Genomic DNA, 70,244 nt, shown 5'->3' with positions numbered 1-70,244 from the left:
AATATGTCCAAATTAGATATTAACGAAAACATGTTTAAAATAGAGTCAAGATCTATTTTATAAATATCATATACACGTAAACATTCGTAACAAAAATTCAAGCAACATTAAATAAGTGTCCGCGCATACGCGCAAGCTATTTTCCTAGTTGGAGTATAATAAGTGTTTCTTTTCACAACCTTTCCTTGTGTATAGCCATATTTGCACATTTATATAGATACCAGATTTTAATTCATTATTATAAAAGAAAAAGATTGATCGATTAATCTGGGTGTACGTGGAGCACACACCTAATTAATACTCTGCACTAATATTTTGAAATGGTCAAACCACTCAAGTCACTTAAGTGCTTACTGCACTTGATAAGAAAGCATTTATACCTAAATTAACAAATCATCAATATACATCATTGTCAAAAAAATTATCATCAAATGTCATGTGAATAAATAAATTACTAAATTAATAAACAAATTTATAGTGCCTTCTACACATATACTAGATTAATAGATATCTCTAACCTTTTTATCGCGTGCTCGCCGCAAGTGGAGACGGAGGCCATCGTGTTCGTCGTGAGCTCTCTCTCCCTCTCCCTCGTTTCGCCTTCCACCTTTTTCTCGCCTCGATCACAAGCTTGCCAAGCCGCGCGGTTCATGTTGCCTCCACCACCCACTTGTAAAGCTCAATTATAAGCTAAGCTCTCTCCTCCTTATCCTCTTTTGGCGGGAAAGAGAGAAAAAGGGAAAGCTATAAAGAGAGATCGATCGGTTCGATGGCGAGAGACGTCGTCGAGGCCGCGGCGGCAGCGGATGGTCGTCATCATCACAAGGCGGTTGTTGCGGCGGACGGCGGCGGCGGCGGCGGCGCGGGGACGGCGGCGCTGGTGTGGGACTGCGGCAGCGCGCTCTACGACTCGTACGAGCTCACCTCCTTCCGCCGCCAGCTCGACGCCGCCGTGCTCTCCTGCGGCGGCAGGTCGCTGTCCATGCCGCACCTGCTGTCGTCGTCGTCGACGCAGCAGCAGCAGATGCCGGCGGGGCGGAGGAGGAGGAGGAGGCGGCGGCTGCCGGCGATGCTCCGGAGGCTGTTCGGGAAGGTGCTGCTCCGGCTGAGGTTCCCCGTGGCGTCGAGGGCGGCGAGGGGTGGCTGGTACGACTACGGCGCCCACGGCGACGGCCGCCCGGGGTCGCCGTGGTCCGGCGCGCTGACGTCGATCCCGGAGGAGAGCGCCAGCCCGGAGAACGGGCCGTCGTCGTCCCCGCTGGTCGACGACGACGGGCCGAGCGCGCTCCGCAAGGCGCAGTCGGAGCGCTTCGTCGGCAGCAAGACGGCATCGTCCATGGTGCAGTTCGATGTCGTCTTGTAGCCGACGCTGCTCTAGCTAGTCTCTGCACGACACACTACTTACGCTGTACTATATAGTACTGTTCATGTCACACCTGTAAATTAAATTAGCACGAAGTAAAAATTAGTATCAAAATCAGTCGCTGATTTAGTTGTTATGGAAAGTAGCTGCAGGCTTGAGGGTCTTCAAGCAGTGCAAACAATGGGGGATTATTGAGACATTGTTTGTTGTGGTTTGAACAATTGGATACAGGAATACAGGTGTGGAATTTTGGGAGAGGTTCAAAATTCTGGGTGGAAAATTTCTGATTTCTTTTATGTCGGTCAAGAAGATTTTCGGGACAACTGTAATTTGCCAAGTTTCCATGCGTGAATGATATATCTGCAAAATATTATTGCCTTCATATATATGAATACTATCCATGACATGTATAAAAACAATAAAATTATAATATATGTAATTAGTACTAGGAGCTTCCCAAGACAAACGAAATTTTGGAATATGTTGTTAGGTTTAAAAATTTGCTTGAAATTTTCATTCAAAAGTTTTGGAATTTGGTTATCCTCTTCTGCACCTACCACCCAGCCCCCCAAAAAATGGTAGTCTAGGGTGCATGATGTGAAAATATGAAGGCGATGGAGATAGAGACGGCACAGGCCAAATGGTTCCACAAAATGTGCGCGCGCCGACGCTCCATGTTGTGGCAGGGTTTTGAAAATAGAAGCAAGTAGCTAAGCTTAGTAGTTGGGGAGGTTGCTTTCTAGTTTGACATCACCAGTGAGGTGTGCATTTGTTTTTGTGATTCCTACGTAATGTGAGATACTACCTCCATCACAAAATGTTTGACGCCGTTGACTTTTTAAAAATGTTTGACCGTTCGTCTTATTAAAAAAATTAAGTAATTGTTAATTCTTTTTCTATTATTTGATTTATTGTTAAATATACTTTTATGTATACATATAGTTTTACACATATCACAAAAATTTTTGAATAAAATGAACGGTCAAATATATTTAAAAAAGTCAATAGTGTCAAACATTTAGAGAAGGAGGGAGTACTATGCAGGCAGTTAGGGGTTGTGGTGTTTGTGCTAATCTTGTTTTATCTGGCGACTCCTCCGGTAATCGTCATCGCCATGTTTGAATTCGGATCACGTAACTAATTAAACATGTGAATGATTTCATGGGAAAATGATCTCATTGAAGGATCGGGATCCAGACCGGCCTTGTGCCGGATTACATTTTTATGAATGGTTCCGCTAAAACTGTCGCCACTTTTCCGGAATATATAAATCTCAGTGATATTTTTTGACCGTACTTGCTTAGTATAGGTAGGAAATGTTGTGCCCATAATCATGTTTTTCATGATGAACTTTAAGCTTCTCTCTCTCTCTCTCTCTCTCTCTTTATCTCTCTTGTTTTTTTTCGTTTCTCTTATGTGCTAATTTGTACCATAATACATTTTGTTCTTAAGTAGGTCATCAATCATTTAGAGTCTTAGTTCTCATACATTGAGTTTTACAACAAAAAATTGCATTGTTAAATTTGAAATTCACAGGGGCGGTGGCCGCAACGTCACCAAGCTCATGGCGGAAGCATTGAGGGCGACAATGGGGAAGGTAGGAGCTAAAGGTGATATATAGGGGTGTGGGGAGGACGGTGGAGGTGGAGGTGGAGGTGGAGACGCATTAGAGGAGGAGGTGGGAGATAGACTGAGGTCATCGGAGTTGGAGTCGGAGGGGGTTAGGAGATGGATGGATGGCCAACGATTGGAGATCTGGAGAACTGGGGCTCAACCGGCAGTGGGTGGAGGAGAGGAGGAGGACCTGCTGTTGCACGGCACCCTTAAGGCCACCATCCTCGGTGGACCACCTCTTCAACCCAACCCGCGCCACTAGTGGTGCCCCCTAGGATCTTCCGCAATGTCAGTTGATTGCATCCATGGGAGATTCCATTTTCTTCAAGCTTAAAATTGAATTAGTTTTCTTAACAGTAGACTTTGACAAGGGGGTGACATGGCTATACTCGATGATCACCCTCGGCCAGGCATGACTGGGGGCAAATGTGGGTCATCAACAACAAGGTGGTGAACCCACGGTGGTACGTACGAGGAGTTCCACATCTACTCAGCCCACTTCGCTACCAACATCGTATTCTCCGTCAATGCTGCACAGCCCATCGGTGCCACGCTCATCGCCTGCACCTACCTCCCCATTGAGCTCCTGTCCAGCCAGGACATTGAGCGCCATCCCGACATCCTCGATGCTAGCAGGAAGAGGATCTCATATGGGTCGACAATACATGTCCAGCTACAGTTCCACGTCTGACCTTCTCCTCATTGACATAGATGCTAGGGCAATGGCTGGACGTCGATCGAAGGGGAGAAGATAGGAGAAAGAGGGGCAGAGGAGGAAGAAGGGAAATTTCAATGACAAGTGAGTCCCATTTTTTTTGTAATTGTAGCATGTAACGTGAGTGTGACGTCAGCCAAAACCGCCATCTATAACCACCGAGAGACTCAATTTGCACTGGTTTTAGAAGATGAGGTTGCGTTATATCTGGTTTGTGTGGTTGAGGGATATAATTGAAACTCGACCCCTATTTGATGGACCTAAAGTGGATTTTTCCATTTTAAAGGAATAAGTTCACTTTAAATCCCTTAATTTATCACCAAGTTTGAAATTCGTCTCTAAACTATAATGCCAGGTATAACACACCCTTAATGTGCGAAACTGGTGTACTCGAGGTCCCATAGTAATATATTGCCCGGGTTGATGTAGCGGCTGAGTTAGTGTGGGACCCACATGCTAGGGCAATTTAGTCTGGATTAAAAAATAAAAATTAGTGGACTCCACATGTCAGTGACACATCCTCTCCTTCTCTCTATTTCTCTCCCTTTTTCTTGGTGGGGTTGGTGGGAACAGGGTGTCGGTGGCGTGGGAGCAGGCACTGTATGTGGCACGCGAGGGCATAGGGAGTGGGCAGCGGCATGGAGGATGAAGTCGGCATCGGTGATGAAGGTCGTCATCACCTAGGGAGCCCTTGGCCATCGTGTGCGCTTGCACCTGCCTCCCCTCCTAGACAGCCCTCCTAGCGACGACGAGGTCGAGAACCCAGCCGTAGTGCTCCATGGGAGGGTCCAACCCCGCTACCAAGCGGGTGGTGAGTAGGTGGAGGACCTCCCGCAGGTCGCCTTCCCTTAAGAATGACAACATCTGCCACTGGAGTGTGTTTGGGGATCGAATCGTCTAAGCAGCTAGAATCCGCCCTCATCACCGAGGAGTTGCGATAGAAGATCAGCAGCAAGGGTGCCGTTGTTCCGAGAAGATGGACATGTCACGAGATAAGGCCATCATGGGGGCCCTCTACGTCGAGATCTCGCCTGCCCCTCCGCACCAGCCCTCGCGACTCATGGATGGTGTAGGCACTAGACAACAGGCATCGACGTCGATGGCCGAGTCCACCGAGGCCATCCCCAACCTCGTATGTGCCACCTGTGGCAAGTCCTGCCGCTCCCAGACCATGAGATCCCCTTGCCCGCCCCCCCCCCATCCATGGTTCCCACCAGTAGCAGCCGCTCAATCCACTGCCACCCCTTTTCCATGACAAGGTGTGCCCGTGCAGGACCAAGCCTCGCTCGCACGGCCTCACCCGACCACCGCCACCGCACAAATCGAAGCTGGACCAACTTCGGTTGCTTTCCACCGACCATGAACACCACCTTCCAGGGAACACCTCCGCCTCATCAGTGCTGCCACCACTACCGCAGTTGCTTGCTGGCTCATCAACACTGCCCTCCATAGTCGCCGCTTACATCACTAGATCGCGATTTCGCTCCTTTCTTCAGGTCCCTCGGGCAGAACAGCGGCGGTGCCTGCGCGGAAAGGGAGAGAGAGGAGGAGGGAGAGAAACAGGGAATGAGAGGGGGGTGATGACGTGGGCCCCACTACAATTTCTTTTAACCGAACACTCACTGACATGTGGGTCCCATGAATTTTTTCTGACTTGAAGTACCAAGTCAACGCCACGTCAGTCAAAAAACAGTCCAAAATACCTTAGGACCTTATTTGCACTGGTTTTGAGAGTTGAGGGACGCGCCATATTTGGTATTACGATTCACTAACGAATTTTAGACTCCACAACAATAAGGGGCCTAATGTGAACTTATTCCTATTTTAAAACTTGCTGCAACTTTCAATCCCGTCGAAAAGAAAAAGCCCACAGAACCACGCGCTCGTTAGCCTCCTCGTTCCGACGGCCCATGTGATGCACATATGGCCCATATTGCCTGGGAAGGTGACACTATCACAGCGGCGAGGCCCACTAAACTCGAGCTCAGCCTCTCTCGCTCGTCACCTCTCTTCTCTCTCCGCATCTCCCGTCTCGCTCACGCCGCCGGTCGCCGCCGGCAGCCTCAATCTCCGCTGGCCCTTCGTCGGCTGAAGGATCAAGGATTCAAGGCCCTGAGGTGGTATGGCGAGCCAGGAGAAGCCCACGCCGCCTCAGCATCCGCCTCCGCCCCCACCGGCGCCGGAGGTCGCGCCTCGTGTGCGCGGGTTCGGACGGGCCCACCGGGCGACGGCGGAGGTGGTTACCCTAACCCGCCGGACGCGGCGATCCCCGACGCCGCGACGCTGCGGGAGCAGTGGCTGTTCGCGGTGCGGCAGTACAGCAGGTGGTACTCCCACGCCTGGGGCACCGCCATCCTCGCCGGCGCCGCCTTCTTCGGACTCGGCTGGCTCGTCAAGGGCTCCAACCCCCTCCCGTCCCGCGCTGAGCCCCACGCCTCCAACGCCAAGGAGGAGGGCTTACCGGTGAGAACCCCCTCTGATTCTTGCCTTTTCAGAGTTATTTATTTCTTTGCTTGAAAATAATGGCGAGTTCGAGTTCTTGATCCGCTGGTTGATATTCCCATATTGGAATGGAATGGGGTGTTGGATAGCAAGACTATATATGATTCTGCTGAGTTAGTTTCGATATGATTGGACTGGTAAAGACAAAAATTGGTGGTTTTTTGTGTTTAAGATGAGTAATGAGTTCTAGGGAAGAGTGGGGTTGCTACTTTCTGCATACTTGCAAATTGACAAAAGGATGCTGTGAAACGCATGGGTGTCGTGAAAAAATATTGGCGACACTAGTACTTTATGCAGCTCATGACCATTTAGGTTTGCAATGTCAACTCCTTAAATCTGGTTGTTAGCTTCCAAAAGTTCCATATTGGAAATGCCAACATTGAATTTGGAGAACTATCTGACAAGAGGGATGAGCTATAGAAACATTGACCTTTTTATATAATGTTGAATAGTAGAACATGAACAAGTCCAGTCCTCTTGTATAAAGTTGCTACCAGTTGCTTCAGATTCCTTTAGTTTATAGTAGAACAAGTTAAGAACTTTGTTCTGTTAAGTTTCGACTTAAATTTATCAGCATTGATTAAATTTTTGCTTACAATGGTAATTGGTCCGTCACACATAACTAGAGAACTGTTTTTTGTAACTTTGGCAATCCATCGCTTCCAAATAGCTTTGTTTAAACATTTTTGGTATTTAGTGAACAAGTGAGCATCTTAATTCTACATAGTTGTTTTAAGCGTTATGGTTTCGTGCAATGTTTTAGAATAAGGTCTACAAGGCCGCATACAAGGAACGGGTGCCCCAACCTTGTACCGCTTAAGCCGCATAAGCGGCTGATTGTACCACATAAGTGTCCAATCATGCCACATAAGCGCTACAAGGTGGGGGTGACCGCATGAAACTGCATACTGCTTTTTAAAATATTGGGTATTGTGTGAAACCCTTTTTTAGATAAGTTTTATAGACAAAATACCACTAAGCTATAAGAAACACTGATTTGATTTGTTTGTACAGTTAGCAAGAGCAAACAATACTTGGAAACATCCTACATGTGCATATAACTAAAGCCGAAAACATCACCAAAATTAGATTTGAATTGTTGATTGCTTTTCATCAAACCAATTGAAAGACTAGCAATTTTGCTATAAAATTTTGAAGATCGATTATCCGATCCATGCATGTTTTATATTTTATAAACTCATTTAATGAACAGTTCTGTATATCAGACATTCATATGGTATAGTTATTGTACTTTCTGTGTCATTGTATTGTTTACCTCAGTCTGCAATAGATATGTATGAATAATGATATGTGTTATTTGTAGGTTGAAATCGTACATGACAAAATATGTACAAATGCCACTACTTTTCATTCAACTTAAAACACAAAGTCATTTTTGGTGTTCTCTTGTTTATGGAAGTTTCTTTTGAGCAGAAAGTCCTTGCAGGCGAGCCCTCCCCGCGTGTGAGCCGCAGCCGCCGAGCTTGTGGAGCTCCATCTCGCTCGCTACTGCCGCCATCCACCTGAGGGTGAGAAAGAGAGGGTAAAGAGGAAGGAGACACGTGGGCCTAAAATTTATTTTTGTTGTTTTACTCCACTGACATGTGGGTCCCATTTAAGGCTTGGTGCCACGTGGATGAAGACCAAGTCAACCTGCCACGTGGGATAAAACCGCTCGAGGAGTCGATTTGCAATGGTTTTGTAAGTTGGGGATGGGTTATACCTGGTTTTGCAATCGAGGGATGTGATTCAACCAGGGACATGAGCTGAGGGAAGCAAAATAGACTTATTCATTGATATTACACAACGAACCAAGAAACTATGCATGCAATACAGGGTACATTATCTTAGTACATCACATGAATGATTTCCAACAGATAGAGTGACTGGGGAGATATGTGATGGCTACGATGTTCACTGATCATCTTTGAGGTGAGAAGGGAGCATTTTATCTTCGGCCAATCTTTCGAGTTGAAGGGCGGGACGGCTGGGATGGATGCTGACGGAGTGCAACAATGCCGCCTCCGCCTCCTTGACGTCTTCTTCTTTGGCTAAGTGGCAGAGCACAAAAACCTTTACTGTGCGAAGAGAACTCGGGAGGTGCTCCAAGCCAATGTCAAAAGCAATTTTCCTGTCCTTGAAGAAGTGCACGTCCAAGCTGAAGTGAAGTAATTCCAGGTATGGCATGACTGAGACAGGTGTTGTGACGGCAGCACTAGCAGCAGGAGGTGGTACAAACCGGATGGAGGTCGTGGCCATCGTGCAGAATCTCAACTTGCGGAACAACAGGGTGTCATGAATCCCAATTCTTATAATTGCATTCCCCATCGCAAATAGATCGAGTCTGCGGAGCATTCGCAGCCTGCCAAGGATTTCCATGTCCGCCTGTCGCAAAACCTGCAACGACAGGGACAGGTTGCTGAGGTTTGGCAGAAGTGACGGATTAATCCACGGCGGCAGGCTGGTGAAGGTCAAACACCTCAGGCACAGGAACTGGAGGCATTGAGGAGTGACGAATCCTTGCTCCCACGGCACACACTGCCCCACCGCTGCCCAACGGTCAAAGGCGTGCATTTTCTGTATCTTGGGCAGACTTCCTAGAGACTCGATAATGTCCGTTGCGGGGGCACCCTCGAACTGAGTACAGAGCACCCTCAGATCCTCGAGCTTGCCCAGCTCCTTCACAAACTGCCCTGCAGCTGCAGCATCAGGCCACATCCACAACTCTTGCAGGGACGTCAGGTTCCCGATCCAATCCGGCACCCTTGTTTTAATATCGGCTTGTAGGCACAGCAACTGTGTCAACTTGCCCACGCTCGACGGCACTTGCTCTATGCCAGTCCCCCACAGATCCAGCGTCTCTAGGAACCTCAGACGTCCCGCTATTCCATTTGGGAGCTCAGAAAGAGGTGTGTACGTCAGTGCAAGGTATCGTAGGTGAAGTAAACTGCCAATATGCTCCAGGCCGTGAAGGTCCTGCAATGATTCACAATTTTGCAGTGCCAGTACACGCACAGCTTCAAATTTCGCCGGTGTTGGCAGAACATCTATGTATGACAAACCATTGGCACTAAATGACCGGATTGTCACTTGTGACTGTGCCGTTCCCAGGTTCACCACTGGGGGTAATCCATTCTTGCTGCTTAGGATGGCTATCCTTCGACCATAGCCCTGGTGAGATGTGTTGTATTGTTCTATACCCAATACGGTGACAAAGTTTTCACTGCTTGACAATGACCGGATCAGACCGAGCACCATGTCATGAACACGACAGCCTAGTATGTAGTCTTCATTCTCTGCCTCTATTGGCATGATCATACGTCGTTTTACAAGCTCGTTGAAGTAACCCTCTCACACCTCATATAAGTCTCTTCCTTCTTCCTTACAGACAAAACCTTCACCTATCCACCTCCATATCAATGTTTGTTTACCAATTAAATAATCCTCTGGAAATGCGCTCAAGTACAATAAGCATGTTCTTAGATGATAAGGCAAATGATAGAAACTAAGAGACAATATCTTCATAGTATTATCCACATGCCGGTTGTCTTTTGCGCCAAGAGCAATTGACCGATACAACTCAGACCAGTCCTCCCTTGGTTTACTCTCCAACAAACTAGACGTTGTAACAATGGCCAATGGTACCCCTTCACATTTCCTCAAAATTTCATCACAAACCTCTTCCAAATCATAATCATCATCGGGGCATTGGTCTTCACCACTTAATATTCTTCTATGCAATAACCTTCTCGAGTCAACATCAGAAAGGTGTTTTATTTCATAAACATGACCGACTTCCTCAGCAATTTCAGAAATACGAGTAGTTATGATCACTCTACTTCCACAACTACTGTCTCCCAGGACTTTTGCAATCATGTCCCAAGCATCGAATTTCCAAATGTCATCAATAACAATGATGTACCTATCAAGAAAACAGTGCAAGAGTTTAGCAATGTATAAATACACGTTTTGCTCCTATAAATACAAGAAACGTGCCAATAACGGGAAAATGGAAACAAACAAACTGGTTTCATCTCTGAACCCTGATCAACAAATGCATCATCATAACGTATACACGAGTGATTTCATGAGCAATACTATAATGTTGTAAATATGTACAATGTTATGATGATGCTTAGTTTTTTTTACTATAGTTAAATTAAGTATCTGTTCTATCAGACCTTAAATACAATTTTGTAGTACATGCTTTTGTCACCACTTATATTAGTTTGAGAGACAAAGTGGAATTTTTTTATGATGATTGTTGAAAGTAGTTTGCCCTTCAGGACAACCCAAAAATCAGATTGCCTATCCATTCATAGATCAACAAGCCAACATTTAAAATATACGGAGTAGTTCAATACCACTCCACCTCAAAATATAAGGTCTACAAGGTTTTTACACAGTCCCTAATGTAAAAGTTTGGGCGTTAATTTCTTACATGATATATTATCAACAACTACCAGATTAACATCATACGAAAGTACTTCAAAGTACAAATCTATTGATGTCAAATATCGTGAAACTAAAGAACATATATATTGAGAGTAATTTTTACTAGTCAAAAGTTGAAAATGCCGACTTCTCTTAAACAATGATTCCTTATAATTTGGCACATACTAGGTCGTACATGCTTTTGTCACCATTTATTAGTTTGAGATATAATTAAAGAGTTATGTTTGTTGATGATCGAATTAGTTTTCCTTCAGTTATTGAGAAACCCCTACCAATAACCTCCAAGCTTGCGAATAGAGTACTTAATTACCAGCTAATAAAAGTTAACGAAATGGAATACAAAAACATTTTGCCGCAATTTCTATAGTAAAAACTAAAGAGAAAAGAAGTTTATACAACAAAAACATTATCTAGAGGTGATGTTTAAATCTCCTTTAAAATCAAGATTTATATACCAAGTAAAACAAAATTCAGGATTTCTACAGAGCAGAGACACTTTTTAGAGGAATTTCAAAAATTTCCTAGAATACATTTACCCAAAGCACATGCTCTTCTATTTATTCCTATAGAGGCATCATTTTGGCACTCTAAAATTTGCTCGTGCTTGATTTATAGTACCATGGTATGAAAGTATAATATGCGAGGGTAATTAGAATAAGAATCATGAGCGCACCTCTTGTTTTCAAGGAAGTCGTAGACCTCGTTCATGAGTAACCTTACATCCTTTTTTGTGCTATGGATATTGTCGAACTTTTCCTTGTCAAGATCATTTAGAACGTCCATGAAGACCCTCTTCAAGTCTTGATTCTGGCCAACTGGCACAAATGCCGAGCATTGGAATTTCCCCTTAACACTGTCGTACACTGCTCTGGAGAGAGTGGTTTTGCCCATTCCCCCGGATCCAACAATGGAAACTTTTATCATCTTCCCCAAGGGCAAGTTGTCACCCTCCAGGGAAAGGATCTTTATGATGTCATTCCTTGTGCCATCAATACCAACAAGCTTTGCCGCATCTGTATTCGATAACAGGATGCGAGGATCATGGGTGGACAATTGTGTGGCAGCTAGGTTAGCCTGAAGATCAGAGGCTATGTATCTTTCACGCGCCTTGGACACCTCCTCTAGTTTGGTGTTGATGTCTTGGACGACGCCAGATATCTGATGGCGAACCTTGATCTTGGTGAACAAGCCGCACATCATGTGCACAAGCCGTTCGAGGCAACCGGGGTTGGCAGGCACACTGCCATCTACACGCACCAGAAAGGCGTCGATGACGTCCTCCATGTCATACGACAGCTCCCGGACTTTGCTTGCCCAAATCCTGACCTGCTCATCAAGCAGGTCGGGATGCATGCTGCCAACCTTGCGAAGGGCAGCATGCATGTCCTCGAGCTCACTCTTGAGAAAATTGATTTTCTCCCTAACGCCCGTTTGCAGCTTGTACTCCTCTTTGAGCAGCTCGGTCAGTTTGGGGACAAGGCTCCCCATCGCCTCAGCCACCAGCGCCATGGCTCGCTCAACTTGCTCTAGGTGTGCGTATCAGTAGTGTATGGTACGCTCGGTGGGATGGCCTGCTGCCTGCAGTGGGGGAGTAGAGGTATATACATTTTTCTTGCATTTAAACCCTAGCTGGCCTGGGAACGAACGCTGCGTGCACCTCGATGAAGGTCGGAAGCTGTGTCATCGATCCGTTACTTGCGGGTGGGGCACGTGCACCAACCGGCCAGCTGCTCTCAGCTCATCACGAATTCATCGATATGCATGTCAGAAAGTCAGATCATCACGATCCAGCTGCTCATCAGCTTCCTTTCTTTTCTTGACGTACTAAAAAAACGAAACCAAGTCTTAAACAAATATCATCGTGATCCAGCTGCTTAGCTTCCTTTCTTTCTTTTCAGAAACCAAGTCTTAACTAAAGGAAGTCAGATCATCACGATCCAAGTGTTCAGATTCCTTATTAATTTTCTTGACTGAAAATCACAAGTTATGTTTTTCCTTTTCTTCTTGACTAAAACTCTGAAGTCTTTTGGTTAATAAATTGTTGCCGTTAATCCTACAATAAATTAGGTTTGGTTACTCGTGTTCGATCCTACACAATATTATTGCAAGTTTTTAGTTTATTAAGCCTTCAGAGTTTGTAGGATCAACGACAATAATTTATTTACACAATATTAACGAACACAAGTAACCAAGCCTACTATACAAGCGTGAATGGTAGATTACGTCCGCGGAAGTCAAATTATCGAACTTTGAGAGATAAAAACATACCATAACCTCAAAAACTAATGGAATAGTATGGTGGTCTATCCAACCTACTAGGGTTAGTTTGACCAAGGCCTGGCCTATCTGACTGCAAGTCCTCTCACGGTCTAGCCATCTGCGTGGAAATAGCAAGACAGTACTTCTATAAAAACATGATTTCTCCAATACCAACCGTTGGATCGTGCTTTAATCTTCATAAAAAAATAGACAAACCAAGGAACAACTCCACCAAACAGATTTTCAAACAAATAAACAGTTTCAGTGTTTCTAATAAACAGTTTAAGAGAAAACACCCTGAAAGTCAGTTGTGTTAGAATTTCAGTAAATCTTAACTAAACCTAAAACTTAAGCAAATTCGAATCTAGCAAGAGCCAATCAATAAAACCTTCTAGGTCTGATCAATGAATTATTAAAATGGTTTTAGATGCGTTAACTTGAACAAAATTGCAGCAAAACAAACAATCACAAGTGAATATCAAAACCGAACAATAACGTGAAACTTACAAAACTGGAAGAGATCGTCAATGCCTTAATGATTGTATATGATCTTTAATGCTTAAGTATTTGTTCACAGGGTGCAGCCACAACACCCTCATAAGTTTCTCACAAAACCGTAATTCAAATGCTCTCGACTCAGTAATCTCTCAAATTTAACTTACCCTCAAGACATAGCCTCCCTATCTATTTATACAAAAACTTCTGACTCAAAGTAAAACTCCTAGTTAGGACTCAAACACTCAATTTCCAAACTTTTTACAGTTTACCAATTGTCACTCTTTATTTCTCTATCAAACACGCAGCCACAGCCAGCAACAGAAATCCCGGCTCTGGATCGGACACCTCTGGACGATCGACACATGTCCCTAGCATCTTGTTTCTATTTCACATGATTAGTTGCTAACGTTTCAAAAGATTTGAAATTTTAGCACCATTGAGAACATGTTGGTTTTCATCATCTCACTAGAATTAGTGGTTCGGATCATGTTCGTGGTTTTCATCACCTCTGAACGATCTTTATTTGGTTTGTTCATCGTGTTGTCATGTTAAAATGTTTGCTTCTTCACATGCTTCTGATACTTCTGTGATGAAGAATACAACAATAGGTTTGTTGACGGAAAACACGGCGGCCTGGGAGATCTGCTTAGCTCCTGTATAGGTCCAAGGCTGTGGGGATCCCTGTTGGTATTTCTTAACGACATTACTAGAAATATAATTTTCAGCAATGGCGCAGAAATACTTCTGGTATATTATGTTTACAGAGTTTATGCGCAAGCGCACGGATATACCATTGTAGCATTTCACCCGAGAGTATTCCAAGGGTATCGTATTTATTTTATCCCGTGGGAAGATCATGTAGAGAGAACTCAACTAATAATTTATATATTACTTGTGATAATCATATTCTAAGCAGGGGTTATGATAATCCAAGGGTAGAATGACACACAAGCATTTCTACTCATCCTCATAATAAATAATCTAAGCTAGGTGGAAAGAAAAGAGAAAGAGAATCTATTCCTATACTTCTAATATACATAGTATACATACATTCTAGTTAACTAACATACTAGCTAATACCCTCTATCCGATTCTCTCCTGGTACTTCGAGAAGCCACCCCTGACTGTCGAGTTCCTTACGGCAGCCCGTCATGACCATCTAACCGGGGCTAAATACGGAGAAATACCCTCCCAGGAAATTAACTTAGGATTATATATAGGCGCAGAGGAATACCCGTACTGAGCTGTCACCATCAGCGGCCCACCTCTTATCCACAATATAATAACCCCAAATAATGATATCCCGTAATCTAGACACCACGCCTAAACTGCCAGATACTACTCTAATATCATCGTCATGACATAGAGTAATTGCATAAGCAAACATTATACCCGCACTAAAGCATCTCCTAGATAAGCTAGCCGTATATTCAGTATAACAAGAACATAATGTAAAGTTGGTACTCATATACTCGGAAAGTATTTCAATACCAGAAATATATTTAGAAGAGTATTCTAATAAAAGTACAAAGCTTACAAAAGAGGAAAGGAAAGCTACTAGAGCCATACACGAACTCTTCTGAAGACTTCCGGACTCCTGATTCCTATTCTAATTCTATTCCACCAGCTAGATACTACTAAACTAAACTTGAGAGGAATGAGAGAGTTCTTGCTTGAGGTGTGTGTTGAAGTGAAGAGAGTGAGCTCCTTATATAGAGGTAGGTATGACGGTTGTAGAAGGGGAATTGTCCGAAGTGCCCTCCAACCGTCATTAGGATGCAATCTTGGACGTCCACGCCAAAACCAGGATCCAACGGCGCCAGGATTGGTTCGGCCGAACCTGGGGCTGGCCCAATCCAACCCAATTTCGGCTAGTGGCCTCCTCTATTGCTCCACTCTGCAGACTTGTGAATTTTGGTCCAATTCATCGTGTCAATTCTGAGTTCTTGGCCCATTCATACATAAGTCTGGTCCTCGACATCGTCTGATTGATTTATCGTTGACAGCTGCCCGGCGTCGTCGCCGGCGGCGGATCCATCTCCCCCACCGCCCGCCGTCGTTGCCCCCACCGGATCCGTCGTCGGCTGCACCGGAAGCGTCGCCCCAACCGCCCGGCGTCGTCGCCTGCGGCGGATCCGTCTCCCCCGCCGCTTGCCGTCGTCGCCCCCGCCAGATCCATCGGCGGCAGCACTGGATCCGTCGCCCCAGCCGCCCGGCGTCGTCGCTGGCGGCGGATCCGTCTCCCCCACCGCCCGCCGTCGTTGCCCCGCCGGATCCGTCGTCGGCTGCACCGGAAGCGTCGCCCCAGCCACCCGGCGTCGTCGCCTGCGGCGGATCCGTCTCCCCCGCCGCTTGCCGTCGTTGCCCCCGCCGGATCCATCGGCGGCGGCACTAGATCCGTCGCCCCAGCCGCCCGGCGTCGTCGGGGGCACCGGATCCGCGCGGTGCGGCAGCGCCACCCGAGGCGGCCAAGCCGCCCCCGCCGCCGCGGCGTTGAGGAGGGGGGAGGGTCGCCTCATCGTCGTCGTTGTCGGTGGCGGTGAGGAGGGGATGGCGGGCCGCCGAGCCAAGGTCGCCGAGCCGCCGCCCGCCGCCGCCGTAGCCGCGCCGCCCGCCGCTCCCTATGGCGGCGGATCCAGCCCTCCCGAGGGTGGCGCCGTCGGATCTGCAACCCGCTGACGCCATCGACGCCATCACCATGAAAAAGTTGCCAAAAACAAAGTTATAGAACTCGTTGAGATCTACCAATTTTTTTTTTGTCATTTCTCCATCCGAGTTTGATTGAACTATATAAAATTTGAACTTTATAATATAAGAAATTCAACTAATTTTTTCACATAGTAAATGATTTCAAATAGAAAAGTTATAAACAACAAAGTTGTATAACTCTTCAAGAGCTACAACTTTTGTATTGGTCTTTTTTCTATATGACTTTGTTTGAACAGTTTGAATTTGAATTTCAAAATATGACAACTTCAAACAACATTTTCAAATACAAAATGATTTCAATTGAAAAATTCATCAATAACAAAGTGATATAACTCATCAAGATCAATAACTTCTATTTTGGTCATTTCTTCATCCGATAAAGTGATTTGTTAGATTGTTCACAATATGTGCATCTCTTATGTATGTACATATTGTGAACAATCTAACAAATCACTTTCTCGGATGAAAAAATAACCAAAATAGAAGTTATAGATTTTGATGAGTTATACAACTTTGTTATTGATGATTTTTTCAGATAAAATCATTTACTACTTCAAAATATTATTTGAACTTTTGAAATTTAAATTTTTAATTGATAAAACAAAGTCACAAGAAAAAATAGCCAAAATAATACCAGTAAGAACACAATAACATGATAGAGCATGATTTTAGAAACATTTAGGAAAAAAACATTCAATTTGGAGTTCATATGAGTGAGATACACTAGTTTTCAAATTTTTCAAATTTTATTTTCGCATATGGCTTCTTAAATGGCCCGTATAGAAAAATCGATTTTTCCATGCGGGCGCTTAAGTGAGCCGTATGAAAAAAATGAGCTCATTTTTGCATGCGGCCCTCTTAAGAGGCCCTACGGGCCACTTAAGCAGTATGGGAAAATGGCCCTCGATTTTTACAGACGCCACTAGTTATGGTCCGCATGGAAAAATGATGAGTCATCGTACAGAAAAATTATTTTTGTAGTAGTGTACTATTAAGTATGTGGTATCCATAACTATGACAGCGTGGGCTAAACAAACTAGAGAGCCTTCAGCTCTCATATCTCATGAATCTATGAAAATAATTTTTAGGTTAAATCCACCACTGCAGACCCTCCTCCTGACCTTCTCAATCCGAACGCCGCCAGAGGCGTCGCGGCTCGTCGGCCTTTTTCCTGCGCTATGGCTGTTCCACATCGGCCTCCATCCTGGCAATCGGCGACGTGCTGAGGAAAGCGACGAGGAATGGCGCGACACGGCGTCGAACGAGAGGAGAGCTGCCAGGACGAGGCACGGCGCGCGTGGCCAGGCAAAGCGAGGTATCAGGTACGGGAGAGATTATTAGTGTGGACGGATTAGCGAGTTGCTCGCCAGTCCGGCAAGGCTGCAACAAACTGAGGACGAAGAGATGAGGGGATTAGAGACCTGACCTGCGCCGAGGATCGATATCGGTGGAAGAATATGCACATCTTTTTTCAGAGGAGGGTACTTTTTTTACCCGGCCTTTATATCCAACCGGATATATACAGCTTTTTTTAAGTAGGAACTTAGTCTATCGAATAGGGAACTTAGCCTTCAAATAACCCAATCTAAATATGCACATATCTAGATACCACTCTCTTAAATTTTCATTTTAATTTATCCGCCTAAATTTTTAATTTATCCGCCGGTTCCACGTATCAGCCTCCTCTCCTCTGTCACCTAGTTGCAGATATCCTGTTGTTGTTTCTTTTTTTTCATCTAAACCATCGTGACACAGTTGGATTCGAACCGATAAATCCTATACTATTATGTTGATTTAATGATAATCTACTTATAAAATAAGCTTTTCTAAAATGGCCAATATGTCAAAAATCCAGGCAGCAATATTGTATCGGAGGGATTCGTGAAGAGTATGGAGCAGGATTTGAAAAGGCTGGTGGTTGAGAAATATGGCGGGCCCAATCAGCCGGAGCAGCGGCTGCCAACCATCTACAGAGTCCCTGGTGAGATGAAAAGGAGGGACGAGGAGGGTAACAGCTATAGCTACCTCCCAGTTGCCGTCCAGATCGGCTTGCTAAGCTATCCAAGGCAGCAGAGCCGCGAGGAGGACTACAGGGTCCTCGAACTGTACAAATGGCGCTGCGTCGGTAGCCTCATCGGGAGGCACCACCTTCTCCAAGAGCCAACCCGGACACCGGAGCTTCTGCGCCGGTGCCTGAGCGCCATCAACGGCTTCCTGCCACGTATCCTGGCGTCCTACAATTTTGACGCGGAGGCGCTCGACGTCGGCCAGAGACATGTAGTCCTGGGCATCATGCTGCTGGACGGGTGCTTCATCCTCCGCCGCCTGCTCAAGTTCGCGCGCATTGCCAGTGAAGAACAATCAGGAGCTAAAGCTTCCTCCTCTAGTTCTCGTTCCGGCACCGGCGGGCAAGATGACGACGAGGACCGGGCCGTGCTGTTTGGGAGGTGCTGGGTGTGGTCGTTCGTCACGTGCGACCTGCTGCTTCTGGAGAACCAGATCCCGTTCTGTGTCGTCCAGAAGCTGTTCCATCAGCTCCGGACGGACGCCGACGACACCAGCGACGTCCTCGTCGCTGGTGCCCTGCGGCTATTCGGCTCCCTCCGACCACGCAAGCTCTACTCCTCGCCCATCTCCTGCCGCGATGTGCATGTGCACCACCTCCTGCACCTCTTCTACCTCTCCGTCGGCTTCCCACCACCACCGGACGCCGCCGCGGCGCCGGACGACGACCCTAGCGAGCACTTGGTGCCGCCGTCTGAGCTCCCGCAGTGGATACCATGCGCCAGGGAGCTGGAGGAGGCCGGCGTCACGTTCCGGCCCAGGAAGGATGCGACGAGCTTCCTCGACGTCAGGTTCGCCGGCCACGGCGGCGTCCTGGAGATCCCGGAGCTGCAGCTGTACGACTACAGCGAGCCGCTCTTCCGCAACCTCATCGCCTTCGAGCAGACCTACCCCTACACGCGCGGCCACGTCACCGCCTACGCCGTCTTCATGGACTGCCTCGTCACCTCGCCGGAGGACATGAGGCTGCTGCACCTCAGCGGCGTGCTGGTGAACCACATGAACCGCGACCGGGACCCCACGGGGTTCTTCAGCCGGCTCTGCAGCGAGGCCCACCTGGCTGCCGACCGTAACTACCTCGCCGGCGTGATCGGTGAGGTGAATCGGTACCGGCGGTCCAGGTGGCCGCGGTGGCGCGCCGCCCTGGTGCGCAACTACTTCAGCAACCCATGGGTGGCCACGTCCCTTGCCGCAGCAGTGATCCTGCTCGCACTCACCATGATGCAGAGCTTCTTTGCGGCTTATGCATACTTCAAGCCACCTAAGCAGTAATAACTGGTACAACACATATATTTTGTGGAAAAACATAAATAAATGAGCTAGTTTCATTCTGTATTGTGTTGTTGACTTGTTGTAACTTGTGATTGTTTTGTGTGGCAGCATATATATACTTCAAAGTGCTTGATGCGTTTGGTGCTAATTTCTGATGCTGACGTAAATTGTAGGGCAGGTTGCACTTGAGTGAGAAAATATGTAATGCAAATCACGTATACGTAGTGCAAACCTAGAAACTGAAAGGACATTCATGTCGCTTAGAGGGGGTAAATAGGCGCTCCTGAAAAACACTTCACAGCGAAATCAAATTTACCAAAGGTTTCGGTCTTAATTAACAGAAGTAGCGGACCAGAAGTTCCAGTCTGAAAAACCTAAACTTCCGGTCTCCTTAGTTTGTTTTGCCATGGGAGCAAACCTAGGCGCAAACCTCACAACACACAGCTGCAATAGATAGAGTAAATAATTATGATCAAGCAGGGAAGCAAATATAACAAGCAAGACAAGGAGGAGACACAGATTTTTCACCGAAATTCGGATCTCAACGATCCTACTTTCTGTTGAGGGACTCCAAGGAGCCGGATCTCGATTGATCCCAAGCCTCATCAAGCAATCAACCACAATAAAGGTTTAGTCTCCAATAAGCAACCACCAAGGTTTAGCAAGTTTTCAAGCGACCACACTGAGGTCCAAGCTTGAACAACGAGCACCCATCTCCGATGAAGCTTGCTCTGCCAAGCAACCTCCTAGAAGATACTCAATTTCCACTCAATATTACCTCTTCCCTTGCGGCGGTGAGGCAAACCTTACCAACTTTTCCGAGCAATCCACGCAGTTGGATCCTCACGGGCGAAGCTTAACCGTCTAGGTGGAGAACCACCAAGAGTAACAAACACAATCGATGACTTGCTTGCTATGAATTCAAGTGCTCAAGGATTGAGTAAAGGTCACATGCTCTCAAATTCTCTTCTCTACCTCTCTCTCTCTTCTCAAACTCTCTTAAGGATAGGGTGGAGTTCACTACCAATCAATCCCTCTTCTCAAACCTCTTTCAAAAATGGGGTGGAGTTCACTAGCACTCAATCTCTCTTCTCAAACCTTCTCTCAAACCCAAATCCCTTCTCTCTCCAAATCTCTTCCAAAATCTCACTCACAAAGATATACCACAGGGTAGGGGATTAGGGAAGTGAATCTTTGGTTTTGGATGAACCTAATCTTGCCTAAAGTCAACAGCCACAGATAGTGGGGGTGGAGAGGTTTAAATACCCGAATTCCTAAAAACTAGCCATTACTCACAGATTCGAATACTCGGTACTTCCGGTCGAAAAGATCTGAACTTCATGTACGAAGTAACTGCTCAGTCTAGAAGAAGGATCGGAACTTCAAGTCAGCCTTCCAATGTCGAATAGAGTACTTGGACCGGAACTTCCGCTCCCCACTAACAGACTGACAACACTTCATAAAAGGGTCATAACTCCTTGCTTTTGAATCCGTTTTTATGAACTTGGGCTCTATGGAAAGCTTATTGAAAGATCTACCCAACCCAACTAGAAACAAGCTCTAAAACCAGTCATAAGTTAGGTTAAGGCTTAGGTTTCCCTCAAGATAGCACTTGCATAGGTTACTTTGAGCACTGAGACAAAAACAAACACATCAACGTTGCATCTATCTTAATAGTACGGCATTCATATACTCAAATGCAAATAGAAAAGCTATACCACTAGGGATGCCATCACGTCATCATCTTGCTTCACCTTGCGGGTTGCCAACGTCAATGGCATTTTACCACCGGGACTATTCACCTACAATTCTAAGCACATTAGTTCCAAATCAACTATACCTTAGCCTTGATCAATGCCACTATGACTTTTGGCTTGATATTCATCAACGGATCACATCCTCTTAATCCTCGGCATTCCATCTTGATCTTGATCTTCGTCAACAGAGATTGACCCTCGACAGCTTGTGACTTCCTATGGCCTCGATCAGTCCGTCGGTGTTTGGCCTAGCTGTTGATGCGAAAACACGAGGCCTGGAAGATCTGCTTAACTTCAGTGCAGGTCCAAAAAATCTTGCCTTTAGGTTCGTGAGCGTGCCAGTTGATTTGATCCTGCAACCAACAAAAATAAAGAAAAAGAAACCATCGTTAAATCCATAAATGATAGCCGATCGGCTAATTGCCGATGACATATCATTTATCTCTAAGCCGATGTCATATTTGAATCGATCGACAAGTATAAATAAGTAAGAAAGGACTAAATCTACTCGATCGACTGTAGATATTAACAATATATAATCCTTATAATCACTAGGAGAAGGCCCAACGGGCCATCGTGCCTTCCAGGGGTTTCGCCAACAATTGGGCCAAGCTACTCAACCCATTAAGGGCCCATACATGCAAAAGACATCATATTCCCATAATAATGTCCCTATTATAAGGGTAACCATGTAAATTCCCCTGTAAATCCTAAATCCTAAGGGAGGAGTCTGTAATAGGGCTATAAATAACCCCCTAGGGCCATGTAACAGGGGGATCTGAAAAAATTTTACTAAGCAATACAATTGTCTTTTTTTCCAACCACTGTTGAGAGAACCACGTCTTTCGACGTGACACAGTTGTCGTTTCGACAACAATAATAAAACCTCATTGTATTCCATTTCTTCACATCATCTTTATCATCTCTTCATCGAACTAATACCCTACTTATACACTCAATAAGTGTATTAATCCATTAATCATTTGTCATCAATTAGCCAAAACCCAGTAGAGCTAGATGCTTTTTCAATCTACAGCAAGTCCTTTATTGAGGCCTTTCGAGGCTAGAAGTGTATCTTTGTTGGTATTTATTACAACCATGGAATAATCTGCAAGTGCACAGATAACGTTGTAGCCTTCACTCAAGAGTATTTCAGGGTATCGTATCCACAAGGAACGTATGTGTATAATCTAAGAACATGATTCTTCCAAGGACAATAACTAAATGGTAGGCTTGGGATGGAGAGAATTCCTATGGGTTAATTAACTTAATTAAGTTAAGGTAAAACTCTATTGATTGCTTCGGGCACCGGTTTACCCCTAGTCTGCCAAGGAGACTCCGGCCTATAGCTCTAAAATGTATCCGAGCATGGAGGATTACAAAGGACAGACAGGGATGTCACCACCTGTCGCCTATCTCTATAATCCATGGAGCACACAACAAACAAAGATAACCTCTAGCCTAGACATTGCGTCTATGCTATTGATTACTACCCTAATCCCCACATGACAAAGAAGATTAGGATACTCTACTTGTCGTTGGCAAAACCACCCTTTAAGCCACCGAGGAAGTCAAATTGCACAGGTTTTAGTACTTGGGGGTCGAGATACCCGATATTACGGATACGAATCAGATTCGGTCCCTGGTTAAGGAGAAAATTGGGATTATACCATCGCAAAAGAGTGGTTCCGCTGGAATGCCATCACTTCAAACTGATTCACTATAATGTCATCCTAAACTAAGAGAGGTTCACCAAAATGCCATTTTCGTTCTTTTTGTGAATAGAAATGTTTTGCTCAATTTTGTTTTTTTTCCAGACCAAAATACCCCTGACGCAGGCCCTACCTGTCATACTCTCTTACCCTTCTCTTTCCTCTCTTCCTCTCTCTTTCGACGACGCCGTCGGGAGCGGCAGTAGCCGGGAGGCGGGCTGTGGCCGGCGGCCGGCGGCGGGCGTAGCGGAGCAAGGCTTGCAGAGGAGCGACAGCCGCCGCCACTGTTGACGGCTGCTAAGTACAAAATTAACGCCATCAATACCTGCATAAGACCATAAATATAAAACATCCAACATAGTGATAGGGTTTATTTCTAACAATTTCCACGAGTGTTGGTGTATATTCGTATGCAGGTGACAAGCTACCAAAATTGAGATGAAATGTACATGAAGGATGAGAATATAACTTCCATATCCAAACCTATGGAGTTTTGAGCCCACAAACCCAATAAGATACATTTATCTTGGCCAATCTTCAGTGGAACATATAGTGGGGCCCACATGTCAGAACACCAGAGAGAGGGCTGGGCTGGATGGGCTAGCCAGGGTTCGACCGAACCAAAGGGTTCGGCTGAACCAGTAGCTGGCCCAGTCTAGCCCAACTTCGGCGTGGCAGTTGTACTCCTCATCCTATGACGGTTGTGGCTGTTAATACCGGTGAAAACCGTCATCCGAAGGGACACTTGTCAAGAGAGAGTGAAGATTCCATTTAGAATATTCCTTAGCATCTCCACTCTCTCAAGTCACCTCCACACTATAAATACCCCTCTCCTCTCCCTCATTCACACACACTCCAAGCTTGAGCTGAATTATAAGAGGCTCTATACTAGATTAGGGAGAGAGTAGCGTAGAAGAATTCGGAGGAGTTTCGGAGTTGTCAACAATCCTCTTCTTATTTCTTTTGCTCTGTTAATTAGTCTGATTATAATAGAAATATATTTTAAGTAATTTAGTTTGCTTGGTAAGAATTATTTCTTAGTTAGTGCGTAATCAGCATACGGGATTATCGTTCACTATAATCAACTAAAAATATAGTGATTTACTTTAGTGTGTAGCTAGTATTAAAGTAAGTAATTAATCTGCTTAGACGCGGTATCTAGGTAGTTAATTTTCGGTGTTTGCTCCGCATCCCATAGTAGGTGTGAGGCGGGTGTAGAGGTGGTGACAACCCTCAATATCACTGAAGTCCTCCCTGTCCGGGTGCGCAGTAGAGCGATATTTGGCAGCAACGAGCTGGCCAGTGCCCGAAGTATCGCGTTAGGATTAAAGTTAAGCTTTATGTAGACACTGTTTCTCACCGGTGAAACCTCTCTATCCTTTTGCCTACTCGTAGCTTCGTGTACTTGGATGAACCTGATTTAGAGTCCTATGGAAATCGATACCTAAGAATACTCCCGGTGAAGTGCTACATCGGTATATTCCGTGCGCTTGCGGATTTTATCTATGAGGTTAAGAAATACCAAAAGCCACCGCAAGCCACCACGGAGGAGCAGGAGACAGAAATGGATCCAGATGCGACGGAGGTTGCAAAGCCACTAGTCGACGGGCTCCCCGACGAGGCTGGGCATTGAGCCATTGCATGACCTCGGAGCGGTCGGCAGTGGCTCGTCGTCGTCGGTGACGAGGTTGGTCGGCGGCAAGATCCCCATGGGGATGGTGGGTTTCCGGAAGAGGCCGGTGAGGAAGTCGAACAGCTGGGGCTCGAGCTCGTAGCAACTGCGGTTGATGATGAGCTCGTACGGTCGATGATACAGCGATGGCGGCGTGAAGAAGGCCGCCTGTGGCGGAGGAGGCGCCGCGGCGAATGCGCAGATTACTGGCAGCGGCAGCAGGGGGCGGCGATCCGCGGCGCAAACTCCGGCACCCCAGCGTCGAGGCGGCTGGTCGAGCCACTCCTCTGCGGGCCCTGCTCTGCCACGCCCGCCACCGTCTGCCGGCCTCTACCGCCACGCTCCGCTCCCGACGGTGTCGTTGAGAGAGAGGGAGAGGGGAAACCGAGAGATCAAAGAGTATTACAAGTGGGGCCTTCGTTAGGGGTATTTTGATCTGGGAAAAAATAAAATTGAGCAAAAACATTTCTATTCACCAAATGGAACGAAAATGGCATTTTGGTGGACACCTGATCAGTTTGCAGTGAAACCACTCTTAATCCCAATTTTCTCCTGGTTAAGGGAGCCAAAGTGAACTTATTCCCTCCGGATCTCCCCCTTCTTTGTACTTTCCTCCCCTTCTCTCACCGCCGCCGCCGTCGTCCGCCGCCGAAGGGGGCAGCCGGATTCCGCAGCCCCGATTCCACCACAGGCCACAGACCCTTCACCCGTGGCTCGGGCCGAGGCCCGACTTCCGAGCCGCAATATTTGGGGAATCATCCCTGGAGTATAATGGCGAGCCAGGAGAAGCCCACCCCGCCTCCGCCGCCGCCGCCGCATCCACCTGCACCGGAGGCCGTACCTCGCGTGCGCCGGTTCGGAGGGGGTCCTCCGGGCGGAGGAGGCGGCGGAGGTTACCCTAACCCGCCGGACGCGGCGATCCCCGACGCGGCGACGCTGCGGGAGCAGTGGCGGTTCGCGGTGCGGCAGTACAGCAGGTGGTACTCCCACGCCTGGGGCACCGCCATCCTCGCCGGCGCCGCCTTCTTCGGACTCGGCTGGCTCGTCAAGGGCTCCAACCCCCTCCCGTCCCGCGCCGAGCACCACGCCTCCAACGCCAAGGAGGAGGAGGGCTAACCGGTGAGAAACCCCTTCGATTCTTGCCTTTTCAGAGTTATTTATTTCTTTGCTTGAAAAGAATGGCGAGTTCGAGCTCTTGATCCGCTGGTAGATATTCCCATATTGGAATGGAATGGGGGTGTTTGGGTAGCAAGACTATCTGTGATTCTGGTGAGCTAGTTTCGATAAGAACTGGTAAAGACAATTTGGGCATGGTTTGGGTGGTTTTTGTGTTTAAGATTAGTTATGAGTTCTAGGGAAGAGTAGGGTGCTACTTTCTGTGTACTTACAAATTAACAAAAGGATGCTGTGAAACAAATGGGTGTTGTGCAAAAATATTGGCGACACTGGGGCTGTTCGGCTTCTTCATTTGCTGTTGCGCTGCAGCCAGCAAGAATAGTGCCTCAGAAACAAGGCCAGCCGCAGTTTCTGGCCTTCCAAACAGCCCCACTGGTACTTTATGCAACTCATGGCCATTTAGGTTTGCAATGTCAACTCTTTAAATAGTATGTTTTCGTGACCATGATATGGTCAGTCTTTGACGTGCTTAAATTGACCAGAGGAGTTTAGGCATCTTCTTACATTATTAGTACTGCTAGTAAGAGAGCTAGTAAACTAATGCTTATGAAGTTGTGCTTTTGTTTGTGACATAAAGCTATAGTATGTTGTTTTCAGATTTATAAGAGTATCCAATAGGTTAAATCAGACAATATTTTTTTCTTGAACATTTTGGATAAATAGGATATGCCGCAGTTGGAAATCTGCATTAGCTCCATCACTTCCCCTCTTTTTGAACTAAACTTCGATTACATAAATGTTGAGTGAAAGTATGATTCTTATTATATCAAATTGTACTATTTTAGTACTAAAGTTTAATTAACGATATTGTTTGGACGTATTGAAGTACTAACTGCTATAATGCTCCTCACTAGGTTTATTTCATAGCACTTTGATTTTTTTCTTCAACTATTACGTGTGATCAGCTTTTGTTCAAGAAGCTTTCAATAGGTTGATCAATCATTTCTTTTATGGAAAAAGTTGAAAAATATGGTTTTTAGCTTCCAAAGTTCCATATTGGAAATGCCAACATTGAATTTTGAGAACTATCTGACAAGCTGGATGAGCTATCTTTTTCTATAATGTTGTTACCAGTTGCTTCAGTTCCTTTAATAGTAGAACATGAACAAGTCCAGGATCTTATTCTGTTAAGTTGCTCCTCTTGTATAAAGTTGCTACCAGTTGCTTCAGATTCCTTCAATTTATAGTAGAACAAGTTCATGACTTTATTCTGTTAAGTTATGACTTAAATTTATCAGCATTGATTAAAATTTTGCTTATAATGGTAATTGGTCCATCACACATAACTAGGGAACTGTTTTCTGTAACTTTGGCAATCCATCGCTTCCAAATAGCTTTCTTTAAACATTTTTGGTATTTAGTGAACAAGTGACCATCTTAATTCTACTTAGTTGTTTTAAGGTTATGGTTTTGTGCAGTGTTTTAGAATAAGGTCTACATGGCCACATACAGGAACGGGTGCCCCAACCTCGTACTGCTTAAGCCGCATAAGCGGCCGATTATACCACATTAAGTGTCTGATTATGCCGCATAAGCGCTACAAGGTGGGGTGACCGCATGAAACCGCATACCACTTTTTAAAACATTGGTATTGTGTGAAACCCTTTTTTAGGATAAGTTTTATAGACAAAATACCACTAAGCTATAAGAAACACTGATTTGATTTGTTTGTACAGTTAGCACGAGCAAACAATACTTGACAGAGTAAGGAAACATCCTACATGTGCATATAGCTAAAGCCTAAAACATCACCAAAATTATATTTGAATTATTGATTGCTTTTCATGAAACCAATTGAAAGACTAGCAATTTGGCTATAAAATTGTGAAGATCGACTATCCGATCCATGAATGTTTTATATTGTTTTAAAATAATGTGGTCTACAGCTAGATTTTATGTTAAACCCTACTATGCCTCTTTGTGAGGTTCGCAGCATCATTTAGTGAACACTTCTGTATATCAGACATTCATATGGTCTAGTTATTGTACTTTCTGTGTCATTGTATTATTTACCTCAGTCTGCAATAGATATATATGAATAATGATATCTTCAAAGTTTTATTATTTTTAGGTTGAAATTGTACATGACAAAATATGTACAAATACCACAACTTCTCAGTGCAACTTAAAACACAGTCATTTTTTGTGTTCTCTTGTTTATTGAGGTTTCTTTTGAGCAGAAAGTCCTTGCTACTCACCGGTGCAAATTTAAAATTAGCCGTAATGGGCAAAGCGAAGATAAGGCAAGCAAGAAGAAGAATTCTGCATCGTGCTAAATGCACATTGTACACTTTTGACTGCAAGACACTGCTCACTTATCTCATCTTCCTCGCCTGTTGTGTATATTTGGTCTAGTATCTGCAGAATAAGAATACGTGGCCTTACTGTTTAGTGAAGCCTTTGGAGTATCCTGTAAATATGGACGAGATGCTGCTGAAATCTAATAAGTGTTGCCCAATTATCTTTGGTTTTTTTTTTTGGTATTTATCATTCTTTGTATGCTTGGATCGAATTATTCGGTGCCGAATACGTCACAACAATAGTGCACCAATGCAGGACGTATGTCTGTACGAAAGCCATGTTCGTTTGTTCATGACGGTGAGCATGTCGCAAGCAATCATCATGCCTTTACAAAAGAGGTTTTCTTTCAATAAATTTCGAGCTTACTATGCACGAGCATGTATGTGCCTGTTTTTCTTTTGTCATCCAACTTGCTCCGCTCCGTATGACATGCCAATTTTCTTCATACAATTTACCAACTATTCTTTACGTTAGAAGCAATTCAGGTATAATATTTCTACATCATTCTCTTGTTTTATTTACACTGTATAATGATGGGCACGTTACAAGTGGTTTCCAATTTTTTACATCATTATCTTATTTTTCACGTTACAGGTGGTACAATTTTCAACTTGTCAAGGTATAAAAGGACTGATCATTTCAGAGCTCAATTAGCTGAAAACAGAAGACGAGTAGCTGATGAGACTTATATTTGACTCTTTAAATCAACTATCTCAAGTTGTACAACACAACCCAAGTTCATAACTGATAATTACGGCCAGGGGACATTCCTATGGCTGCAGATGGGTGCCGCAATCAGACAGGCTACAACAAGAGACCGATACTTACCGACTGGAAATTCTTCAATGAGCGCCAAAAAAGAAGGCACTTGATTATGCTAAGAAGTTTACCTATGTATAATAATCAGGTCTGAATCAACACTTTTTGTCAAAATTTAGATGATTCAGGAGGTTTCAGTTTATTGCCAACATCTGCATGATTATATCGTTCCACGCATCAATAGGACCGGGCAAGCACCAGTGCAGGCAGTCGTTCTGAACTTTGGCCGATGTTGCCTTCTCGAAAGGATGATACGTCCGGTAAGGCCCAGGGTGGCCGTCAGGCCTTTGCAGTGAGAGCTCAAATGTGTCGAGCAGCTTCAGACGGCCGGCGTTGTTGTGCCTGTCGTGCACAACTGCCTTGGCAAACTCTTCTCTCTCGATCCTCCACATCTTCATGTCCGATTCTCGATCGCCGGTTTCCCCTGGCTTGAATGGAACTGTCCTCTTGCAAGTCCCGCCACTGGACCACTCACCATTCTCAAAATGCGACGGTGACCATGTTCTGTAGAAGACCACTGGCTTGTGAGGTGAGGACGTGATGAATTGGAAGGTTTTTCTGAGTGACTTGCGGAAGGCATACTCAAAAGTCAGTTCCGCTACACTCTTGTCCTGGCAATAGTGGCAGCCGGTCACAGCTCCATTCTCCCAGTAGACTGCGGTTTTCGGGAACCATTGGCCTGTCGATATCACGACATAGTCGAAGCTGTTCCATTGCCTTGTCCAGTTTGAGTCAAGAATGTCAAGGTGCAGTTGGAGCTCAGAAGTTGATACTCCATCATCATCCTCAAATATTTCAGCTTCGACAAGGAACGGTGCCCAGATAAGAGAGACTGTGATGTTGTGCAAAGCAAAGTGCCACTTCCTTGATTTGAATGTCTTGTCATGGTAGACCTGAGTAGGCTCTTCAACCTAAATCAGATTATAAAATTATTCACTTCTCTTGAATTTCTGGTTTGTTGATAAGTACTATTACTACAAATTCAAGCAAGCACAGCTGATAGCACATTAACAATATAAATAGTAGCATTGCTCTAAAAAATCTGCATGTGCAAAAAAGCAGAACTAATCCACCAACATCAGAAATTAATGTCGTTTTTCAGTAATAACAAAAACATATTCAGCTCTGACTCAGCGTTCACATAAAAAAAATCATCGACACATCCTCAATCCCACGAAATTTGCCTGGAGAATTGCAAATGGTAGTATAGTTAGAACTAGCTGGTAAAAAGTATGCCAGTGTGCTTATTTTGCTAGTATTTCACTGAACATAGGTTGAGCTTATTAGTGAAGTACTAGAGATAGATTGGTCAACAATATACTATCTTGTAATTACTACACGATGGCAGTATTTTTTTTTCTGAACTATAAAGTATTAAAGACTTCATCACATAAACCACAGAATACCTTAGCAAGAAGGCAAAGCAACGATTGAACGTGATTTCGGAGGATTGAATCACCAATAAGAGCCCAATGTTTTCCCCGCATGGCCTCCAAAAACTTCTCGCCCTCAAACCGCGACATCTCGCAGCCATAGGGCTTCCATCTCCAATAAAGATAGCCACTGTCAGGCCTTCCATTTGTCATACAGTTCTGCGGAGTCTCGATGAAGCGGCAGCTGTTGTTAGTGTAATCAGGGCCAGATGAATCAGGGACCCATTTACCATGGAATAAATCACAACTTCCTGCATTTATCAGGAAATGTATGGTAATTAAATTACAAAGGGAATAATACTATAAGTATATGTAACTAAACATGTAGTAGTATGGAACAAATTGAGGGTACACGCAAAGAGAGCCCTTTTGGCATATTAAAAAGGGAAAGCTTCCATAGCTCCAGATCCCACACCGACACTTCCATAGAGGATTTAACCTCATTTTTTTTTCACTAAACTAATGAAAGTGATCAATCAAAGCCTTACAGCTGGAGTCATCAGGAGTCATCTCTCGCTCAAAAATATTGCAAGGTGACACTGGACCTATTGTTCAAACTGCATCTGGGGTCAGACACAAATCACAAGAATCAAGACTGAGGTCCACAGACCTGGCACCTGAACAATAAACTATATCGGGAGTAATTAACTATAATATCACGCGAACATGATAAGAAGGGAGAAATTAACCCTCTCATTCAGAAATGATTGGATCGTTTTATCGAAGAAGAAAATATTTACAATTTACTCTCATGTGTAATAAACATTTCAGCATTTTCTTCCCTTGTTTAACCAAGGATCCGGTGATCCCTCCATCTTCAAGTTCAATCAATGGAAAATTCTCAGTTACCAAAAAAGATATATACAATTTCTTTTCATGTTCCGAATCCCCTTAATTCGATCAAAAAAATGCTGAATTTGTGCCAAAATATCAAATTGAGAGCGAAAAGTCACACTAATACTCCTCCACTAGTACTGCTACTAGAGTACTTCCTTTCCTTCAGCTGCGTTTCCATGTCACGAGAAACAACCCAAAAAGTAAAGAAACAAAAAAAAAGAAGAAAAACAAACGGTTGAAAAGGAGCAAAGCAACAACAGCATCGATCCCAAGAACATCTCACCGTTGGAAGGCAGCGAGCCGCCGCCGGCGAGGACCGCGTCGTCCCCTTGCCCTAGCGCGACGGCGGCGGTGGTCGTCGTCGACGACGACGAAAGGAGGAGGTACGCGGAGGGGTTGACGAGCAGGCGCAGGGCGAGGCCGACGAGGAGCACGGACAGCAGCAGCTTCAGCCCGCCGCCCCCTGCCGCCTTCCTCTGCTGCGGCGCCGGCGGCTCACCCCACCCCATCGTTCGCCGGAGAAGGACGCGTGTGTGTGCCTCACTCACCACGGACTCCACTGCAGTCCACAGTAGTGGAGAGCAGGTTGATCTCCCCTGAGTCGTCTCGTTGTTGGTGAGTTCGGTGGCTGGAGGAAGAGGAAGAAGAGGCAGGAGGAGGGGCAAAACGGGAAAGAGTGGAGGGTGAAGCGGCGAGGCATAGGTGGCGCCGGGGGAAGCTGCCAACGAGGAAGGGGAAGGCAGTGGGCAGGTGCTTTTTGTGTGACCCACCGCTCGATTCATTTTCAGGTTATTTTCTACTCCCTTCTTTTGCACTGCAGAGTAACAGCACACTCTGTGGTTTTTCACCATGACTTTTTTTTGTGGCTGTGGCTCAAGTATCTTATTTACTTCAGACCATGTAATAGGTTTGGGATATGATTTCTTATCTCTCAAAGGATAAGTTTCAATCCTAACCATTCATTCTTCTCGCTCCATTTCATCGTATCCCTCCATTCATTTCCATTTACCAATTCCACCTCTCCTAACCCATTATCCAAATACACTCTCATTGTTGTTTCTATGTACCTCTGGTTGATGATAGAAGTAAATGATAATTCTCATGAATTATTATTGCCTGATGTAAACCAAATTATGTGTAGAGTAACCATGGTGACATGCTGGATTATGTTGGTGATAGTTCATTATTTATCCATACAGTTCAATCAAAGTATGTTTGACTTTAAAATGACGTAGGCAAAAGTATATATTTTATCCGTATAGTTTAATATTGTACAATTTAGCTGAAGGCGACAAAGCTGACGAAGTGATCCACAATCTGTTTTTATTTCAAGAAATAGGCACATATAATTTAATGTATTTGCCTATCTTAGAACAGTAATAGGATATATCGTCATATCTTACATTAAAAGAAATATTTTTAAAAATGAATATTATATTCTAAACAATATTTTTTTATTGTAAATTATAAACCTTGTGTTGTGGAGTAGTTTTTCTAGTAGATTCCAAACCAAAATTTCTACTTTTTTAATTATCTTGTACTACCTCTGTCCCAAAATAAGTGCAGTCGTGGGAATCTGTGTCCAAAGTTTGACCGTCCGTCTTATTTGAAAAATTTATGAGAAAATTAAAAAAAAGTTAGTCACACATAAAGTACTATTCATGTTTTATCATCTAGTAACAATAAAAATATTAATCGTAAAAAAATTTCAAATAAGATGAACGGTCAAACGTTAAACATAAATAGTGTAAAACTACACTTATTTTGGGACGGAGGGAGTATTTTTTAAGTACTCGTGTTGTAGGGAACTATCTATATAAATGGTTGATCAACGAGATGACCCCTCCTAATTAATAAGGTACAGGTGTAAGTTAGCAAATAAGTAAAAAACTATACTTAGAAACAAAATTAAAAAAAATATTAAAAAAAATAGAAGAGTTAATCGACGTATGTATGCATAAAGTCTGATAAAGCGACCAAATTCACAAAAATTAAATAGTATGTGGACACTTAATTTTGTAAGCTAGCAAGTAAAGTGACAAAAAAATCAGAAAAAAAAAAGAATCATCAGCACGTACGTACCTAAAACCTTTTTTCTTCTTCCCTGAAATAACCTTGGCCCCAACAGGTATTATCTCCAGAACCGAGGGAAAGAACGTGATACAATATGCACGTCGCGTGTAAGCTTGACACGGTTTCATGTCCTATATGACCCGAAAGAAGATCACGTACTCATCACGTGATGCGTTGCAGCTGTGCGTGCGTGCTCATCTCGGTGAGTTGGTCATCTGATCAGTCCATCACCCACCGCCCGTGCGTGCACCAAGTCGATCAGATCACTACTCGATCTCTGGAATCTCTCGTCACCCAAGCAATCAGCCATGGCACTATATAATGCTCCCTCTCTGTTTTTAAATATTTGACACCGATTTTTCTAAATATGTTAGACCGTTTGTCTTATTTAAAAAAATTTAAGTAATTATCAATATTTTTCCTATCATTTGATTCATTGTTAAATATACTTATATGTAGACATATAGTTTTACATATTTCACAAAAGTTTTCGAATAAGACGAACGGTCAAACATATGCTTAAAAAGTTAATGGTGTTAAATATTTAGAAACGGAGGGAGTAATATATACAGTGTGTTAGCTCCGTTTTTAAATACACTTGTGTCGTATCCGTGCGTTGTAATGGGATTGAAACTACTGTGTTTAGTTTTTTATTTGAGTTTTTTTGGATGAGGCGGTTTCATTTGAAAGGCGTTTTTCTTAAAAAAAAACTACGATGGTAGGTGAGGAGGACAATTCCTCCACCTTTAAACTAATAAAAATAACGCTATTAATTTTCATAATAATATTTGTATTTTAGAAATATTATAATTATTATTTATTTTATCGTGGCTTTAAACATGGTTTATATTACTACATATTTACATTAAATTTTTAAGTAACATGAAGCCTCAAATAACATCGTAGGGAGGAATTATTATGAGTGTTATTCTACTCATGTTATAACTCTCTCCCCTCTCTCTAAGAAACAATGTGCGGATCTCATGCGTCTACGTTTTCTAAATATAAAATAAGCAAGTTCGGATTCAAACATCTTCCGGTCTAATGGATATTCAAGTCCTTAATGGAAAAAACACAATTTCAAAGGCTATGAAAGGCGTTGCTTAATATTCATGGTTTTCAGTTTAGTGAATATAATATTATACTACAGTTTTGTAACTGATTATTAGACTATCACCATAACTAAAGTAGGATATACATGAGAGAGGGAGGGAGATAGTGGGGAGAACTCACCAGCGAAGTCAACAGTGACTTCCTCGATGAGCTCTCCACGGCAACATCTCTCTCAATAGCTGTGACGTCGAACCTCCATCACGTACGTCATATTGAATCTCGAGATTGGGCAAAAGCATTCAATAGGAGGAGGTATGGCTAGTAAGGACAGGTTTAGAAGGAAAGCTAAGATGGTGAAGAACCGACAATGGGATGGAGGAGATGGGTATGCGGTGAGGCGGTGGTGGTGTCGATGCTACTAGAGATAGGGGAGGAGAAGGAGAAAGGGAGCATGCAAAAACTTGCCAACGTTGGTGAAGATGGGTGACAACAGCATCACAAAGGAGGATGGGGAGAAGAAGTGGAAGGATGTGGTGGAGATGAGTCGTCGGTGAAGTGGTGGTGGTGTCGGTGCTGCTAGAGATTGATAGGGGAGGAGAAAGGAAGCATGTAGAAACTCACCAAAGCTTGTGAAGAGGGGTGACGACGGCATTGCAAAGAAGTATTTGGAGAAGACGTCACGGGGAAGGTGTGGCCGATGGTTCTCACCGACATAGCGGGCATGGTGAGACGTGCGGGGCAAGAGAATTAGGTTGTGATTTCACGGTAATGGAGAGAGAATGAGGTCATATAAAGTCTATATGCTTCCATGTGATCTACTAGATTTTCCAGGAATTAATCGACAATAGAGTAGTAAAACAATTATGCAACCATCGAATAAGAAACTCCTTTTTATTGAATTGAACCTAATATTTCTGAGAGAATCAAATAAGAAGCATTTGTCTCCATATATAACTCTATCAAAGGGCTATCGCACGAAAGTTTGTGGGAAGTCTAAGTGTGCGAATGCCTACACTTTCTTTTTGCACCATGTTAAATTTTGATAAGTTTATCTATCCAAATTTATATCCGATTCCGATTCGAAGTCTCATTGTATCGCTTAGGCTTATGTTTATAAGATAAAATTTAAATTTTAGAACTTAATTTTGAATTTGATTTTTTTCATCATAGTTTATTTACAAATTACAACATTTGCTTTTAAGTCGCTAAGGAGACATATATAAAATTTATACTCACAAATATTTTTTTATTTACCAATAAGCGATTCAGATAATCATATAATTAAATAAGCGAAGCAATGCGACTGTCGGATTCAAATAGTTCTTTATAAAATGTTCTACATTAAAAGTTTTTTTATATAAAATTTATATGTGTACACTTTATACGTATAAATACGTATAGAGTTGTCTTGAATAACTTTTCGTATTGGACCAGTTACACTTGGGATAGACCGAAGGTGTTGTTAGTCCATTAGACCAAGCCCAACTTACCGGGTGCTCCGCAAGGAAAAAACCTCTACCAGCGAGCATAGTTGACTCTACCTCATTATTTATTTTAGAGGAAAAAGTACGAATTACCCCCTGAACTATCGTGGTCGACCGAATTACCCCCTAAACCAGAAAACCAGACATTACTCACCCCCGAACTTTTAGTACCAAACGAATTACCCCCCTCAACACTGTTTTGAGCGGTTTTGACCAGAGAGTTTGCACACGTGGCACCTATGTGGCAATCCAGTCAGCAAATAAAAATAAAAATAACTCCCTTGGACCCACCGGTCATACCTCTCTCTCCCTGATCGCTCTCTTTCTCTCTCCCGTGTGCGCGCTCAGGCAGGCGGCTCCGCTCCGCCGCCTACTGCCGGGTTCGCCTCCACCACCCGTCGCCCGGGCGAGGTCCGCCTCCGTCGCCTGCTGCCGGGTTCACCTCCACCACCCGCCGCCCGGGCGAGGTCTGCCTCCGCCGCTGGCTGTTGGGTTCATCTCCGTCACCCGCCGCCCAGATGAGGTCCGCCTCCGCCACCGGCTGCCCGGTACGCCTCCGCCACCCACCACCCAGGCGAGGTCCGCCTCCACCGCCGGCTGCCTGCCGCCTCCGCTGACATACGCAAGAGAGAGCAGGGGGGAATCACAGGATTGGGTTGAGGGATAGGTTTGACAAGTGGGCTCAGGGAGTTTTTTTTTTTTGCTGACTGGATTGTCACGTTGGCGCCACGTGTGTAATTTCTAATCAAAACCACTCAAAACAGTGTTTAGGGGGGTTATTTGTCTGGTTTCAATAATTGAGAGTGTAAAATGTCCGGTTTTCGAGTTTAGGGGTGTAATTCGGCCGACCACAATTGTTAGGGGGTAATTCGTACTTTTTCCTATTTTAAAACACAATACAATCCCGACGCTAGTATAATTAATTACGTGCACATTTATCCATATAAATATGTATATACACTCTATTCATGTTAGCACCCTTTGGGACTATAGCTAGACCGGTATACCTTGGATTGAGAAAGTTGTTGATGAGTATATCATCTAGCACTGGAAAAATAATAAGCTATGAATACAAATATGCATGTCAAGTCTATAACTTGCACATCATCGTAAGTACGAATATTTGTGTTTAAGTTAGATTTTTAACATGGAGATGAACAGGTTAAAAAAGAATCTAATTAGTTATTAGTTGGTTGAGTTAAGCTTACTTCGTGATCTACCTTCTTATTCCAGTAAAGCCGGCTTTGTTCTTTTGCATTATTGGATTGTAAAAAAAAAAGAGAAGATGACCAATTAAGAGAAATTAAGGGTATAGGAAAGAAAAGATTATGAATGAGTAGTACGCTATGGAACGTGATCCTCTAACATACTGCCTTCTAACTTTGAGAGGATGACATGTAGACCCCATAGATAATGGACCCACATGTTAGCCACCCACGTAAGAGGGCACTACGTCAGAGAAGCCTCTTCCGTAGCTGTGCGCAGGTACCGTCAAGGTGATTGAAATTTTCAAACAAAAAAAAACAATCAGGGATCACCTTTACCGCGGAGATACACGTATGCATGATAGCGCTGACACGTGGGCCATACCCCACCGCTGATCTCATTTCTTTGCGCGTGCGCTACGGACGGATGGCACAGCCTCGTCATGCATTTTTGTTTTCTGAAAAAGAAAATTAATAAAGGAGAGAAAGAAAGCATGTGGCATCCAAAGTAAGCACCGACATCGGCTTTAATTTACGTCTCCAAGAAGCATTCCATCCGGGGCGGATCTAGCATGGAAACGACAACTTCCATAACTAAGATGCCGTCTCATATTCGATATGAAAGCATAAGGTAACTCGCCATGTCATCCCGTTGTAAATACTCTTAGATGATAAGTTAGGTGTTTGTTTTTTACTTATATGGTACCTTCTACTATATAAGCTACTATTGGATGATAGTAGTTCATATAAGTATTTGAACTTTTTTATTCGAAATTTTGTTAAGATAGATTTACACATTCATCCTATCCTAATTTGATATGTAAAAGAAAAAACTACGGATATATACTATGCTAAGTTTCACATAAAGTTGTGTGATAAAGATGAGATGGTCATGCATATATCTGCAGCTTGTTTATGTAAAACTCAATTAATATACATGGTACATTTTTTTAGATAATAATATACATGATACATGAAAATTGATGAAAAATACAGTGCGAGCATATATTAACAGAAAATAGAAGAGGGGGCACAAGATGACACATGAATAGATTGTGAGTTATGGCAACCCGGCCCACACATACAATCATATCAAGCAGACATTAGTTACACCTTTGAGACATAATCCATCACGAATTGATTTATTGTGGTTGGGACACGGCCATTATTTTGTGCGTCCTCCGTGCTCAACCTTTGACGGAGCGCAATAAAACCTAGCTACACTAGCCTACTATAGTTTACCTCTATCCTAAAATATAATAGATTTTATTATAATAGCAATCTTTTCGTTAGGAGCTAATCCCCGGGAGAGTCCCCGTCATAGGATCAAGAAGGCCGACTAGAGGGGTGAATTGGCGGTTTTAAAACTTTTAACTAAAATAAGTTATATATGCGGAAGCGTAAATCAAAACGGTTTTACACAATTTAAGGCCTAAAATAACTAGTCTCAACTAATTGCTGAATTGCACCAAGAAGCTAGATCTATACTATAATAAAGACACACATGAGCTGAAGCAAACTAAACAGGTTGGGGCCCCGACCTCTCTCTTCCACCATCTCCCCTGTACCGAGGCACTCCCTGCATCCCCACCGTCAATCCACTAGCGTTGTTGTTAAGGTACTCATGGTGTCGAAAAGAGAGGGAATAGAAGAGAGGGGAAGAGGAGAAGGGACACTAACACCACATGGGTCCACTGTATTTTTTTCTTTCAAATCTAAGTCCAACTGACACGGGGTCTCATTTTTTTTTCATTTTAATTTTATCTTTACTTCTAGTGACATGTAAGCGACACATCAGTTGAAGACGATGTCAACCATGCCATGTTGGTAGTTGAAACCATATTGAAAACTGTCAAAGGGAGTTATTTTGTACTGGTTTCAATACTTGGAGAGGCGATATATATGGTTTCGTGGTTGAGATACGAATTGGATCAGGCATATATTGGAGGGAGTTAAAGTAGACTTTTTATCCTTCGTAAATTGCTGTGCTTTCTTAGATGCAAAGTTGTAATGTAACGCTGTGCAGTGACTACAAGTAGTATTTAGGCCTTATGGATTGGGCCTGGCCTGCTGGATGCTGAGCCATTATTCCTTGTCTGCTTTTCCCCCCTCGCGTGGATTTCACGAGCTGGCCTGGCCCACTATGATAAGCCTCCCCCCAACTTCTGCGCTACTGGAAAATGGATAGGGGGCAAAGGGCACGTCGTCGACGGCTCGCCGTTGCCGTTCACGCCGCCGACAGAATCTCCTCCAAGTCCGCTTCTCACCTCCATTTCATCCGCGGGCGGTAACGCTATTTTCAGTCGGAGGTTTCATATTTATATTCCTATAAAAAGTACCATACAAGCGATAAGATATTTAAATGGCGGAATCAGGCATGAGGCAGAGCTAGGGCTTGGGCCCCATACCTAGCTCCATAATCCCCATTATAATCTTGAAAAATGCTATGTAATTTATAAAAATATTTGAGATCCCATTAGTTCAGTCCTAGGCGTGGAAATTTTCTATTGATGGTTAAAATAGTCCATACAATATAATATTGTTTCATTTTTGTTGCTTCATAAACAACATATACAGAGACAAGTTACGTTGAAAATATTGTGTATATAATTTCATCTAGCACACGAGATAGCCTAGGCCTCTAGGGGGTTTAATGGATTAGTTTGTAGGAAAGTCAAAATCATCAAATAAGCTAAAAGTTCTCTAAATTAATAAAAAAAATACAAGTATAAACGTAAATTGCATTTACACCAATCTTAAGTCCAAACTTAAGTTATCCGGTGACTACATATCTAGACTAATCTCCACGGACCGAGACTACAGGATACTATTGCAGTGGTATCACGACAGTTGGACCAAGTGGCGTAGGAGTTTTTTTTATCCAGGATATGGGTGGTGGTCTAGACTACTGATTGATAACCACTAAGATATATGTTTCTTTTAAACTTTTACGCTTGGGAGATATTTCTAGTTGTTTCTTTCTTCTTCTTTTTTTGGCCATGTGCATTTTATATAGAGGTAAGAAGTGACTCGGTTTGATTGTACATCTTGATGCAATTAACTTAATTTACTAAAGCTTCCATTATCTCGAAAGAATACAGATCATCCCTTCATGATCTCAAAACTGAGGCTGTTAGTCTCATGGACTACTGTTATTGTGCCACGTTGTAGGACTGTTTTTTCCAAGTCAGTAGCAATGTGTCAAATACTTCGTCAAACATACAATAGTGTACCTTAAATATAGTCATGCTCAGAATCAAGAGATTGTTACTCTTGCAAAAAAAAAAGAAATAAGAAAAAAAGATAAGGCAGCAAGTTTAGTTCAAACCATCCCCAGCAACTCCTTCCTGTACCTTCTAATTGAGCTCATTTTGATGCGTTTTGTCATGCATTTCAACATCATTCTTCGAAGGTGCATAATACATGTTAGAATGCAAACCAAACAAATTCAATTGACTACCTCCCTCCTCCCCCCCCCCCCCCTAAAATCATTGTACCAGGTCGAAAAGAAATCACAAATACACTAGAAAACTACAAGAATGCCTCCATATGACATCTGAAGGGGCAGCACAATCAGGCAACAAGAAAGGAGGACGATAACTAGATTCACGAGCTAAACTAGAAACAGTATTCTTGGAAAACTCAAGTCACCCTGTTGTGACTTGTGTGAGCTGCAGCTATGAGCTATGGCATTGGCTTGTCCCTTAGCATCTCCAGAGCTTGTGAATGTATTGTATTGACCCGTCAGTTTGTCACTGGATGATTCTTGGGACTCGCATGCCAAATCCGCGCCTCATTTTCTCCACACTGTAATTGTAATCAATCGTCAGAATAGTTACATAACAGATTCAAATAGCACAAACCATTCAGAAAAAAAAGGGTTATGGCCGTGTGGGCCAGAGTAGAAAAACCACACCAATTCAACAAATAAAGAACATAATGTAGTTCCAAGACTAATGCAGAAATTCAATCCTTGAAAAGAGTATCAGAGATTCAGTATCCTGTGTACCAGGATTTTGCAGTACATAAAGGCAACTGGAGATGAAATGAATTATCTTCACAACACTTGTTTAGTCGCAAGGATAGTCGACTAATGTAGCTCTGATATTGATGACATATTTTTGCAAAAGGATTTCTGAAACTATGCATAACTATGATTTTGGAATTGCCTACTGGTGGTGGCACTAGACACCAGGCACGTTATAGATCTGAGGCCAATGCTTTTCTATCATTTCTATTCACTAGTTCACCATAATGACGTACTTCCTCCGTTTCACAATATAAGTCATTCTAGTATTTCCCACATTCATATGGATGTTAATGAATCTAGATGGATATATATGTCTTAGATTCATTAATATCAATATGAATGTGGGAAATGCTAGAATGACTTACATTGTGAAACGGAGGGAGTATATATTAATATGAAAAAAAGAATAGGGCCACAAAAAATAAGAAAGATGAAATGTAGTAGGGCATTACTTCACAACAAGATTCCCAATCCTTCTAACACTTACAAATCTTGCTATTTTTACCACCCTGATTCCTGGACATATTTTAGGGAATGTTGATCAAATTAAAAAAATGTAGTGCCACAAGCCCACAATTACTTCTGACCAACTCAACTGTTGTTAGGCTGTATTCTTTTGTGAAAGGTTTAGAAATTATACTGGGCAGATGGGTGTAGCTGTAGCATAACATGGCATTATGATTATAATCTAACAATCTATATAACCCATATACATCACTGTGTGTCCAAATAGATGACTCTAAAAAAGAGCTAATGGTGAGCACAATCCATTAACATATTTTCCATGATGTCATTGGATTTGTAGAATAAGTTTCCTTGGAAATAGATTTATATGATCCTATGTTGTTAAAAAAAATGGTCCAGGATTAAGTTGTATCACCACAGGAATTAAGAGGCATCGCAAACAAGATTATAGCAATAGCATCTGTCATATTAACTGCAGTTCAGGAGCTAGCCTTGACTACCGAAATAATCTAGATTAATTTGCTTTTGCAGAATTTAAAATGATTAGAATTTAAAGAGATACTTACGTCGGTGCAAGCTTGCCAAGGCCATAAAGCTCTTCACCAGAAACTTCATCTGAAACTTTCCCAGAATTTTCAACTATATAAGATCTGCCAGGGGAATCAGACAGTCCTCGAGACACAAGTAGATCCAAATCCTTCTGATGAAGTTCTCTCCCATTAATAAATATGCCGGTGTTTCCACCACCACAGTTCTTGGGCATAGGATAATTGAACTCTGGAATATAAGGCTGCAAGGAAAAAAAACAACTTAGAGATTTTATCGATAGGATAGCATACAGGAAGAAATGAACAATATCCAAGACAAGTGTTCTTACAGGTATCATGCCAAGGCAGGGTCGCCCCATAACACCCCAGAACCCAGCACGATAATCATACCTAAGTAACAGAACATCAGATCAAAATTTTGTATACTCAAATATTCAATACAAGAAAGAAAGTACACAATAGAATTTTGTTATATTAATGTAGGCGACTATTTAAGTTTCTTTTCAAGATTACTGAAGCATAACTGAAATGCAGGAATCAAAATATAAACCAAACATAGTTTAGCACTCTGCAGCCTGAGGAATTTTACCAGTAATCACCAGGACAGATTTCTCCAGCTAGCTTCTCAGCCTTCCTGACTGCACGGTCAGAGATAGGAAAGCCATTAACAAAAATCCTTGCTCTTCCATTGCGTGTTCCATTGTTCATTTTGAAGCTCCTTTTAATGAGATTGGTTAGAAATGAATCGCCTGCCTTTGTAGACCTAGTATGGCCAACATTTTGTGGCAAATTTAGCATATCTTGTGCATATAAAGTATCATCAAACTCATCGACTGGAGACTGTGTCTCATTGGCTACACATACATCTTTAATTGAGTTCCGTTTGCAACTTTCAGTAAATAGGATAGCCTTTTCATGTTCAGAATGGGTACTTCTACTTCCCTTTCCAGAATCTTCCGATGGTGAGAATCCACAACGATCATGATGCGGTAAACTTGGTACATGGGAAATTACATTGGCTTCAGAAGGAAGATCCCTGGACTGGGGAGTATTTTCAGAATCAGTCCCTAGAGGAGTGTGTTTGCTATCTGATTCACTTGAATTTGATTCTAGATCTTTTTCTTGAGATTCATGACTTCCATTAGAAAAACAATATTGTGGAAGCAACCTCTCATCAGCATTAGCATGCCCATTGTTTCTCATGCTATCACCAATACCATTTTGCAGTGCAGCAGATAAATTTATACCGGGCGCAGGTTCTGAAACATTGAGCCTGCTTCCATCAAGGTTGACTAGAATTGCATGTGAGCATGATCCACACATCAGCTTATACTCCTTTCCCAACAAAGAATGTTTCATTGGTATTCGCAGCACTTCATAGCAATTGTAGCATATGGTGAAAGGGGCACCACCTGCAATCGGCTCACAAGTTTGTGCCGGTTTCTTCCTTACATTGGTCCTCAGGTGATTCCTCTGTAAAGAAGTATTAGTACCTCTTGAAGTGTATCTCTGCTGACCATATAGGGGACCCTCTACAGGATATGCTCCATAACTGTTCATAAGGTATGGTGCCCTTTGATCAGTAAAACCAAGGGGAGTTCCCTGTACAGGCAAAAACTCTCGGTGGTAACAATTGAAGCAAGAACAGACGGGCTGATGGTACAAGCCTTCATGGTGACATGAGAGCAAAGGGTCAGGATCATGATGTCCAAAGAAGAAATTATCAACATTTCTGCAGGGGTAACCAGCACCAGCATGATAGCTAGAGGCTCTCGCATGCGGGATGGGCTCTGCATATCCATGAAGATTCTGTCGAGTAGGCAATGGAGCATGGACTTGTGGGATATTAGGACTTTGCACATTCAAGGATGGCGAGTGATGAGAACCATTCCAATGCAATACAGATGGATCATGCCTCAGCTGATTTGGCTGATCATGCGCACCATGTGAACTTGAGGCATCTGCAGGTCTATTAGTTGTAGCACTTCTACTTGGTGCATCAGTAACCTCACATGATTGCTGCACCTGGTCTCTCAACTCATCAAGCATCTTCAAGAGCTCAGCACGATCTTTCTCAAGGCCCCTAACTCTGCTTGGACCATCCAAGTCCCTATCATTGGCATGCTCCCTGTTGGAGAATCTGTATTTTGACTGTAATTGGTAGTTGACAAGGCTTTCCGCTTGGTAAGAGGTGGGTGGAATTCCATCGATTGGAGACCTCGGAGATATGTCAGATATACCTCTTCCTCTTACTGATTTCATCATGTCAGCATTTTCCACATTACGGATGCGCATGTACTTTGCCTCCCTACCATCGTTTCTAATAGTAGCTTCACCTGTTGAAGTACTTGGACCTCTTGCCATTCGATTGTCTTCATGGTTGTAAACTGATCTACTGTGCAAAGCTGAAATTCTATTGGGTATAGATCTACCATCAGCGGTAGCACCATCCATTGCTTCAGGCGCCTCCGCAACACTCTCTAGTACCTCAAGGTACTTCACATGTCCATTATCAGAGTTATCAGAACCTTGGGCTGAGTACTTCTTCTTTGCTGAAAAATGTTCAGAAGATGAATGATGTCATCTCAATATTCAATTGACCACTTCATTCCTAACAAAGGAGGGTTAAAGGATGCAACTCATGCAAGTCAAATTATGTTATTATTAACTAGGATATGACAAGGATGTGCTGCACAAGAAGACCACTTCTCCAAGCCCCAGCACCAATGGCATTGCGATTGACCCCCCAAAGCAACGTTGGCAAGCACAATTGGGGACTAAAATGCAACTAGAATCCCATAATAATCGCAATCCACAGGATTTATATAAAAACTACTCAACCATCACCCAAAATCTTAAGATATTTAGGTCAAATCCAACCCATGTTTTGTTTGTCAAGCCCCATGTAATCTATTCAGGAAGGCATAGAAGTAACTGCAAAAGAAGAGAGAACGAGTCTGCAATGGTGTAGTTGGCAGACTGGCAGCCATCTTTCAAGTTTCAGTGAGCAAGATTTTTTTCGCAAATATTAAGATTACATCAGTGTAGAAATTTACATTTTTCCAAAAGAATTGAGTAAACACTATCTGCCCATTGTAATAAGGCACTAGGTTGAAATTGATAAAAAAAAGTTCGTTTCAAAGAGGGCAAGTTGAGAATTCAGATTAAACCCTCAAAGTACAGAACTTTCTTGAAAGCATAAAACAGCTGACAATATTTGTCGGCATTAAACAAAGTCTTCCTAAAATTTGCTGCAAACATGACGACTAGTTGAGCAAATCAAAAATTTTCCGCAGCCGCAAGTGTCAGTGTCACCAAAGACAAAGTCCATGTGCGAACTTTGATGCACCAATAATCCCGACAATTCCCAAATCCATCACAGTTCAGCAAGCACACGAAATCAATCAATCAACCAATCAATTAATTAACTAACTAACTAATTAACCCGGATTCTTTGCAGAATGGGTCGCAAGAGAATGAACAGAAAAAACGAGAAGAAAAAAAAATCATGCAAACTATACTACGAATGCAATCGACGATCAAACAGAAAAAAAAAAGGCCCCAAAATTCAACCAATTGGCTGCGAAAGGGAACCACACGGCGAGGCAATGAAGAGAAGGGCGGCGCACCTTGGAGAGCGGCGCCGCAGCCGCCGCAGACGTAGACGGAGTAGGCGGGGAGCTCCGGCAAGAACTTGTCGCACTTGGGGCACCGCACTAGCCTTATCCTCGCCGCCGCCGCCGCGCCCTCGTCCCCTTCCATTCCCGACCTGCGGCTGCTCCCACCCTCACCACCGCCGCCGCATCAAACCAAGGGAAAACGAACGCCTCAAGAACGAGCACCAAGGCACCCAAACCAAAAAATCAAGAACGCCAAGAAGCCCCCAACCACGAGCAGAGAACCGAGACGAGGCCTTGTCAGGAGGCCATTGGCGGCGACTCGTGGTTCGGAGGGAGAAGAAGAGAGGGAGGAAAAGATCAAAAGAGCGGGCTGCTGTTTGGCGGGTCGAGGAGAAGAAAACGAAGCGAAGAGGAAGGGTGGTTGCGAAATAAATCGAGGTGGTCACGAGGCGGCGAAGGCCATCGTCCCATCTCCCGCGGTCTGCACTGCTCAGCTTTTCCCGCGGCTCGCGGCTGCTGCGGCGGTCGTCTTTTGTGCTGCCTGCGACTGCGACGAGGCACGCTGACGCAGACGGCGCAGTGGTGGTGGGCGACCATTTCGGATTCTTTTGTTTGTTTACTTGTTTTTTTGCACGCAAAGGATAGGTAGTTCATCACACACACGTTGCTCCTACTACTACGATTCTGGTTTTCGCGAGCTGGCGATCGATGGTGGTGACGCTCTTGTTGTACTTGCGGCAGCAATTTCAGCGTGCCAGAGATATCACATGGAGAACCAAATCTGGAAAAAGGAAGAGATGAAGAGCCAAACTTTTCAACCACATTCAATTAATTGCTTACTCTTTGTAGTTTCAAAAAAAATATATTTGATGGGCAAGTACTCGAGTGATATAGGGTGGAAGCATCTTCTAAATAAAGATGATATTAATGGCAAACTATGTCTAACTACCCGCCAGGCCACCACCGATGCCCTCCTCGTCGCAGAGCGAGCTACTAAAAAGCCCACATAGAACTAACGATTGTGGGATTCAAAATAGCGTCTGAGCTTTAGAAATGGCATGAGCGAGGAGCAGGAACAAAGACATTAGAGGCGACGCCGTGACGAGCCATCTTACATCAGGGGTAGTGGCAAGTGGTGCGGGTGAGATAGTGCGGTGATAGCACAAAAGAGCCGAGGGCCCGAGATGGTAGGGAGTAAGACAATAAGGGCGAAGCATCACAGTGAATGTGCGGCGGCCCATGCTTCTCGGTGTGGGTAGGTCCAAAGACGGATCCAGTATGTGTGCTGGGGGGACTCGAGTCCCCCTACCCTGCTGGATCACCATTAATAGAAGGAGAAAGGGGAGAGGGAAGAAGAGAGAGAGAGGAGAGAGAGTAGCGGGGCTGAATGACTAAGAAGGAGATTTGAGTCCCTCCTCTAATCTTATCTTATATCCGTCCGGGTCACTATGGATGTTAGTTGATAGGCTACTGTAAGTTGGTAGGGACGACTAACTGTGCGCGGTGGTCTAAATCTAGGCCACGAAAGGGCATATTAGGTTAGTTGGGCCCTTGTGGTGACGTGGCAATACAGATGATCGCAGTGGGTAGTCCTCTCAATTGCTAGACATGCCTCTTTCTCTCCTTTGGTGCCCCTCACTATGTCCCATCAGCTTCCAAATATGGTCACGGGGGAGTTTCAAGATAGGGGTGGAGGTGGTGCCTAGAAACTAAGACGGCTAAAAGTCGCCTCTCTTGATTCATGTGGACATGGCGGCTACTTCCTTCGATTCACAATGTAAGTCATTTTAGCATTTTCCACATTTATATTGATGTTAATGAATCTAGATAGATATGAATATAGGAAATGCTAGAATGACTTACATTGCGAAACGAATGACTTACATTGCGAAACGGAGGGAGTACAATGGAGTCGGCGTGCAGAGGTCTCTTGGAGAAATGTGGTCTGCCCGTCAGTAGGGTAAAGAATGTGTGTTGGCAAAAATTGGGTGGTGGAGGGGTGTTGGGGCTTTTATGATAAGGTGGTAGGCAACATGCAAAAATATATAAATAGTAAACTTATCCTTATAGTCAAGTATATCAACTTCCATACATCAATCAATGAAACGGAACATTATATATTAGGGGATGATGTGAAGAAAAAATATATCATCCTTAAGTTTTTTCTCCCAAAACTCCCAAAAAATGTATAATAATATGTCATAGGCAAAATATATACATATATTTATCAAATATGCTAGTATTGTTTGTCTGTTTATTTAAATATATGATATTAATTTGCTTTATACACATATTAGACTATTGCATAATATCAGAAAATTTTGGGCACTAATATATAGACAGTATAAAAGTAGTGGGTTGTAGTATATTATATACCAGTTATATATAAGTTAAAAGTTAACTATTATAATTATAGTTATATTTTTTAAAAAATATCCAAATAACTTGTGAAAGGTTTTTTTGATAGTCCGTTTTCTAGATATCGAAGTTCAGGGTAAATGGACATGTTTTGTCTCCGTCTTGTATTGGACAGATTAAGAAGCGTGTACAGCTTACTTTCTGGTGTCTAAATATGGGAACATGTTTCCAGGCTGTCAAGGATATTATCGCACCAGCAAATCAGTCAGAAGTACACTATTCAACGTATACAAGTAACAGGTGGAGAAAAGGTCATGAATCGCCCACGTAAAAAATGTTGAATTAACCAGCTTATTAATACGGATTAACTTTCTGACTTGAGTAGCTGTTCCATACACTGCCGGAGAAAGGACCTTCCCTCCCCGTTCGTAACAATATAGTCATGGTTATACAACCGCCGATTATACAATTGGGACCGTAAATTTATGACTGTAGACCATGAATCAAGGATTAAAGATCTTGGTTGAAATAACCGGACCAAAAATCATCTTTAGTTCCCACGTGGCTGAATTTCCCATCTGTACTCCTTTTTTTTCTTTTATTTTTAATTATTTTTTCTACTTATATTGATTTCAAACCAATCTCAACAACAAAATCATCCCCATTAACAAAACATCACAAAATTATCCACAGATTCACAGATCCAATAAACATACTCAAATTGACATCACAAATTCACATATCCACAGTATGAACAAATTCACAGGAAAAATTTGCATCCACATAGCCCGCCTCCGATCTCTGCACAGGCCACTGCCCGGTGCTGCTCCCCGCCCGGCGTGGCGCTGGCCGCCGCCACCGGCCCCCCGCCGCCGCCCGACATGGCTGCTCGCCCGGCACTGCACCTCGCCGCTAGAAAATAGTTAAAGATGAGAGGATGAGAGGATAGAGATAAGATAGAGAGAAGAGAGAGAGGAGGAGGAAAGGTAGTTACGGATGAGGAGGAGGTGAGGATAAGTCTTAGGAATTATATACGGTGCACCGGGAATAAAGTTGGTGGGACACCTGACCTATTTTGAACCGGGACTAAAAATGATCTTTAGACTAAAGATCGTAAAATTTTAAACCGGGACTAAATATATTTTTTCTACATCTAACTAGCTAATCCTAACCGCTATAGAGAAGATATTACTAGGGAAAACTGATCTTTGATGGGTCATGCAAAATCCACATTAGTACTAGTTCGAGTAGGAACTAGGACTAAATAATCCTAACCGCTATAGAGAAGATATCACAAAGTTCCTACTCGAACCGGGACTAATGTAGATTATACATGACCCATTAAAGATCAGTTTTTCAGTAGTGATATCTTCTCTATAGTGGTTAGGATTAGCTAGTTAGATGTAGAAAAAAATGATATGTAAGTCATTACATATTATTAATTAAATATTATCTATTGTAAACTCTAAAAATAGATTTATTATTTTTTAAGAAATTTCTCTGTATAAAGTTTTAAGACAACAAAAATATACCAAAAAGTTAGCCAAAAAGCACTAAGTGTTGTGACTTTAGTTATTTTGGGAGCTCACCTTAGGTTGTGTTGGAATGTGTACTTTTCCAACTTCACTACCTAGTTTTCTGGTCGCATGCTTACCAAATCAAAACCGTGCATTTTTTTCAAAAAAAATAGGGAAGTTGCTTTTAAAAATCCTATTAATCCATTTATTTTTTAAAAAATAGCTAATACTTAATTAATCATGTGCTAATGAGTCACCCCATTTTGTATGCATCAAGGATTAGCCCCAACTCAATGTGTCAAACACAGCCTTAAGCTTCATAGTCAGATAGCCTTAATCTTAAGGCATGATCACAGGAAAATATTAATATATTTTTTCACTGTTCAATATCTATTTCTCTGGCTTGTTAGGAAGCTTTTTTTTTTCAGTGGACCCATCATAAAGTTCTTCAAAAGAGTTAACTATTATAGACACGTCCATAACTATTGCTCATGGGTCCCATCCTTATTACCCATACACATACAGTCACAAACATTCTTGCCCTTAGCACAAAACACGGATTGAGATCAAATACAGTCACAACTACGACTGAAAGTTAATGACTGCATGAGATCTCATCCATTCATTTTCCCAACGAAGGGTGTAGATTAAGTGCTACAGTGCCACTGGCTATAGTAGATGTGATGTTTTTTTCCATGAACAGTGCTTAAACAATCTCAACCGTTGGATGGAGTTTTAATAGACCCTATATGTCTGCTTAAGTTGCAGTCACACTAGGAACTGCATAGGAACCTAATCCACAAAACACATTGTTTAACAGTTGGGGAGACATGCTCATGGTAATTAGGCCATTTTTTAATTTTCACTCACAACAACTTCCTGCTTTTTTTTTACTCCGTAGCAGGCTTCCTAAAACTGCTAAACAATGTGTTTCGTGAAAAAAAAATGAATACCAAAGTTTCTTTAAAACTTTAATAAATCCTTTTTTTAGAATTTATAATAGTTAATACATAATTAATCATATGCTAATGAACTTTTTTTTGCGTGTGCTAAAAATATCCCTTCAACCACAAGAAACTAACGCACCCTTATAGCATCTCCAACAGTCTCTTTAAATATGACTCTCCAGATGCTCATTTAGCTAATTTGACAGTAGAATAGAGAGCCAATTTTGTTTTCCACTCCAACAACCTTCCTATTTACACTATCCAATCTAACAATGGGTACCATATATTAGTCTCTATATACTTCTTTCTCTATCGAATCTTTCCTCTCCTCACCGTTGGCTACCCATGAGTCCTGCAGTATCGCCTCTGCCCAAGCCGCCCGCCACAGCCAACTGTCTCGGCGCCACCCAAGCCAACATCGCTACCTCAACATACGTATAGAAGGGCGAGCAACTCTAGTGAGATAGGGGGAGAAGGATGATGTTGACCCGGGCGGCGATGTTGCCTGTGGATGTGGAGCTGACGACGGCGGTGACACTGCTACTCATGAAAAATCCGCGGTGGCAGTGGCGGCTTCACTCGTAGATGCATCTGTCGACAGCCGCTTCTTCGTCGCATGTGGATCTGACAACGACAGCCGACGCAACCTCGGTGACAACGGTGAATGAGGCGAGTATGGGAGGAGAGGCGATCGGCATCGAAGGGGAAGCAGTGGTGGCGCGAGACAATGATGGGCGACAGCGTGGTGACATCGTCTGACGGCGCACGGTCTACTGCCGTCTTACGAGGTTATGGCAAGGAGAGAGAGATGGGATGGAGCAGTGGTACCCACGTTTGGTCAGGCAAGATGACTCTCCAAGGTTGGCCATTCCAAGGGCTTATTTTGCTAGCGGAATAGCTTGGAGAGTGAGATGGCAATTTTATTGGAGTACGATTTTCACCTAGAGTTGCTAAAATTTTACTTGAAGAGGCAGATAGCAACTCTGTTGGAGATGATGTTAGCTCAGCTCAAACCCATTGTACAACGCGGAGGAGAATCGGTCGCAGGGGATCGATGTCATTACCAAAGATTTTAATTCATCCACGTTTCAAATAGCCAGATTAGTACTGCACGAGACGCATCCAAATTCATTTCTTTTGTTCGTTGCCTTGGGTTTCAGATTTTCTTGTTTCATCCGCCACTAGAGTACACTAGACCATCGGGATGCACGCGCGCGCGCACGCGCGCCGGCTCCATTGCTGCTGGCAGCATGGGCAGCTGCAGAGAATCCTGAGCGAGGGGAGGTAGATGACGACGATGCTGCTGTCGTTGCACTGCAATCCTCTGACATCATCGTTATTCGTCCGTCACACGCGCACATCGTTGTTGCCGTCCTCTTCTAATAGAATGTAAGTGAGAAGTCTCGCTACCGTATAAAACCTATTTATTAGTCTATTTTTTTATATGGTATTATAAAATTTATAAAAGAAATAAAAGTAGAATAAGCGGGAAAAAAAAGTCCGTTTGCCTGCCTGGATGCTCGCTTGCATCCAGTCTCTCTCCCTCTCTCTCAGCATCAGCAGCGTCCGTCCAACTGTCCGAGTCCAAACCGGTTCTCCGCCGCTGCCGTCGTGCGTGACGGGTTGAATCTGCCGCGCCGTACGTATTTCCTCCGGCAGCCGCGCGCGCCGCACGCTGTGTGTGCACGCACGCACGGCGATCGATCGATCGACCGACCGGCGCTCGATCGGTGGCCAGCCAACACGTGAACCACCACCACCACCTCCTGATCGATGACCGATTTCCTGCCTGCGCAAGCCGATCCAACATGGGAGTGGAGCTTGGCTTGGCTGACTGCGTCACTACAGTGGCAATGGTCCGTGACTGACTGCCTGACTACTGCAAAAAATGCAGGACCGGCTCGATCGATCACCGTTGTGTTGCCATCACACACACGCAGACACGCTTTTTGTTAGTATCTGTGTTGAAGAGGGCTGGGTTGCATGTCTACTCCTTCCGAAATCAACTTAAATACTGAATGTTGATGCTTAGGTGGTGTTTGGATCCAGAGACTTAACTTTAGTCCCTATATTTAGACACTAATTTAGAGTATTAAATATAGACTACTTACAAAACTAATTATATAAATGAAAGCTAATTCACGAGATAAATTTTTTAAGCCTAATTAATCCATAATTAGAGAATGTTTACTGTAGTATCACATAGGCTAATTATGGATTAATTAGGCTCAATAGATTCGTCTCGTGAATTAGTCCAAGATTATGGATGGGTTTTATTAATAGTCTACGTTTAATATTTATTATTAGTGTTTAAACATCCGATGTGATAGGAACTTAAAAGTTTTAGTCCCATCTAAATAGGGTCCTAGTTAGTTAACTTAAAACAATCGTGTTTGACTGATAACAGGAAGTAATTAGCTGATTTTTTCCGTCTCCTAAAATAAACGATCTTGCTGAAGTTAATACTCCCTCCATTTTAAAAATATAGGATATATGTTTCGTTGCGATTAGATTTTAACCAGTAAAATATTGATGTTATTAGATTCGTCTTCAAAGTCATACGATTATACTTTATCATATAAATAATATATTAATGAAGCAATCATTATTTAAATTGTTTAAATGCTTGTCCTAACAAAACAAAATGTCATATATTTTAAAACAGAGGGAGCATATGATAAGAAGTAGTTAACTCCATGTATTTTATTAAGATTCCTAAATTAAGCAGATGCCCTTGGGCCATGTTTAGTTCATTCCCAACTACCTCAAACTTCCAACTTTCTATCACATCACATCCAAAACTTTCCTACACACGTGAACTTCTAACTTTTTTTCCAAACTTAACAAAACACATCTTTGGGTTTACCTCTAAAAGTTGGGACTTGGGAGCAATGCAAAAAGGCGGGAAATGGACCGGACAGCACATGAAAGCAAAGAGGCTGCACACGTTACTTGTGTGACTGATTGGGTGATGCGCAATGGATCTTTCGATCATCATATCACAGGCGAATTGAACCCTAGCTACTAGCTAGCTACTACCATCTGCTACCCTACACCGATCGAGTCACCGACGAATTTCCAACTCTCAACACTGTGCAGTGGCCGGGTGAGTTGGCTGCTTTCTCAAATGTTGCCGCCACACTGCCGCTTCACATTATTTTCACAGAGCAACACATGCATACTGCCAGGCTAAGTGAGCAACAGATATACTGTGCAAGAATTTATTATGTCTGCAAGAATGACAGCGTTAGATGCAAATGATCATGTGCATTAACCGTGGAAAACCTTTTGACACATTTGCAATGGCAGGTGAAAAAGAATTAAAGAATAACATTTAGAGATGGACAAGTAAACTCTCTCTCTATATATGTTTGACACATTCGCAATGTGGCAGGCTCATTCTATTGCGTGGGTGCAGCTAGCAATGACATCACGTTTTCTCAAGACAGAAGAAAAAACTGAGAAAAAGCATGCAATCAGCATCCAAAATTAATGGAATCGCAAGGAACAGCTGATGTCATTCAATCCCAGGGTGGTCCATGTAGGCCATTTTTTATGATTTCATCCCCTAGATATACTCCTACAATGATCTTTTGGTCCAAGGCTACTGGCTTTCTTTCATGTATCATTGCTATTAAACCTGCTGATTGTCTGTCAGACATCAGAGGCCAACGACCTGGCATTGATATATATTTGAACTAATCATCGTGTTACACTCTGACGATGCAGCAATTAGTAGCAATTTGGCATCAAAAGCAGGGTAGAAAAGAGGAGGGGGAGGGAACAAACGAAGCCACACAATCATCTTTGGGCAAAAGATAACACCGGCCAATGCAAACTTTAGGCTATCCAAAGTAACTTCCTGCACAGTTTTTAAACTTGCAGTGAATTCAACACCAACTCTAACTTTGACATGCAACTTTTGTTTGAATTTGGGTTCTCTCACCCTAGAAGATTTGAGCATATGAATCAACAGAAAAAGGTTAAAAGAAAAGGAAGGAGGGAAACATGAAATCTTTGAGATGGATGAGATGCCAAGATGCTCTGGGAAACTTCCTCACATGAAAGCTAGTAAGCAAAAGGGGGATGATGTCCCCTGGCTTCAAAGATGATGAGCATGCACAGAGATCAATGTAGCATTTTCTGAATCAAAGATAGTACTCCGGATGCCCAGGAGTGGGGTGGGGATTGAAATTACCTTTAGGAACAGTAATTTTGCACTTTAGCTCTTTGGATGATGCTTTGTGTTTTTTTAAAGCTAATGTTTAGATTTTTTTCAGGATTCCAAAAAGGCTGCTGCCAAGCTGAGATGATGTGGACACTGGATACAGTGATACACTGCCTGCCTGGTAGTTGCACCAGTGTTGTACAGTGACACTGAACCAAGCTAATAGGCAGCATGTGGCTGCAGTGCATAGATAGCAGTGTCATGTGGTGTGTCTTGCTGTGTGGTGTTCTTCATCTATGCTGTGTTTAGTTTTTGAAATTAGGAAAAAGTTTGAAGAAAGTTGGTAGTTTGAAAAAAAAGTTAGGAATTTATGTGAGTAGGGAAGTTTTCGATGTGATGTGATGTGATGAAAAGTTAGGAGTTTAGGGAAAGTTTGATGTGAACTAAACATGGCCCTACTATTACTACTAGTACTTGTTGTCCAAACTCCAAACAAGCAGAACAATCAATGGGAGAAGAAATTTATTTAATTTGTCAAACTCTTTTTGAGGCTCTAGTTAGGGTGTGTTTATTTCACGCAAAAATTGAAAGTTTGATTGAAATTGAAATGATGTGATGGAAAAGTTGGAAGTTTGAAGAAAAAGTTGGGAACTAAACCAGGCCTTATCTGTTGAACCCCAAATTTAAGTGGTCCGCCAAACAAAAAGGAACATAAAAAACACCATTTAAACAAACTTTCTGACATAAATTCGATTAGTTATTTTGCAATCGTGAGGAGTTGAATTGAGGGAGAGTGTGTGTCCATCTCTCTCGGATTGAAATCGGCGTGCTCTGTATTTGATTTCTGACCTCATTCTGAACAGTGGAGTACCAATGTGTTCTGACTACTGACTCTATGGTGACCAACTGGCAAATGAGAATCCTATGCAGTGCAAGTGCAACAGGTTACAGTTACGGTTGTCGAAACAAGATTTCGGCAATACTAAAAGGGGTGGCTATCAAGTTGGAAAAGTGGATGGATTGAAAGACAAGGAATTTTATACAGGTTCAGGCCTTCTTAATTAAGAAGTAATACCCTACTCCTGTCCGAAGATTGATCCGCCGAGTGTATTATTGATCGTATGATCTGGGTGAAAATCGTGTCCCTAGAGGCACCCGGACCCCTCCTTATATAGGGGAAGGGTCCGCATTACAATGCACAATCCATATCCTTAACGGAATAGGTTGTTACAGATAAGATACAATCGTAACCGACTAGAATCCCAGGTATTTCCTTGATGTACAAGTTTGGAATTTAACCCGAGTCCTTTTAAGGATATTATATCTATACATGGCACCCCATACCCAGTCGGACTATACATGCCGTGTAGGTATGGGGTATCCATAATCTCCACAGTAGCCCCTGAAACCTTTACAGTCGACGAAATAGTCTTCTCCCGTAATCCAAAACGATAATCCGAGTACTCCGACTTCTTCTGCCATAATCTCCCGAGTATCAAAATCAAAGACTGTGAAGGTCTGAAAATAGAAAAAATCGGGTACATTGACTAGATACACCTAATTAGGTGTAGCCCCCCGACTATGTGATTAGTTAAAAACTAAACATATAGTCAAGGTGCAAATAACATCCAACCGAGTGGTTTTACAACCAAATCATCCAAAGTATCATACAGCTAAGCATATGCGATGTTTAATAAAACATCCAGCCAACTGCTTTAGCTTTAATACACCAAAAAAGGAGATATAAAGAGGCCCGAGTGAGAAACACTCTAAAGGTCTATAAATCCACACATATGATAAAAATCCGAGTAAAAAATCTTAAAAAGATCCATCAAATGTGATATAAATCATGACAACCAACAAGTCTAAATAGCCTAGGCTATGACCCACACCATGATTAAATCAAGCATATAACTTGCCGAGAGAATGACTATTCAAAAACCAGCCATCTCAACAAAACCCGAACAGCTTTTGTAGCGTAAAAAGGCCTACAAAATTGGTATAACACTTTTCTGTTGGGCACCTTTTTATTTGCATCGTAGCAGTTCCAAAGAATTATCTAACTGCGTCAAAAAGGATTTTAACAACATTGCTATACTGTTGTGAGCAAATGTTGCCGAAGCAAAAATGCCTAAGTCCCTAAGATCACAACTTAGCCACGCCAATAGAAAAATTGGGCTGAAGTACTGTTTAGGCCCAGGCCCATTAGTACTCCCGATATCTTAATGAAACAACACCGAAGGTCAAGCGTCGTTTCATCTTCCCCACCGAAACTCTCGCCACTTTCCCCATTCTCTGCTACAGTACGAAACCGCACCGACGAAACTAGGGTTCACCGATTCACTCCAATCCATCCTCCAAAACTCCACGAAAATCTCCCATGCAACCACCGCATCAATCTCCCATTTAGTCCCAGCCACACTCCAAACCAAATCATATCATCCAGATCGCATCCATGGCGGAAGAGAGAGAGAGAGAGAGAGAGCTTTGAGAGTCAGTGGGCGCCCTCCGATGTAACGGAGGAGAACCTGAAGGAGATGGTGGCGCACAGTGTTCTTCCGGCAAAAGAGATCATTGGGTGGCGTCCAGCATGCGGCGAAGCATTCCCAACCCCTGACACACATGAGGTCGTGGTATTTTCTCATTTCTTCTATGGCGGGTTTTCTCTTCCAACCTCAAGCTTCTTTCGGGGAATTTTGGACTTCTATGGGATCAGCCTGCATCACCTAAACCCCAATTCCATAGTCCACATCGCCAATTTCATCCATGCCTGCGAAGCTTTTCTGGGGATTAGGCCGCATTTTTCCCTATTCCGCTGCATCTTCTTCCTCAAGCCCCAGCCAAACAAGAGCAAACCATGTGTTGTTGGGGGAGCCGGTTTTCAACTGAGGGGGACCTTGAGCCAAAAATACTTCTCCATGCCATTCAAGACCTCGAACAAAGGTTGGCATGCGAACTGGTTCTATGTGCAAAACTCCGAGCCAACGCTTCCCAGGTACTCTTGTCTTCCTCCGGTATATCGTGATACCTGGAATTCACTTCCTATGGGAGAAGAAGCTGCCCAAGCGCTTGACCTGCTGGACAGGATGCTGAAACTTAAAGAACAGGGTCTGTAGGGAGAATAAATTACTCGGCACTTTATCAAGAGCCGGCTGGCACCAATCAAAGAAAGATCCTGAACAGCTTTCGAGTTCGAGAGGACCCAGAGTCTCTTGAGTTCAGAATTATGCAGGAAAGAATGTACAAAATCTTCTCGAATGCCATCGTGGTCAACTATTCACACTTATTGCCAGTCGTGCCATATAATGCCTTCAACCCTCCTCCACCGGTACGTATTATACACCTCATCCTTTCTCAAAGCATGCTTTTATCTTCCGTAAGGTCAACTGGAAACTTGAAATACCATGCACAGGAATTCGCTTTGATGAAATCTGATCCTCCAATTGCTCAACACCGCTCACCTCGCCAGCAAACTGGCCAAGCCAGCGGAGGGCCGAAGATCCAGTCGAATATCCAATCTAACACCTCGAAGCCGACTAACCAGCCAGATTCTCGTAAGAGGAAGTTGGTTTCAAGTGACGATGAGGGCGACGATGTGGAAAAGGCAGGCGACAAAAAGGGCGACTGAGAAACAGCCAAGGCAAACTAATCCAAAGAAGAAAACATCCAGTCGTCCCATACCAAAAATCAGGAAGTCATCCAGGTATGAGTCATTCAGCAATTTCCCCCGTATTACCGGTCTCTCACCATTAAAGTAGTGTTGATTGAATATCTCAAATTTGCAGGAAACCAACTGACATCGATCCATCTGGAAAGGACTCTGAACCGACTGGCACGGAGACTGGTCCTTCGACTGAAACCGGGTTGACTACCGAAGATCGCCCGAGTGGTGACCAATCAGCAACCGACAATGTAGCAACCAGCAATAAGCCCCCGATTGGAAACCAGTCAGCTAAAGCTAAGGTCAGTGCTGATCAGGAGCCCCCGACTGGAAACCAGTCGGGTACAGAGCAAAGTAAAGATATCCCAGAAGCAGAGGCTCAAACCAATAGCCCTCCCAAGACAAACACTGGCGCTGGCTCTGGAACTAACTCTCCTGTCAGGGTGGAAGGACCTGCTCATCCCCGACCAGAAATCATAACAGGTAAACAAATCCTCTAAATCTGTTTTAATCCGACATATTCTCTTCAATTATTTTACCATTATTCATGACTGTTTAAGGCCCAATGATCGGTGATGAAGAAGAGGTCCTCCGGATACGATCGGCTGAAGATTCTCGCCCACCCATATTAGTCAAATGGTGGGATGACGAAATGCAACCTCAGGGAATTGTGATAAACAAACAAAAAGAAGACGAGGAAGTATGTCTGCTGAAAAGGACACTCGGCCAAGCTACTCGTCTTGTAAATGTAAGTCTCTATACGCTCAGCTTCAATCATTCCATCGGCCACTTTGCTTAAATAAAGACGCACTTGTAATGCAGAGAATCCATCTTAGGAATGAGGCAAAGACTACAACCCTCAAAAAATTAGTTCCCCACCTTGAAACCCTTGAGGCAACCAGAGACCAGCTGTGTGAAGCCAAAGAGCTTGCCAGAAAGACTGAGCATGACCTCAGAGATTGGATCGCTTAGCTTCAAGACTCCAATTTTGAGCTGAGCGGTTCATCAAAAGGTAATTCTCATCCTTATCCGACTTGTTCCATGCCGCTATCCATGTGCAACTAACCAATGAGAGGCAATACAGTGCAAGCTGCCAAGATGTCTGAGCTGGAAAGGCGAAACAGGGCTCTGGAAAAGGATAAGGGCGAACTGACGAAGCAGAGGGACTCGGCTCTGAAAGATGTCGAAGGTACTTGTAGCTGAAACTTCAAAAAACCACTCTTATCTTCACGCCCACTTGCTGATACAAATCTACTTGCACAGATCACAAAATCAAATCCCAAGCCCAATTCGACGTCTTGGTTAACAAAATCAAGAGGCTTGAGGGAGCTAGAGATGAGGTCGCCAACGCCGCTACACCACTCGTCCAAGCCATGTTTTTTAATAACAATGGTCCGAGTTCATTTGATGCTTCCGAAATCTTCGACAAGCTGAGAATTGCCCCAGATACATATTTTAAGAACATCAAGGAAGCTGGAAGTATGGGAGCAAGCCTGGCGTTGGCGATGACCAAGTCCTTGTACCCGAAGATTGATATTGACGCCGTTGATGGCTTTACAGACGGGACAAGAGAAGAAGCTGCTCTTGACCTCATCAATGACGCGCAGAAAGCTGCCGATAAGATAGCCGTTGATGTAGTTGAGAGGTTCCAAGAAAACGACCTTAGGCCGACTGGGTCTGGTAACTCTGATGATGAAAAGACTGAAACTGATTGATGTTGTATTCTGACAATGATGATGATGATGGAGTCACAATTTGTACAATACTGATGAATTTATGCCGTGCTTGATGATTTAAACTCAGCTCCTAATTTCTTAAAAGTTTTTGTCAAACCTTATTGAGCCTAGAACCCGCAAAAGTTGTTGAAAAACTTTCAGTCCTCATTGACCAAGCCAAAAAATCAAACAAGGCAATGATAAATCAAGTAAGCAAATTGAATTGACAAGAAATCACACTCCATTATTATTATAATAGCCCCCGACTGATAACTCAAGGAAAAACTTGATGTTAACAGTCAGAGAGGAAGATACAAAATGTAATGCCTAAGCATAAAAACGACGGAGATGTTCAATGTTCCAAGAGTTGTCGACATGAGTACCGTCTTCACGTTTGAGTCGGTAAGATCCTGGTAGAGTAACTTCAGAAATTATGAACGGTCCTTCCCATAAGGGAGATAACTTGTGCCGATCTCATGTAGTTTGAATTTTTCTCAAAACCAGGTCTCCAACTAAGAAAGCTCGTGATCGAACATTGCGATTGTGATAACGGCGCATCCCTTGTAAATACCTAGCCGACTGAATTAAGGCTACTTCACGGGCTTCCTCCAGTCGGTTGATATCGTCTACTCGGTCTTCTCCGTAGCGCTCCTCGCTGAAGTTGCAAAATCGTAAAGATTCAAATTCCACCTCGCTTGGTAACATCGCTTCCGCTCCATAGACTAGAAAAAACGGTGACTGGCCCGTAGCCCGACTGGGAGTGGTACGCAGGGACCAAAGCACGGACGGCAGCTGTTCTACCCACTTGCCGGCATAGGGATGCAGTCGGTCGAAAACTCGTGCTTTTATTCCTTGAAGTACCATACCATTGGCACGTTCGACTTGTCTGTTGCTCATGTGGTGCGCTATGGAGGCATAACAAATTTTGATGCCGAAGTCCTCACAGAAATCTTTAAATACTCCGCTAGTGAATTGAGTGTCGTTATCACTGATGATCCGATTGGGTACTCCAAACCGGTGTACAATGTTGATGAAAAAAATCTCTAGCCTTGTCTGCTATGATTGTGATGACTGGTTTGGCTTCGATCCACTTGGAGAATTTGTCAACAGCTACGAAGAGATGAGTATAACCACCAACAGCCTTTTTAAACGGCCCAACCATGTCGAGCCCCCAAACCGCAAACGGCCAAGACAGCGGGATGGTTTGGAACTCTTGAGCCGGTAGATGAGTTTGTCGAGCGAAAAATTAACAACCCTCACATGTTCGGACAATCTTGTCGGCGTCGAACACAGCTGTGGGCCAGAAAAAACCCTGCCGATAAGCCTTGCGAACGATGGTTTGTGTGGCAGCGTGATTGCCACAGATGCCTGAATGTATATCCTTTGGCAATTGTCTTCCCTCCTCCAAAGACACACAGCGTTGCAGAATTCCTGACGGACTTTTCTTGTACAGCTCGGTCTCATGTATGACATAAAGTCTGCTGCGTCTAGAAATCCGCTCGGCTTCGTCTTTATCTTGAGGGAGTTCTTGCTTGGTCAAAAATTTGATGAGGGGCTCTCTCCAGTCGGCTTCAATCATGTTTACTTCTTGAGTGTACGTGGCCTCGACCATTTCTTTCCTCGGTACGATTAGTTCATAAAGATGTTCGACAAACACATCGAAAGGAGTTGCTTCTCGTTTTGAATCGAAATTGGCCAGTCTGTTGGCTGCCTCATTGTTATGTCGGAGAACATGTGTTAGCTCAAGGTCATCGAATTTATCTTCTAGCTTGCGTACCTCCTGCCAATAAGCAGTCATATTATCATCAAGGCAGGACCACTCTTTCATGACTTGATTAACAACCAACTGAGAATCTCCATGAACTATCAGAAGCCGAATTCCCAAAGAGATTGCAATCCTTAATCCGTGAAGAAGCGCCTCATATTCCGCCACGTTATGGGACGCAGAAAAATGTATCCACAATACATAGCTCAACCTTTCTCCAGTCGGGGAAATTAGGACCACTCCTGCTCCGGTGCTCGAAAGCCTCTTTGACCCGTCAAAATGCATAGTCCAATACTCCATCTTCTCTGCAGGCGTGTCTTCCTGGCACTCGGTCCACTCGGCGACGAAGTCTGCTAAAGCTTGGGACTTGATCGAAGTTCGCGGCTTGAAGGATAGATCCAAAGACATCAACTCTAAGGCCCACTTTGCGATCCACCCATTTGCTTCGCGGTTATGAAGTATATCCCTAAGTGGAAACGATGTAACCACCGTGACCGAGTGACCTTGAAAATAGTGAGATAATTTCCTGATGGTAATCAAAACACCATATAATAGCTTTTGAACCTGAGGATATCTTGTCTTGGAGTCGGCCAAAACCTTGCTGACGAAATAGATTGGTCGTTGGACTTTTTGAACATGACCTTCTTCCTCATGCTCAACAACCAGGACCGTGCTCACAACCTGGGAAGTTGCCGACACATATAACAACAGCAGCTCTTGCGGATGTGGCGAAGTTAAGACCGGTGGAGTAGTGAGAAGTTTCTTGAAGTCTTCAAAGGCTTTTTGTGCTTCGGGTCCCCACTGGAAATTGTCGGTTTTCTTTAGCAGCTTGAAAAAGGGCATCCCCCGCTCGCCGAGTCATGAGACGAACCGGCTTAGCGCCGCCATGCATCCAGTTAACTTTTGAACATCTTTCTGGGAGCTCGGCGGTTTCATGTTGAGGATGGCGTTGATTTTCTCCGGGTTGGCCTGTATGCCCCTATGGGATACCATAAAGCCAAGCAGCTTCCCTGACGGTACTCCGAAGATGCACTTTTCAGGGTTTAATTTCATCCTGAAGGCGCAGATGCTCGCAAAGGTCTCTTCTAGATACGCGATCAAATCATCCTTCTGCTTGGTCTTGACAACCACATCATCAATATAGGCTTCAACGTTGCGACCAATCAGAGTTGAAAAGCATCTCTGGATCATACATTGATAAGTTGCTCATACGTTCTTCAATCCAAAAGGCATGGTGATGTAGCAATAGGCCCCGAAGGGTGTGATGAATGAAGTCTTCAAGCAGTCGGATTCCTTTAGTCGGATCTGATGATATCCTGAGTAGCAATCCAAAAAACTGAGTAACTCGCAGCCGACTATTGAGTCAACCACCTGGTCAATGCGAGGTAACCCGAAGGGATCTTTGGGACAAGATTTGTTGAGGTCTGTGTAATCAACACACATACGCCATTGCCCCGTCTTCTTCCGAACCAGGACTGGGTTAGCCAGCCAGTCGGGATGTAGGACTTCCTTAATGAAGCCTGCTGCTAACAGCTTGGTCAATTCCTCTTTGATCGAATCTTTTCTATCCTGTGCAAAACGGCGGAGTCGTTGTTTGATGGGTTTAGCGTCTTCCTTAACATGTAAAGAGTGCTCAATCACCTCTCTAGGAATACCAGGCATATCAGATGGTTTCCACGCAAAGATATCTTTATTATTTTGAAGAAAGGTGATGAGCGCGCTTTCCTATTTACAATCTAACTCAGCGCCTATTACAGCAGTCTTAGTGGGATCAGAGGGATCTAGAGGGATTTTCTTGGTCTTGGCATCGCCTTCTCCGCTTTTCGACATCTTGGTTGCAGACACTTCTCCTTCGGTTGCTGTAGATGCAGCCAGTCGGATTTCCTCTCGGGCGAGCGTGATCTCGCGGGTCTGGGCCATCTCGCAGCTTTCCTTGTCACAAGTAACGGCTTGCTTGATGTCGCTCCGCAGGGATATGACTCCTCGAGGACCTGGCATCTTCATCATCATGTAGGTATAGTGGGGGACAGCCATGAACATGGCTAACGCTGGGCGTCCGAGTATGGCATGATACGCTGTCTCGAAATCAGCAACTTCGAAACAGACGTTTTCTGTGCGGAAGTTCTCCCGAGTGCCGAAAGTAACCGGAAGAGTGATCTGGCCGAGTGGTGTAGCAGATAGCCCGGGGATGACTCCGTGAAAGGGCGCATTACTTGGCTTTAATTCCGTGCGAGGGATCTGCATGTCGTCCAGAGTCTTGGCGAAAAGGATATTGAGTGCATTGCCATCATCGATGAGAGATCTGCAAAGCTTGACGTTGCGAACCACTGGGTCTAGTACTAGGGGGTACCGCCCCGGGTGGACCACTCGGTCGGGATGATCCCAGCGGTCGAACTTGATTGTTGTCTCTGACCACCGAAGATATTGAGGTGTGTCGGGCTGGACAGCATTGATCTCCCGTTCGGTCAGCTTTTGCTTTCTCTTGGATTCATAGGCTAGTGGTCCGCCAAAGATGTGGTTGAGTTCCTTGCGATGGTCTTCAAAACTAGTCGGGGCATCATCTTCATCATCCTTCTTCTTTGACGTGCTTTGATCTCCATCAGTGGTCTTGCGTGCGTTCTTAGCGTATTGTTCTGCAAACTGTTTGTAGACGAAGCAATCTTTGGCCGCGTGATTGGAATTTGGATGATGCGGACATTGGGAATTCATGATCTTGTCAAAGGTATTGACGCGCGAACGTTGTCGGGAGGATGGTGTAGTGGTTGCCACAAGTTCCTCGGGCTTACACTTGCGATCCTTGTGATTGGTACTTCCACTCCCCCCCTATAGTCGGCATATCTTTCTTCGGCTTCCAAGTGGTGCCCGACTGCTTGGATGCGGTGATGGCATCTTCGGCTTTTGCATACTCATTGGCTTTTTCGAACATCTGCTTGACCGTCCTGGGAGGCTTGCGTCCAAACTTGCCGACTAAGAGCTCGTGGCGGATGCCCTTGGTGAAGGCGGCGATGATGACGTCGTCGGTGATGTTGGAGATCTTATTGCGTTGCTCGGAAAAACGTCGGATGTAATCTCGAAGGGATTCTCCAGACTTCTAGACAACATTGTAGAGATCGAACTGAGTGCCAGGGCGTTCAAAGGTGCCCTGGAAATTGGCGATGAAGTGGTCGCGAAGTTCCGCCCAAGATCCGATTGTGCCACGGGGTAGCCCGAGGAGCCAGGACCGGGCAGAATCCGCTAGTGCTACGGGTAGATAGTTTGCCATAGCTTTGTTGTCTCCTCCTGCTGCGCGAATTGCAAGACCGTAGACAGTGAGCCAAGACTCAGGGTTAGTGGTGCCATCATACTTCTCGATTCTAGTCGGCTTGAAGCCGGCCGGCCAATCCACTCGATGCAGGTCGCTTGTGAAGGCAGCAACTCCATCCACGTCGTCGTCATAGCGATATGGTGAATGGTGGGGGATGTAGCCTCTCGCCGCGCGGCGCTGGTTTATAGTTTCGCGAAGATCGATGGGATGCCTGCGATGCGGGGAGCGGGGACGTTCAGCTCGACGCTCCCTGCGTCGGTCAGGAGGTAAGTGGACGGAGCGCTCGTCGTGGTCCCTTCTCCTGCGACTGGATCCGGCACCAACGACGCTGAGGCTCGGTTGGTGATAGTCTTGAGATTGAAGAGGGGGGACTCGGCTGCCAGTCGGCGTGTGGACGCTTGCGGAGTTAATCGGGACCGAAGCTGCGATCATGGTCTTGGTCTGGTTCAAGATGTTGACGACGTGATTGGCTTGATTGAGTGCGTCTTCCTTAAGGAGGGTGTCGAGGAGGGTGATCGCTGCAACCGCGTTCTGTTGAGGGGTGCGAAAAACCGCCGTTCCCTCGACGTCTTGCTGCCTGATAAGTTCTCGTGCTCGTCGCCCGGCATCCAAGGCGCGCTGTCGCTGGTCTTCAGCCTTCTTTGCAGCCCGTTCGTGCTCCTGTTGCTCACGCTGCAGCCGTTCTCGTTCTTGTGCTTGGCGCTCCTCTTCCAATCGGCGTCGTTCGGCTTCCTGTCGCACGCGCTGTTCTTCGGCTTCTCGGGCTTTACGCTGTTCTTCCGTCTCGTTGTCGGCCATGAAGATGCTGAAGTAGAGAGGCGTGTAGTTATCTTCAAAGTCTTCGTCGAAGTCGTCGAGGTTGCGGTAGTCGTAGAGGTAGCCGAAGTCGTCGTACTCAATGATCTTCGTATGCCATGAGTCGACGCCGGGGGAGCTGAGGTAGCCATCCAGTTGTTATGTCGAAACCATGCCGAGAGGCTGGAGCATGACGCCGACTTTCCTGGAGCTAGGCTGGATCGGGGCCGAGGCCAGATCCCGCCTAGACCTATGGGGAGAAGACGCCCTTGTGGTGAAGACGACAGCCAAATCATCGGGGAGTTTCATCAGGATTGGCGGATAAGCTCCATCATCTTGATCAGGTCGTGTTGTAGTAGATTGGATCTCGTCCGAGTGGTTTGAGGCCAACTCGGTTGAGATGGTCTTGGGGTAGATCTCGGCCGAGTTCGGGATACCGAACGGGGCGGAGATCTGGCCTCTTCCTGACTGGTTCGAATTCGAGTCGAGGAGAAAAATCTTGCCGAGGTCGTTGGTGATGAAGTCGAGGCTACCGAACCGGAACGCCTGCCCGGGAGGGAAGACGAAGTCGTCGATGCCGGAAACGAAACCCATCGCAGTAGTCGGCGAAGAACTTGACGCTTCCCCTACCTGGCGCGCCAACTGTCGAAACAAGATTTCGGCAATACTAAAAGGGGGTGGCTATCAAGCTGGAAAAATGGATGGGTTGAAAGACAAGGAATTTTATACAGGTTCAGGCCTTCTTAATCAAGAAGTAATACCCTACTCCTGTCCGGGGATTGATCCGCCGAGTGTATTATTGATCATATGATTTGGGTGAAAATCGTGCCTCTAGAGGCACCCGGACCCCTCCTTATATAGGGGAATGGGTCCGCATTACAAAGCATAATCCATATCCCTAACGGAATAGGTAGTTACAGATGAGATACAATCGTAACCGACTAGGATCCCAGGTATTTCCTTTGACGTACAAGTTTGGAATTTAACCCGAGTCCTTTTAAGGATATTATATCTATACATGGCACCCCATACCCAGTCAGACTATACATGCCGTGTAGGTATGGGGTATCCATAATCTCCACAACGGTAAATGTTTCTGGGTCATTCAGAGACTGCTATAATTCTTGCATGCAGCCAAGCAAACCCAGCCAAGATCACTACCCTTAAATCTTGGCTGGTGACAAGTCTTCTTGAGGTTTTATCTTTATTTTTAGTAGATTGCAAGTGAGAAAATGCAGCATATTTGGGGCCCAGTTAGATTAAAAAAATTGTGGCCAACAACAAAGCCCGGCATGTTTAAGGGCATAATGAGTAAGACCAACTTTGGTTGGTTAATCCAATCGATTCATTGATGGTCAGCAAGTATGATGATTTTGCATGTATTTTGTGTATTTCATAGGTGGATATAAGAAAAAATGCAAATTATTGACTGCATTGTTTAGTGTCTATTTTAAAACAGAAGAGGAAAAAGAAAATCCATTAGATTCTAATGCAATCAATATAGGAGACATGCATGTAATTATGCAAGAAAAAAAAATCAGTTACATTTTGTAATGGATTATTGGATCATGTAACAGGCCCAGGACTGAAAGTTTCAAAATTTCCAGTCCTATTTTGCTAGAATAAGTCTATTTTACCTCCCTCATCTCTTCTTTCGATTGAATCACCTCCCTCACCCACAAAACTGGGTATACGCATCCCTCATCCTCAAAAACTAGTGCAACTTACTCCTTCAGCATTTGGCAAGCGATTGCTGCTGACATGGCTGCTAGACCACGGTTGACTGACTGAGTTGGCAGGTGGGAGTGGGACCCACATGTCAGCGACTTCCACCTCATATCACCATTTTTTTCACCTCCCATCTCTCTTCCCTTTAATTAATCTTCATTTATCCTCTCTCTCACACACACATTCCAGCAACAACAGAGGCCGTGAGGGCTGCGGTGGTATGAGAGGGTGGCGGCGACGACGAGGGAGGGAAGGAGAGTAGGTTGCGGAGATGGCGGCGGTGGCATCGTGGAAGCAGCAACAGCTGTAGGCAGCGACTGCGGCGGCGTGAGAGAGGAGGCTGCTGCAACGGAGTCGAAGTGGAAGTAGCATGTGGCTGCTACAGCGGGATAGGAGGTTGCGGCGGCGGCAGCGGTCCAAGCAGCAGGAGGCGCCTGTGGCCGTGTGGAAGCAGCAACAGTAGCAGCCGACAAGCTCCTCTCCCCGTGTGTTGTCCGCCGGTTGATTCTCCCCCGCGCATAGCTTCCCGGCGAGCTCCTCCCCCACGCGCGGTTTCCCGTTGAGCTCCTCCTCCTGTGGACGGTAGGCCGGTGAGCTCCTCGCTCGGTGTGCGGCCTCCTGGCGAGATCCTCCCCGTGCGAGGCTGACCGGCGAGTTCTCTCCCCAATTTGCGGTCGGCCGACGACTCCTCTCCCCATGGGCGACGGCGATGGGGGAGGAGGGGGCATCGGCTGGCGACAGTGGTGGCGGATTGGAGGGGGAAACACGATGGTGGTGGATTGTAGGCGATGCGGTAGAGGCGGCGAAGGCAACGCGTGGGGAACGCGTGCGACGACGGTGAGCACTGGCAGTGGGTTCCACAAGCTGACTCAGCTAGTCAACAGGGTCAAAGATGCCACGTGGGACAAAACCACTTCCGAAACCATCCAAGGAGTCAATTTGCAATAGTTTTAGGGGTTGGGGGACGGGTTATACCCGATTTTGTGGTTAAGGGATGCGATTCAACCAAAGAAATAAGTTGGAGAGGCAAAATAGATTTATTCCTATTTTGCTAACTGGCTAGTGCATCATCTAGTAGGCCTATCACATTTGCTAACGGGTTAATGGATCATGATTTGGGGCTTTTGTTTGGGCTAGCTTTGTGTGCTTTCTCTGTGGGCCTTTATAAATGGGCTGTTTTGTACATGTGGGCATCTACACGACTTGAGACAAACATGTGTATATAATTCGAGGGAAAAAGTCCAATTTCACTTCCTTAATATATGTTGAATCTAATTCGTATCCCTAAATCGTATAAACAGATTTGACAACCACCCCCCCAAAAAAAAATATAAAAACTATGTAAAAAGACTCTCTTGGCTGTTTTAAGAGTGATTTTCGCTGACGTGATGTCTATGTGGCAGCCCAGTCATCAACTAAATTAAAAAAAAAGTTGGCCCCACATGTCCATCCCCTCCCTCTAATAACCTCTATCCCTCTCTCTCCTCCTTTCTTTTACTTGGTGCATGGTAGCTGACATCACAGCCGTTGGGACAATGACAAGGACAAGAGTGCGGCGCGGGTGAAGGCCGAGGGTTCTCAACCCCTTCCGCCTCGGTGACGGCGGCGTTCGGCGGCGAGGGTCCGACAGCGAGGGCGTCGCTTGTGGCTACTGCGACGGTGGACACAAAGGGACAGGCTGCCCGATGGTGGCAGATACATAGTTGAGGCTGGTGACCAGAGTCAGAGAACGACGGGGAGGGTCCCATGCATTCCCCTGGCGGCAGCAGTGAAGGGAGACGAATGCTGCGAGCACCGAGGAAGCGTCGGCCTATCGTAGGGGCTGGATCCAGGGTGGTGTCGTGCCTAAGGTGAGGTCGAGGCGGGATCTTTACGGCGGCGTGTTGGTGATGACCTGGGGACCCGAAGGATGGCACCGATAGCGGGTAGGCCCGCCCTCTAGCGACGGCGTTGAGGATGATCCCCTGATTGATGATGGAGTTCATTGGCGGCGGTGACGCGACGGGGTTGGTGTGGCCTGGCCGGCGAAGGCATTGGGGAGCTAGAGATCTCCCCGCCACCCCTCTGCTTCATCGTGTTGCTGCCCACCGCCCCACTCCCTCGTCCTCTGAGCGTCCTTTCATGCGATGGAGCAGAGGAGATGAGAGCGGGGGACATGGCATTGGCACCGGCCTCGTCGACCGCGTTAAATTCCTCGTTTAACAACCAAGGGAGTTAAATTGCGCTGGTTTTCATAGTTGAGGGGTTAAGATATCCGGTATTACGGTTGAGAGATACAAATCAGATTATACATATATCCGAGGGAGTCCAAGTGGACTTATTCCTAATTCCAATATCAAGTAACCAGTAAGCATAGAAATTGCTTCTAGCAGGGCAACAGTGAATAAGCACAAGAAGAGAATCATATCACATAGAACAATACAGCTTGTTTTAAGTTGTAACAGAACTAGAGAAAAACTGTAGTGATGGACAGGCATAGTATCACCACAAGGGATCAATCGTATAGATGCAGGTTGCACGTAAAACTACGTCATTCCCTCATGCTTGGAGAAGGTGATGTCAAGTTGGTTGTTATTTGCATAAAATGTAAATTTAATCAAACGCTACTGAGATTTTCACATATATCCTTGACTTTAAATGCTAGTATTCT

At 44.3% G+C, this 70,244-nt stretch overlaps 8 protein-coding genes and 1 pseudogene across 9 annotated transcripts; 5 read left to right on the top strand and 4 right to left on the bottom strand.

Moving 5' to 3' along the window:
* Positions 1-344: 344 nt before the first annotated feature.
* On the top strand, positions 345-1,745 carry LOC9272382 (uncharacterized). Its single transcript, XM_015786301.3, has one exon. It carries the CDS (start codon positions 770-772, stop codon positions 1,361-1,363), a length of 594 nt encoding a protein of 197 aa, XP_015641787.1. The 5' UTR covers positions 345-769; the 3' UTR covers positions 1,364-1,745.
* Positions 1,746-5,669: 3,924 nt separating this feature from the next.
* Positions 5,670-8,047, top strand: LOC4341184 (uncharacterized; annotated as a pseudogene).
* On the bottom strand, positions 7,962-12,231 carry LOC4341183 (disease resistance protein RGA5-like). Its single transcript, XM_015786311.3, has 2 exons — positions 11,323-12,231; positions 7,962-10,116 (listed from the first exon to the last, which is right to left on the bottom strand). Exons 1-2 carry the CDS (start codon positions 12,156-12,158, stop codon positions 9,546-9,548), a joined length of 1,407 nt encoding a protein of 468 aa, XP_015641797.1. The 5' UTR covers positions 12,159-12,231; the 3' UTR covers positions 7,962-9,545.
* On the bottom strand, positions 8,109-9,506 carry LOC107281286 (disease resistance protein RGA5-like). The gene has a single exon (XM_015786857.1). It carries the CDS (start codon positions 9,504-9,506, stop codon positions 8,109-8,111), a length of 1,398 nt encoding a protein of 465 aa, XP_015642343.1.
* A 5,774-nt stretch (positions 12,232-18,005) lies between the features above and the next one.
* Positions 18,006-19,504, top strand: LOC4341182 (UPF0481 protein At3g47200). The gene has a single exon (XM_015786856.3). The coding sequence runs from the start codon at positions 18,006-18,008 to the stop codon at positions 19,449-19,451; it is 1,446 nt and encodes a 481-aa protein (XP_015642342.1). The 3' UTR covers positions 19,452-19,504.
* A 5,675-nt stretch (positions 19,505-25,179) lies between these two features.
* LOC4341181 (uncharacterized) lies at positions 25,180-30,570 on the top strand. Of its 2 annotated transcripts, none has more exons than XM_015788630.3 (2): positions 25,180-25,711; positions 28,664-30,570. In XM_015788630.3, the coding sequence occupies exon 1, from the start codon at positions 25,364-25,366 to the stop codon at positions 25,706-25,708; it is 345 nt and encodes a 114-aa protein (XP_015644116.1). In that variant the 5' UTR covers positions 25,180-25,363; the 3' UTR covers positions 25,709-25,711; positions 28,664-30,570. The 2 variants fall into 2 exon arrangements, with proteins under 2 accessions (XP_015644116.1, XP_015644115.1); XM_015788629.3 differs by lacking the exon at positions 28,664-30,570 and adding an exon at positions 27,949-28,229.
* Positions 28,742-31,772, bottom strand: LOC4341180 (protein trichome birefringence-like 24). The gene is made up of 3 exons (XM_015788628.3): positions 31,442-31,772; positions 30,295-30,572; positions 28,742-29,799 (listed from the first exon to the last, which is right to left on the bottom strand). Exons 1-3 carry the CDS (start codon positions 31,665-31,667, stop codon positions 29,023-29,025), a joined length of 1,281 nt encoding a protein of 426 aa, XP_015644114.2. The 5' UTR covers positions 31,668-31,772; the 3' UTR covers positions 28,742-29,022.
* Positions 31,773-40,289: 8,517 nt separating this feature from the next.
* On the bottom strand, positions 40,290-46,037 carry LOC4341179 (protein ENHANCED DISEASE RESISTANCE 4). Its single transcript, XM_015789035.3, has 5 exons — positions 45,646-46,037; positions 42,606-44,568; positions 42,346-42,406; positions 42,035-42,258; positions 40,290-40,780 (listed from the first exon to the last, which is right to left on the bottom strand). Exons 1-5 carry the CDS (start codon positions 45,776-45,778, stop codon positions 40,726-40,728), a joined length of 2,436 nt encoding a protein of 811 aa, XP_015644521.1. The 5' UTR covers positions 45,779-46,037; the 3' UTR covers positions 40,290-40,725.
* A 12,170-nt stretch (positions 46,038-58,207) lies between these two features.
* LOC136357020 (uncharacterized) lies at positions 58,208-60,002 on the top strand. Its single transcript, XM_066311744.1, has 4 exons — positions 58,208-58,329; positions 58,412-58,770; positions 59,372-59,476; positions 59,551-60,002. The coding sequence occupies exons 1-4, from the start codon at positions 58,208-58,210 to the stop codon at positions 60,000-60,002; spliced, it is 1,038 nt and encodes a 345-aa protein (XP_066167841.1).
* The last annotated feature ends 10,242 nt before the right edge of the window (positions 60,003-70,244 follow it).

The sequence above is a fragment of the Oryza sativa genome, chromosome 6 (genome assembly GCF_034140825.1).
Source record: "Oryza sativa Japonica Group chromosome 6, ASM3414082v1".
In the NCBI taxonomy this organism is placed as follows: Eukaryota; Viridiplantae; Streptophyta; class Magnoliopsida; order Poales; family Poaceae; genus Oryza; species Oryza sativa.
The sequence above is the reverse complement of the archived record's forward strand: the minus strand, read 5'-3'. Positions and strand labels throughout refer to the sequence as shown.

What these genes read in the sequence shown, in the direction of transcription:
- LOC136357020 (XM_066311744.1), top strand. Translation starts at nt 58,208, where the DNA reads ATGAGGGCGACGATGTGGAAAAGGCAGGCGACAAAAAGGGCGACTGAG. An exon ending in CCGACCAGAAATCATAACAG is followed by an intron (nt 58,771 to 59,371) that starts GTAAACAAATCC and finishes GAGGCAATACAG; the next exon opens with TGCAAGCTGCCAAGATGTCT. An exon ending in GGCTCTGAAAGATGTCGAAG is followed by an intron (nt 59,477 to 59,550) that starts GTACTTGTAGCT and finishes CTACTTGCACAG; the next exon opens with ATCACAAAATCAAATCCCAA.
- LOC4341180 (XM_015788628.3), bottom strand. Translation starts at nt 31,667, where the DNA reads ATGGGGTGGGGTGAGCCGCCGGCGCCGCAGCAGAGGAAGGCGGCAGGG. An exon ending in CGGCTCGCTGCCTTCCAACG is followed by an intron (nt 30,573 to 31,441) that starts GTGAGATGTTCT and finishes TGATAAATGCAG; the next exon opens with GAAGTTGTGATTTATTCCAT. An exon ending in TGCTTTGCCTTCTTGCTAAG is followed by an intron (nt 29,800 to 30,294) that starts GTATTCTGTGGT and finishes AATCTGATTTAG; the next exon opens with GTTGAAGAGCCTACTCAGGT.
- LOC107281286 (XM_015786857.1), bottom strand. Translation starts at nt 9,506, where the DNA reads ATGCCAATAGAGGCAGAGAATGAAGACTACATACTAGGCTGTCGTGTT.
- LOC4341183 (XM_015786311.3), bottom strand. Translation starts at nt 12,158, where the DNA reads ATGGCGCTGGTGGCTGAGGCGATGGGGAGCCTTGTCCCCAAACTGACC. An exon ending in GACTTCCTTGAAAACAAGAG is followed by an intron (nt 10,117 to 11,322) that starts GTGCGCTCATGA and finishes TTTTCTTGATAG; the next exon opens with GTACATCATTGTTATTGATG.
- LOC4341181 (XM_015788630.3), top strand. Translation starts at nt 25,364, where the DNA reads ATGGCGAGCCAGGAGAAGCCCACCCCGCCTCCGCCGCCGCCGCCGCAT.
- LOC4341182 (XM_015786856.3), top strand. Translation starts at nt 18,006, where the DNA reads ATGGAGCAGGATTTGAAAAGGCTGGTGGTTGAGAAATATGGCGGGCCC.
- LOC4341179 (XM_015789035.3), bottom strand. Translation starts at nt 45,778, where the DNA reads ATGGAAGGGGACGAGGGCGCGGCGGCGGCGGCGAGGATAAGGCTAGTG. An exon ending in ATCTGTCCTGGTGATTACTG is followed by an intron (nt 42,407 to 42,605) that starts GTAAAATTCCTC and finishes TCTGTTACTTAG; the next exon opens with GTATGATTATCGTGCTGGGT. An exon ending in CTTGGCAAGCTTGCACCGAC is followed by an intron (nt 40,781 to 42,034) that starts GTAAGTATCTCT and finishes TTACAATTACAG; the next exon opens with TGTGGAGAAAATGAGGCGCG.
- LOC9272382 (XM_015786301.3), top strand. Translation starts at nt 770, where the DNA reads ATGGCGAGAGACGTCGTCGAGGCCGCGGCGGCAGCGGATGGTCGTCAT.